The following is a 61933-nucleotide window of genomic DNA, read 5'->3' on the forward strand; positions in this document are numbered from 1 at the left end:
TTGAGAAAGTCTCATCTCCTTCTCTCTTGGGACTCCATCTGATGTGCTGCAACAAGCCTTTGCTGATCTTGAGAAAGTCTCATCTCCTTTCTCTCTTGGGACTCCATCTGATGTGCTGCAACAAGCCTTTGCTGATCTTGAGAAAGTCTCATCTCCTTCTCTCTTGGGACTCCATCTGATGTGCTGCAACAAGCCTTTGCTGATCTTGAGAAAGTCTCATCTCCTTCTCTCTTGGGACTCCATCTGATGTGCTGCAACAAGCCTTTGCTGATCTTGAGAAAGTCTCATCTCCTTCTCTCTTGGGACTCCATCTGATGTGCTGCAACAAGCCTTTGCTGATCTTGAGAAAGTCTCATCTCCTTCTCTCTTGGGACTCCATCTGATGTGCTGCAACAAGCCTTTGCTGATCTTGAGAAAGTCTCATCTCCTTTCTCTCTTGGGACTCCATCTGATGTGCTGCAACAAGCCTTTGCTGATCTTGAGAAAGTCTCATCTCCCTTCTCTCTTGGGACTCCATCTGATGTGCTGCAACAAGCCTTTGCTGATCTTGAGAAAGTCTCATCTCCTTTCTCTCTTGGGACTCCATCTGATGTGCTGCAACAAGCCTTTGCTGATCTTGAGAAAGTCTCATCTCCTTTCTCTCTTGGGACTCCATCTGATGTGCTGCAACAAGCCTTTGCTGATCTTGAGAAAGTCTCATCTCCTTCTCTCTTGGGACTCCATCTGATGTGCTGCAACAAGCCTTTGCTGATCTTGAGAAAGTCTCATCTCCTTTCTCTCTTGGGACTCCATCTGATGTGCTGCAACAAGCCTTTGCTGATCTTGAGAAAGTCTCATCTCCTTTCTCTCTTGGGACTCCATCTGATGTGCTGCAACAAGCCTTTGCTGATCTTGAGAAAGTCTCATCTCCTTTCTCTCTTGGGACTCCATCTGATGTGCTGCAACAAGCCTTTGCTGATCTTGAGAAAGTCTCATCTCCCTTCTCTCTTGGGACTCCATCTGATGTGCTGCAACAAGCCTTTGCTGATCTTGAGAAAGTCTCATCTCCCTTCTCTCTTGGGACTCCATCTGATGTGCTGCAACAAGCCTTTGCTGATCTTGAGAAAGTCTCATCTCCCTTCTCTCTTGGGACTCCATCTGATGTGCTGCAACAAGCCTTTGCTGATCTTGAGAAAGTCTCATCTCCTTCTCTCTTGGGACTCCATCTGATGTGCTGCAACAAGCCTTTGCTGATCTTGAGAAAGTCTCATCTCCTTTCTCTCTTGGGACTCCATCTGATGTGCTGCAACAAGCCTTTGCTGATCTTGAGAAAGTCTCATCTCCTTCTCTCTTGGGACTCCATCTGATGTGCTGCAACAAGCCTTTGCTGATCTTGAGAAAGTCTCATCTCCTTTCTCTCTTGGGACTCCATCTGATGTGCTGCAACAAGCCTTTGCTGATCTTGAGAAAGTCTCATCTCCTTTCTCTCTTGGGACTCCATCTGATGTGCTGCAACAAGCCTTTGCTGATCTTGAGAAAGTCTCATCTCCTTTCTCTCTTGGGACTCCATCTGATGTGCTGCAACAAGCCTTTGCTGATCTTGAGAAAGTCTCATCTCCTTTCTCTCTTGGGACTCCATCTGATGTGCTGCAACAAGCCTTTGCTGATCTTGAGAAAGTCTCATCTCCTTCTCTCTTGGGACTCCATCTGATGTGCTGCAACAAGCCTTTGCTGATCTTGAGAAAGTCTCATCTCCTTCTCTCTTGGGACTCCATCTGATGTGCTGCAACAAGCCTTTGCTGATCTTGAGAAAGTCTCATCTCCTTTCTCTCTTGGGACTCCATCTGATGTGCTGCAACAAGCCTTTGCTGATCTTGAGAAAGTCTCATCTCCTTCTCTCTTGGGACTCCATCTGATGTGCTGCAACAAGCCTTTGCTGATCTTGAGAAAGTCTCATCTCCCTTCTCTCTTGGGACTCCATCTGATGTGCTGCAACAAGCCTTTGCTGATCTTGAGAAAGTCTCATCTCCTTTCTCTCTTGGGACTCCATCTGATGTGCTGCAACAAGCCTTTGCTGATCTTGAGAAAGTCTCATCTCCTTCTCTCTTGGGACTCCATCTGATGTGCTGCAACAAGCCTTTGCTGATCTTGAGAAAGTCTCATCTCCTTTCTCTCTTGGGACTCCATCTGATGTGCTGCAACAAGCCTTTGCTGATCTTGAGAAAGTCTCATCTCCCTTCTCTCTTGGGACTCCATCTGATGTGCTGCAACAAGCCTTTGCTGATCTTGAGAAAGTCTCATCTCCTTTCTCTCTTGGGACTCCATCTGATGTGCTGCAACAAGCCTTTGCTGATCTTGAGAAAGTCTCATCTCCTTCTCTCTTGGGACTCCATCTGATGTGCTGCAACAAGCCTTTGCTGATCTTGAGAAAGTCTCATCTCCTTTCTCTCTTGGGACTCCATCTGATGTGCTGCAACAAGCCTTTGCTGATCTTGAGAAAGTCTCATCTCCTTTCTCTCTTGGGACTCCATCTGATGTGCTGCAACAAGCCTTTGCTGATCTTGAGAAAGTCTCATCTCCTTTCTCTCTTGGGACTCCATCTGATGTGCTGCAACAAGCCTTTGCTGATCTTGAGAAAGTCTCATCTCCTTTCTCTCTTGGGACTCCATCTGATGTGCTGCAACAAGCCTTTGCTGATCTTGAGAAAGTCTCATCTCCTTTCTCTCTTGGGACTCCATCTGATGTGCTGCAACAAGCCTTTGCTGATCTTGAGAAAGTCTCATCTCCTTTCTCTCTTGGGACTCCATCTGATGTGCTGCAACAAGCCTTTGCTGATCTTGAGAAAGTCTCATCTCCTTTCTCTCTTGGGACTCCATCTGATGTGCTGCAACAAGCCTTTGCTGATCTTGAGAAAGTCTCATCTCCTTTCTCTCTTGGGACTCCATCTGATGTGCTGCAACAAGCCTTTGCTGATCTTGAGAAAGTCTCATCTCCTTTCTCTCTTGGGACTCCATCTGATGTGCTGCAACAAGCCTTTGCTGATCTTGAGAAAGTCTCATCTCCTTTCTCTCTTGGGACTCCATCTGATGTGCTGCAACAAGCCTTTGCTGATCTTGAGAAAGTCTCATCTCCTTTCTCTCTTGGGACTCCATCTGATGTGCTGCAACAAGCCTTTGCTGATCTTGAGAAAGTCTCATCTCCTTTCTCTCTTGGGACTCCATCTGATGTGCTGCAACAAGCCTTTGCTGATCTTGAGAAAGTCTCATCTCCTTTCTCTCTTGGGACTCCATCTGATGTGCTGCAACAAGCCTTTGCTGATCTTGAGAAAGTCTCATCTCCTTTCTCTCTTGGGACTCCATCTGATGTGCTGCAACAAGCCTTTGCTGATCTTGAGAAAGTCTCATCTCCTTTCTCTCTTGGGACTCCATCTGATGTGCTGCAACAAGCCTTTGCTGATCTTGAGAAAGTCTCATCTCCTTTCTCTCTTGGGACTCCATCTGATGTGCTGCAACAAGCCTTTGCTGATCTTGAGAAAGTCTCATCTCCTTCTCTCTTGGGACTCCATCTGATGTGCTGCAACAAGCCTTTGCTGATCTTGAGAAAGTCTCATCTCCTTTCTCTCTTGGGACTCCATCTGATGTGCTGCAACAAGCCTTTGCTGATCTTGAGAAAGTCTCATCTCCTTTCTCTCTTGGGACTCCATCTGATGTGCTGCAACAAGCCTTTGCTGATCTTGAGAAAGTCTCATCTCCTTCTCTCTTGGGACTCCATCTGATGTGCTGCAACAAGCCTTTGCTGATCTTGAGAAAGTCTCATCTCCTTCTCTCTTGGGACTCCATCTGATGTGCTGCAACAAGCCTTTGCTGATCTTGAGAAAGTCTCATCTCCTTTCTCTCTTGGGACTCCATCTGATGTGCTGCAACAAGCCTTTGCTGATCTTGAGAAAGTCTCATCTCCTTCTCTCTTGGGACTCCATCTGATGTGCTGCAACAAGCCTTTGCTGATCTTGAGAAAGTCTCATCTCCTTTCTCTCTTGGGACTCCATCTGATGTGCTGCAACAAGCCTTTGCTGATCTTGAGAAAGTCTCATCTCCTTCTCTCTTGGGACTCCATCTGATGTGCTGCAACAAGCCTTTGCTGATCTTGAGAAAGTCTCATCTCCTTTCTCTCTTGGGACTCCATCTGATGTGCTGCAACAAGCCTTTGCTGATCTTGAGAAAGTCTCATCTCCCTTCTCTCTTGGGACTCCATCTGATGTGCTGCAACAAGCCTTTGCTGATCTTGAGAAAGTCTCATCTCCTTCTCTCTTGGGACTCCATCTGATGTGCTGCAACAAGCCTTTGCTGATCTTGAGAAAGTCTCATCTCCTTTCTCTCTTGGGACTCCATCTGATGTGCTGCAACAAGCCTTTGCTGATCTTGAGAAAGTCTCATCTCCCTTCTCTCTTGGGACTCCATCTGATGTGCTGCAACAAGCCTTTGCTGATCTTGAGAAAGTCTCATCTCCTTTCTCTCTTGGGACTCCATCTGATGTGCTGCAACAAGCCTTTGCTGATCTTGAGAAAGTCTCATCTCCTTTCTCTCTTGGGACTCCATCTGATGTGCTGCAACAAGCCTTTGCTGATCTTGAGAAAGTCTCATCTCCCTTCTCTCTTGGGACTCCATCTGATGTGCTGCAACAAGCCTTTGCTGATCTTGAGAAAGTCTCATCTCCCTTCTCTCTTGGGACTCCATCTGATGTGCTGCAACAAGCCTTTGCTGATCTTGAGAAAGTCTCATCTCCCTTCTCTCTTGGGACTCCATCTGATGTGCTGCAACAAGCCTTTGCTGATCTTGAGAAAGTCTCATCTCCTTCTCTCTTGGGACTCCATCTGATGTGCTGCAACAAGCCTTTGCTGATCTTGAGAAAGTCTCATCTCCCTTCTCTCTTGGGACTCCATCTGATGTGCTGCAACAAGCCTTTGCTGATCTTGAGAAAGTCTCATCTCCTTCTCTCTTGGGACTCCATCTGATGTGCTGCAACAAGCCTTTGCTGATCTTGAGAAAGTCTCATCTCCTTTCTCTCTTGGGACTCCATCTGATGTGCTGCAACAAGCCTTTGCTGATCTTGAGAAAGTCTCATCTCCTTTCTCTCTTGGGACTCCATCTGATGTGCTGCAACAAGCCTTTGCTGATCTTGAGAAAGTCTCATCTCCTTTCTCTCTTGGGACTCCATCTGATGTGCTGCAACAAGCCTTTGCTGATCTTGAGAAAGTCTCATCTCCCTTCTCTCTTGGGACTCCATCTGATGTGCTGCAACAAGCCTTTGCTGATCTTGAGAAAGTCTCATCTCCTTTCTCTCTTGGGACTCCATCTGATGTGCTGCAACAAGCCTTTGCTGATCTTGAGAAAGTCTCATCTCCTTCTCTCTTGGGACTCCATCTGATGTGCTGCAACAAGCCTTTGCTGATCTTGAGAAAGTCTCATCTCCTTTCTCTCTTGGGACTCCATCTGATGTGCTGCAACAAGCCTTTGCTGATCTTGAGAAAGTCTCATCTCCTTCTCTCTTGGGACTCCATCTGATGTGCTGCAACAAGCCTTTGCTGATCTTGAGAAAGTCTCATCTCCTTTCTCTCTTGGGACTCCATCTGATGTGCTGCAACAAGCCTTTGCTGATCTTGAGAAAGTCTCATCTCCCTTCTCTCTTGGGACTCCATCTGATGTGCTGCAACAAGCCTTTGCTGATCTTGAGAAAGTCTCATCTCCTTTCTCTCTTGGGACTCCATCTGATGTGCTGCAACAAGCCTTTGCTGATCTTGAGAAAGTCTCATCTCCCTTCTCTCTTGGGACTCCATCTGATGTGCTGCAACAAGCCTTTGCTGATCTTGAGAAAGTCTCATCTCCTTTCTCTCTTGGGACTCCATCTGATGTGCTGCAACAAGCCTTTGCTGATCTTGAGAAAGTCTCATCTCCTTCTCTCTTGGGACTCCATCTGATGTGCTGCAACAAGCCTTTGCTGATCTTGAGAAAGTCTCATCTCCTTCTCTCTTGGGACTCCATCTGATGTGCTGCAACAAGCCTTTGCTGATCTTGAGAAAGTCTCATCTCCCTTCTCTCTTGGGACTCCATCTGATGTGCTGCAACAAGCCTTTGCTGATCTTGAGAAAGTCTCATCTCCTTTCTCTCTTGGGACTCCATCTGATGTGCTGCAACAAGCCTTTGCTGATCTTGAGAAAGTCTCATCTCCTTCTCTCTTGGGACTCCATCTGATGTGCTGCAACAAGCCTTTGCTGATCTTGAGAAAGTCTCATCTCCTTCTCTCTTGGGACTCCATCTGATGTGCTGCAACAAGCCTTTGCTGATCTTGAGAAAGTCTCATCTCCTTTCTCTCTTGGGACTCCATCTGATGTGCTGCAACAAGCCTTTGCTGATCTTGAGAAAGTCTCATCTCCTTTCTCTCTTGGGACTCCATCTGATGTGCTGCAACAAGCCTTTGCTGATCTTGAGAAAGTCTCATCTCCTTCTCTCTTGGGACTCCATCTGATGTGCTGCAACAAGCCTTTGCTGATCTTGAGAAAGTCTCATCTCCTTTCTCTCTTGGGACTCCATCTGATGTGCTGCAACAAGCCTTTGCTGATCTTGAGAAAGTCTCATCTCCTTTCTCTCTTGGGACTCCATCTGATGTGCTGCAACAAGCCTTTGCTGATCTTGAGAAAGTCTCATCTCCTTTCTCTCTTGGGACTCCATCTGATGTGCTGCAACAAGCCTTTGCTGATCTTGAGAAAGTCTCATCTCCTTTCTCTCTTGGGACTCCATCTGATGTGCTGCAACAAGCCTTTGCTGATCTTGAGAAAGTCTCATCTCCTTTCTCTCTTGGGACTCCATCTGATGTGCTGCAACAAGCCTTTGCTGATCTTGAGAAAGTCTCATCTCCTTTCTCTCTTGGGACTCCATCTGATGTGCTGCAACAAGCCTTTGCTGATCTTGAGAAAGTCTCATCTCCTTCTCTCTTGGGACTCCATCTGATGTGCTGCAACAAGCCTTTGCTGATCTTGAGAAAGTCTCATCTCCTTTCTCTCTTGGGACTCCATCTGATGTGCTGCAACAAGCCTTTGCTGATCTTGAGAAAGTCTCATCTCCCTTCTCTCTTGGGACTCCATCTGATGTGCTGCAACAAGCCTTTGCTGATCTTGAGAAAGTCTCATCTCCCTTCTCTCTTGGGACTCCATCTGATGTGCTGCAACAAGCCTTTGCTGATCTTGAGAAAGTCTCATCTCCCTTCTCTCTTGGGACTCCATCTGATGTGCTGCAACAAGCCTTTGCTGATCTTGAGAAAGTCTCATCTCCTTTCTCTCTTGGGACTCCATCTGATGTGCTGCAACAAGCCTTTGCTGATCTTGAGAAAGTCTCATCTCCCTTCTCTCTTGGGACTCCATCTGATGTGCTGCAACAAGCCTTTGCTGATCTTGAGAAAGTCTCATCTCCTTTCTCTCTTGGGACTCCATCTGATGTGCTGCAACAAGCCTTTGCTGATCTTGAGAAAGTCTCATCTCCCTTCTCTCTTGGGACTCCATCTGATGTGCTGCAACAAGCCTTTGCTGATCTTGAGAAAGTCTCATCTCCTTTCTCTCTTGGGACTCCATCTGATGTGCTGCAACAAGCCTTTGCTGATCTTGAGAAAGTCTCATCTCCCTTCTCTCTTGGGACTCCATCTGATGTGCTGCAACAAGCCTTTGCTGATCTTGAGAAAGTCTCATCTCCTTTCTCTCTTGGGACTCCATCTGATGTGCTGCAACAAGCCTTTGCTGATCTTGAGAAAGTCTCATCTCCCTTCTCTCTTGGGACTCCATCTGATGTGCTGCAACAAGCCTTTGCTGATCTTGAGAAAGTCTCATCTCCTTTCTCTCTTGGGACTCCATCTGATGTGCTGCAACAAGCCTTTGCTGATCTTGAGAAAGTCTCATCTCCCTTCTCTCTTGGGACTCCATCTGATGTGCTGCAACAAGCCTTTGCTGATCTTGAGAAAGTCTCATCTCCTTTCTCTCTTGGGACTCCATCTGATGTGCTGCAACAAGCCTTTGCTGATCTTGAGAAAGTCTCATCTCCCTTCTCTCTTGGGACTCCATCTGATGTGCTGCAACAAGCCTTTGCTGATCTTGAGAAAGTCTCATCTCCCTTCTCTCTTGGGACTCCATCTGATGTGCTGCAACAAGCCTTTGCTGATCTTGAGAAAGTCTCATCTCCCTTCTCTCTTGGGACTCCATCTGATGTGCTGCAACAAGCCTTTGCTGATCTTGAGAAAGTCTCATCTCCCTTCTCTCTTGGGACTCCATCTGATGTGCTGCAACAAGCCTTTGCTGATCTTGAGAAAGTCTCATCTCCTTCTCTCTTGGGACTCCATCTGATGTGCTGCAACAAGCCTTTGCTGATCTTGAGAAAGTCTCATCTCCTTTCTCTCTTGGGACTCCATCTGATGTGCTGCAACAAGCCTTTGCTGATCTTGAGAAAGTCTCATCTCCTTCTCTCTTGGGACTCCATCTGATGTGCTGCAACAAGCCTTTGCTGATCTTGAGAAAGTCTCATCTCCTTTCTCTCTTGGGACTCCATCTGATGTGCTGCAACAAGCCTTTGCTGATCTTGAGAAAGTCTCATCTCCTTTCTCTCTTGGGACTCCATCTGATGTGCTGCAACAAGCCTTTGCTGATCTTGAGAAAGTCTCATCTCCTTCTCTCTTGGGACTCCATCTGATGTGCTGCAACAAGCCTTTGCTGATCTTGAGAAAGTCTCATCTCCTTTCTCTCTTGGGACTCCATCTGATGTGCTGCAACAAGCCTTTGCTGATCTTGAGAAAGTCTCATCTCCCTTCTCTCTTGGGACTCCATCTGATGTGCTGCAACAAGCCTTTGCTGATCTTGAGAAAGTCTCATCTCCCTTCTCTCTTGGGACTCCATCTGATGTGCTGCAACAAGCCTTTGCTGATCTTGAGAAAGTCTCATCTCCCTTCTCTCTTGGGACTCCATCTGATGTGCTGCAACAAGCCTTTGCTGATCTTGAGAAAGTCTCATCTCCCTTTCTCTCTTGGGACTCCATCTGATGTGCTGCAACAAGCCTTTGCTGATCTTGAGAAAGTCTCATCTCCCTTCTCTCTTGGGACTCCATCTGATGTGCTGCAACAAGCCTTTGCTGATCTTGAGAAAGTCTCATCTCCCTTCTCTCTTGGGACTCCATCTGATGTGCTGCAACAAGCCTTTGCTGATCTTGAGAAAGTCTCATCTCCTTTCTCTCTTGGGACTCCATCTGATGTGCTGCAACAAGCCTTTGCTGATCTTGAGAAAGTCTCATCTCCTTCTCTCTTGGGACTCCATCTGATGTGCTGCAACAAGCCTTTGCTGATCTTGAGAAAGTCTCATCTCCTTTCTCTCTTGGGACTCCATCTGATGTGCTGCAACAAGCCTTTGCTGATCTTGAGAAAGTCTCATCTCCCTTCTCTCTTGGGACTCCATCTGATGTGCTGCAACAAGCCTTTGCTGATCTTGAGAAAGTCTCATCTCCTTTCTCTCTTGGGACTCCATCTGATGTGCTGCAACAAGCCTTTGCTGATCTTGAGAAAGTCTCATCTCCCTTCTCTCTTGGGACTCCATCTGATGTGCTGCAACAAGCCTTTGCTGATCTTGAGAAAGTCTCATCTCCCTTCTCTCTTGGGACTCCATCTGATGTGCTGCAACAAGCCTTTGCTGATCTTGAGAAAGTCTCATCTCCTTCTCTCTTGGGACTCCATCTGATGTGCTGCAACAAGCCTTTGCTGATCTTGAGAAAGTCTCATCTCCCTTCTCTCTTGGGACTCCATCTGATGTGCTGCAACAAGCCTTTGCTGATCTTGAGAAAGTCTCATCTCCTTTCTCTCTTGGGACTCCATCTGATGTGCTGCAACAAGCCTTTGCTGATCTTGAGAAAGTCTCATCTCCTTTCTCTCTTGGGACTCCATCTGATGTGCTGCAACAAGCCTTTGCTGATCTTGAGAAAGTCTCATCTCCCTTCTCTCTTGGGACTCCATCTGATGTGCTGCAACAAGCCTTTGCTGATCTTGAGAAAGTCTCATCTCCCTTCTCTCTTGGGACTCCATCTGATGTGCTGCAACAAGCCTTTGCTGATCTTGAGAAAGTCTCATCTCCCTTCTCTCTTGGGACTCCATCTGATGTGCTGCAACAAGCCTTTGCTGATCTTGAGAAAGTCTCATCTCCTTTCTCTCTTGGGACTCCATCTGATGTGCTGCAACAAGCCTTTGCTGATCTTGAGAAAGTCTCATCTCCCTTCTCTCTTGGGACTCCATCTGATGTGCTGCAACAAGCCTTTGCTGATCTTGAGAAAGTCTCATCTCCCTTCTCTCTTGGGACTCCATCTGATGTGCTGCAACAAGCCTTTGCTGATCTTGAGAAAGTCTCATCTCCTTTCTCTCTTGGGACTCCATCTGATGTGCTGCAACAAGCCTTTGCTGATCTTGAGAAAGTCTCATCTCCTTTCTCTCTTGGGACTCCATCTGATGTGCTGCAACAAGCCTTTGCTGATCTTGAGAAAGTCTCATCTCCTTTCTCTCTTGGGACTCCATCTGATGTGCTGCAACAAGCCTTTGCTGATCTTGAGAAAGTCTCATCTCCTTCTCTCTTGGGACTCCATCTGATGTGCTGCAACAAGCCTTTGCTGATCTTGAGAAAGTCTCATCTCCTTTCTCTCTTGGGACTCCATCTGATGTGCTGCAACAAGCCTTTGCTGATCTTGAGAAAGTCTCATCTCCCTTCTCTCTTGGGACTCCATCTGATGTGCTGCAACAAGCCTTTGCTGATCTTGAGAAAGTCTCATCTCCTTTCTCTCTTGGGACTCCATCTGATGTGCTGCAACAAGCCTTTGCTGATCTTGAGAAAGTCTCATCTCCCTTCTCTCTTGGGACTCCATCTGATGTGCTGCAACAAGCCTTTGCTGATCTTGAGAAAGTCTCATCTCCTTTCTCTCTTGGGACTCCATCTGATGTGCTGCAACAAGCCTTTGCTGATCTTGAGAAAGTCTCATCTCCCTTCTCTCTTGGGACTCCATCTGATGTGCTGCAACAAGCCTTTGCTGATCTTGAGAAAGTCTCATCTCCTTTCTCTCTTGGGACTCCATCTGATGTGCTGCAACAAGCCTTTGCTGATCTTGAGAAAGTCTCATCTCCCTTCTCTCTTGGGACTCCATCTGATGTGCTGCAACAAGCCTTTGCTGATCTTGAGAAAGTCTCATCTCCTTTCTCTCTTGGGACTCCATCTGATGTGCTGCAACAAGCCTTTGCTGATCTTGAGAAAGTCTCATCTCCCTTCTCTCTTGGGACTCCATCTGATGTGCTGCAACAAGCCTTTGCTGATCTTGAGAAAGTCTCATCTCCTTTCTCTCTTGGGACTCCATCTGATGTGCTGCAACAAGCCTTTGCTGATCTTGAGAAAGTCTCATCTCCCTTCTCTCTTGGGACTCCATCTGATGTGCTGCAACAAGCCTTTGCTGATCTTGAGAAAGTCTCATCTCCTTTCTCTCTTGGGACTCCATCTGATGTGCTGCAACAAGCCTTTGCTGATCTTGAGAAAGTCTCATCTCCCTTCTCTCTTGGGACTCCATCTGATGTGCTGCAACAAGCCTTTGCTGATCTTGAGAAAGTCTCATCTCCCTTCTCTCTTGGGACTCCATCTGATGTGCTGCAACAAGCCTTTGCTGATCTTGAGAAAGTCTCATCTCCTTTCTCTCTTGGGACTCCATCTGATGTGCTGCAACAAGCCTTTGCTGATCTTGAGAAAGTCTCATCTCCCTTCTCTCTTGGGACTCCATCTGATGTGCTGCAACAAGCCTTTGCTGATCTTGAGAAAGTCTCATCTCCTTTCTCTCTTGGGACTCCATCTGATGTGCTGCAACAAGCCTTTGCTGATCTTGAGAAAGTCTCATCTCCTTTCTCTCTTGGGACTCCATCTGATGTGCTGCAACAAGCCTTTGCTGATCTTGAGAAAGTCTCATCTCCTTTCTCTCTTGGGACTCCATCTGATGTGCTGCAACAAGCCTTTGCTGATCTTGAGAAAGTCTCATCTCCTTTCTCTCTTGGGACTCCATCTGATGTGCTGCAACAAGCCTTTGCTGATCTTGAGAAAGTCTCATCTCCTTTCTCTCTTGGGACTCCATCTGATGTGCTGCAACAAGCCTTTGCTGATCTTGAGAAAGTCTCATCTCCCTTCTCTCTTGGGACTCCATCTGATGTGCTGCAACAAGCCTTTGCTGATCTTGAGAAAGTCTCATCTCCTTTCTCTCTTGGGACTCCATCTGATGTGCTGCAACAAGCCTTTGCTGATCTTGAGAAAGTCTCATCTCCCTTCTCTCTTGGGACTCCATCTGATGTGCTGCAACAAGCCTTTGCTGATCTTGAGAAAGTCTCATCTCCCTTCTCTCTTGGGACTCCATCTGATGTGCTGCAACAAGCCTTTGCTGATCTTGAGAAAGTCTCATCTCCTTTCTCTCTTGGGACTCCATCTGATGTGCTGCAACAAGCCTTTGCTGATCTTGAGAAAGTCTCATCTCCTTTCTCTCTTGGGACTCCATCTGATGTGCTGCAACAAGCCTTTGCTGATCTTGAGAAAGTCTCATCTCCTTTCTCTCTTGGGACTCCATCTGATGTGCTGCAACAAGCCTTTGCTGATCTTGAGAAAGTCTCATCTCCCTTCTCTCTTGGGACTCCATCTGATGTGCTGCAACAAGCCTTTGCTGATCTTGAGAAAGTCTCATCTCCTTTCTCTCTTGGGACTCCATCTGATGTGCTGCAACAAGCCTTTGCTGATCTTGAGAAAGTCTCATCTCCCTTCTCTCTTGGGACTCCATCTGATGTGCTGCAACAAGCCTTTGCTGATCTTGAGAAAGTCTCATCTCCTTTCTCTCTTGGGACTCCATCTGATGTGCTGCAACAAGCCTTTGCTGATCTTGAGAAAGTCTCATCTCCCTTCTCTCTTGGGACTCCATCTGATGTGCTGCAACAAGCCTTTGCTGATCTTGAGAAAGTCTCATCTCCTTTCTCTCTTGGGACTCCATCTGATGTGCTGCAACAAGCCTTTGCTGATCTTGAGAAAGTCTCATCTCCCTTCTCTCTTGGGACTCCATCTGATGTGCTGCAACAAGCCTTTGCTGATCTTGAGAAAGTCTCATCTCCTTTCTCTCTTGGGACTCCATCTGATGTGCTGCAACAAGCCTTTGCTGATCTTGAGAAAGTCTCATCTCCCTTCTCTCTTGGGACTCCATCTGATGTGCTGCAACAAGCCTTTGCTGATCTTGAGAAAGTCTCATCTCCTTTCTCTCTTGGGACTCCATCTGATGTGCTGCAACAAGCCTTTGCTGATCTTGAGAAAGTCTCATCTCCCTTCTCTCTTGGGACTCCATCTGATGTGCTGCAACAAGCCTTTGCTGATCTTGAGAAAGTCTCATCTCCTTTCTCTCTTGGGACTCCATCTGATGTGCTGCAACAAGCCTTTGCTGATCTTGAGAAAGTCTCATCTCCCTTCTCTCTTGGGACTCCATCTGATGTGCTGCAACAAGCCTTTGCTGATCTTGAGAAAGTCTCATCTCCTTTCTCTCTTGGGACTCCATCTGATGTGCTGCAACAAGCCTTTGCTGATCTTGAGAAAGTCTCATCTCCCTTCTCTCTTGGGACTCCATCTGATGTGCTGCAACAAGCCTTTGCTGATCTTGAGAAAGTCTCATCTCCCTTCTCTCTTGGGACTCCATCTGATGTGCTGCAACAAGCCTTTGCTGATCTTGAGAAAGTCTCATCTCCTTTCTCTCTTGGGACTCCATCTGATGTGCTGCAACAAGCCTTTGCTGATCTTGAGAAAGTCTCATCTCCCTTCTCTCTTGGGACTCCATCTGATGTGCTGCAACAAGCCTTTGCTGATCTTGAGAAAGTCTCATCTCCTTTCTCTCTTGGGACTCCATCTGATGTGCTGCAACAAGCCTTTGCTGATCTTGAGAAAGTCTCATCTCCTTTCTCTCTTGGGACTCCATCTGATGTGCTGCAACAAGCCTTTGCTGATCTTGAGAAAGTCTCATCTCCTTTCTCTCTTGGGACTCCATCTGATGTGCTGCAACAAGCCTTTGCTGATCTTGAGAAAGTCTCATCTCCTTTCTCTCTTGGGACTCCATCTGATGTGCTGCAACAAGCCTTTGCTGATCTTGAGAAAGTCTCATCTCCTTTCTCTCTTGGGACTCCATCTGATGTGCTGCAACAAGCCTTTGCTGATCTTGAGAAAGTCTCATCTCCCTTCTCTCTTGGGACTCCATCTGATGTGCTGCAACAAGCCTTTGCTGATCTTGAGAAAGTCTCATCTCCTTTCTCTCTTGGGACTCCATCTGATGTGCTGCAACAAGCCTTTGCTGATCTTGAGAAAGTCTCATCTCCTTTCCTCTTGGGACTCCATCTGATGTGCTGCAACAAGCCTTTGCTGATCTTGAGAAAGTCTCATCTCCTTCTCTCTTGGGACTCCATCTGATGTGCTGCAACAAGCCTTTGCTGATCTTGAGAAAGTCTCATCTCCTTTCTCTCTTGGGACTCCATCTGATGTGCTGCAACAAGCCTTTGCTGATCTTGAGAAAGTCTCATCTCCTTTCTCTCTTGGGACTCCATCTGATGTGCTGCAACAAGCCTTTGCTGATCTTGAGAAAGTCTCATCTCCTTTCCCTCTTGGGACTCCATCTGATGTGCTGCAACAAGCCTTTGCTGATCTTGAGAAAGTCTCATCTCCCTTCTCTCTTGGGACTCCATCTGATGTGCTGCAACAAGCCTTTGCTGATCTTGAGAAAGTCTCATCTCCTTTCTCTCTTGGGACTCCATCTGATGTGCTGCAACAAGCCTTTGCTGATCTTGAGAAAGTCTCATCTCCCTTCTCTCTTGGGACTCCATCTGATGTGCTGCAACAAGCCTTTGCTGATCTTGAGAAAGTCTCATCTCCTTCTCTCTTGGGACTCCATCTGATGTGCTGCAACAAGCCTTTGCTGATCTTGAGAAAGTCTCATCTCCCTTCTCTCTTGGGACTCCATCTGATGTGCTGCAACAAGCCTTTGCTGATCTTGAGAAAGTCTCATCTCCTTTCTCTCTTGGGACTCCATCTGATGTGCTGCAACAAGCCTTTGCTGATCTTGAGAAAGTCTCATCTCCTTTCTCTCTTGGGACTCCATCTGATGTGCTGCAACAAGCCTTTGCTGATCTTGAGAAAGTCTCATCTCCTTTCCCTCTTGGGACTCCATCTGATGTGCTGCAACAAGCCTTTGCTGATCTTGAGAAAGTCTCATCTCCCTTCTCTCTTGGGACTCCATCTGATGTGCTGCAACAAGCCTTTGCTGATCTTGAGAAAGTCTCATCTCCTTTCTCTCTTGGGACTCCATCTGATGTGCTGCAACAAGCCTTTGCTGATCTTGAGAAAGTCTCATCTCCTTTCCGTCTTGGGACTCCATCTGATGTGCTGCAACAAGCCTTTGCTGATCTTGAGAAAGTCTCATCTCCCTTCTCTCTTGGGACTCCATCTGATGTGCTGCAACAAGCCTTTGCTGATCTTGAGAAAGTCTCATCTCCTTTCTCTCTTGGGACTCCATCTGATGTGCTGCAACAAGCCTTTGCTGATCTTGAGAAAGTCTCATCTCCTTTCTCTCTTGGGACTCCATCTGATGTGCTGCAACAAGCCTTTGCTGATCTTGAGAAAGTCTCATCTCCTTTCCCTCTTGGGACTCCATCTGATGTGCTGCAACAAGCCTTTGCTGATCTTGAGAAAGTCTCATCTCCCTTCTCTCTTGGGACTCCATCTGATGTGCTGCAACAAGCCTTTGCTGATCTTGAGAAAGTCTCATCTCCTTTCTCTCTTGGGACTCCATCTGATGTGCTGCAACAAGCCTTTGCTGATCTTGAGAAAGTCTCATCTCCCTTCTCTCTTGGGACTCCATCTGATGTGCTGCAACAAGCCTTTGCTGATCTTGAGAAAGTCTCATCTCGCTTCTCTCTTGGGACTCCATCTGATGTGCTGCAACAAGCCTTTGCTGATCTTGAGAAAGTCTCATCTCCCTTCTCTCTTGGGACTCCATCTGATGTGCTGCAACAAGCCTTTGCTGATCTTGAGAAAGTCTCATCTCCCTTCTCTCTTGGGACTCCATCTGATGTGCTGCAACAAGCCTTTGCTGATCTTGAGAAAGTCTCATCTCCCTTTTCTCTTGGGACTCCATCTGATGTGCTGCAACAAGCCTTTGCTGATCTTGAGAAAGTCTCATCTCCCTTCTCTCTTGGGACTCCATCTGATGTGCTGCAACAAGCCTTTGCTGATCTTGAGAAAGTCTCATCTCCCTTCTCTCTTGGGACTCCATCTGATGTGCTGCAACAAGCCTTTGCTGATCTTGAGAAAGTCTCATCTCCCTTCTCTCTTGGGACTCCATCTGATGTGCTGCAACAAGCCTTTGCTGATCTTGAGAAAGTCTCATCTCCCTTCTCTCTTGGGACTCCATCTGATGTGCTGCAACAAGCCTTTGCTGATCTTGAGAAAGTCTCATCTCCTTTCCCTCTTGTGACTCCATCTGATGTGCTGCAACAAGCCTTTGCTGATCTTGAGAAAGTCTCATCTCCCTTCTCTCTTGGGACTCCATCTGATGTGCTGCAACAAGCCTTTGCTGATCTTGAGAAAGTCTCATCTCCCTTCTCTCTTGGGACTCCATCTGATGTGCTGCAACAAGCCTTTGCTGATCTTGAGAAAGTCTCATCTCCCTTCTCTCTTGGGACTCCATCTGATGTGCTGCAACAAGCCTTTGCTGATCTTGAGAAAGTCTCATCTCCTTTCTCTCTTGGGACTCCATCTGATGTGCTGCAACAAGCCTTTGCTGATCTTGAGAAAGTCTCATCTCCTTTCTCTCTTGGGACTCCATCTGATGTGCTGCAACAAGCCTTTGCTGATCTTAAGAAAGTCTCATCTCCCTTCTCTCTTGGGACTCCATCTGATGTGCTGCAACAAGCCTTTGCTGATCTTGAGAAAGTCTCATCTCCCTTCTCCCTTGGGACTCCATCTGATGTGCTGCAACAAGCCTTTGCTGATCTTGAGAAAGTCTCATCTCCTTTCTCTCTTGGGACTCCATCTGATGTGCTGCAACAAGCCTTTGCTGATCTTGAGAAAGTCTCATCTCCCTTCTCTCTTGGGACTCCATCTGATGTGCTGCAACAAGCCTTCGCTGATCTTGAGAAAGTCTCATCTCCTTTCTCTCTTGGGACTCCATCTGATGTGCTGCAACAAGCCTTTGCTGATCTTGAGAAAGTCTCATCTCCCTTCTCTCTTGGGACTCCATCTGATGTGCTGCAACAAGCCTTTGCTGATCTTGAGAAAGCCTCATCTCCCTTCTCTCTTGGGACTCCATCTGATGTGCTGCAACAAGCCTTTGCTGATCTTGAGAAAGTCTCATCTCCTTTCTCTCTTGGGACTCCATCTGATGTGCTGCAACAAGCCTTTGCTGATCTTGAGAAAGTCTCATCTCCTTTCTCTCTTGGGACTCCATCTGATGTGCTGCAACAAGCCTTTGCTGATCTTGAGAAAGTCTCATCTCCCTTCTCTCTTGGGACTCCATCTGATGTGCTGCAACAAGCCTTTGCTAATCTTGAGAAAGTCTCATCTCCCTTCTGTCTTGAGACAGTATTTGACATGCTGCAACATGCGTTTGGTGACCTTTGGAAAGTGTCATGTCCCTTCTCTATTGAGAATCCATCTGACGTGCTGCAACATACCATTGCTGATGTTGAGAAAATCTCATGTCCCTTCTCTATTGAGAATCCATCTGACGTGCTGCAACATACCATTGTTGATGTTGAGAAAATCTCATGTCCCTAATCTCTTGAGACTCTCACCTTCGGTTTCCTGCATTCCTCCTTGTTTTATAGGTGTTTCCGGAGCGATTATGATTTTCCTTTGGTTGCATATCTTTTTTCTATATTTTAAACAAAAAATTATGTACATGGAAAAAAAAAAAATATACATTAACCTCTATTTTTGTAAGCAGTTGTATGTATCTATATTTTTGTATGCAGTGTAAATTAACCAAATATAAGCAAATTGGAAATACCTTGCAACTGCTGTGATAATTATGAACTGTTAATTGAATGGTAGATGTTCATTTTTATATAACTTGGACGTTCCACATAAATGCTTTTTGTCAAGAGTTTGTGTAGATGTATGCGTGTGTTCAATAACATGCGTAATGGGCATGCAAACACACACATACTCACAGACACATACACATTCATATACAAAATGTGATGATATGCACACATACACTCTCACATACATACAGTAAGGGAGACACATACAGACATACATTCACACATGTCAGTAGTCACATGTGTATATGTAGATGTATGTGTATGTTTAATAATGTACCTAACACAGAAACAAACACACAGTCAGAGAAACATACACACTCATACACCCACACATATACACTCAAAAACACATACACACTCATATATGTGATGTCGTCATCATCGTGGTTTGAAATGTCCTTTACTATCCCATACATATTGAATGTGCAAACACACACACAAAATGAAAGAATAAAAGTGAAACAATATTACACACGGTTTTTGGTAGCGGGAGAAGTGTAATTAGTGTATTTGGATCTTTTCGGTTTGAACGGCAGTTTTTAACATAATTTCTATGTAACTAAAAAATTTTAAACTTTGTATACTGGTAGAATGTGTTTATAAAACATCTTTTTCTCTTGGCTTTATTGAGAAAATTCTATAGTTTGTAAGATATTTGTTGCTTTTTTTTCTTCAATTTCTGCAATTTCAACCAATCACTGACATGTATTGAGGTAAAAAAAACATTCTGTGCCGTATGAATATGTCCCTCGTTTAAGAAACAGATTGGGTTTATTTACATTTGTGAAGAAAAAAAGATACCCTTCTCCCACCCCTAACCCTAACTAACCCTAACCCTAAAACAGACTGAAATGCAAAGGATCGATACTAGGGTCATAATTATGGGTGACAATTTCATATGACACCGCTAGAAAAAAACTGCCGTTCAAACCGAAAAGATCCCAAAAATATTTACGCATGACAAAATTGAAATACACTGAAATCAATTTTTCAGAGAGAGAGTGAGAGAGTATGTGTGTGTGAGAGAGTGAGTAAAAGAAACAGATACCTAAAAATGTGAAAGTGAGAAAAAGAAAGAGAAGTGATAAATATAAGAGAGAGAGAAAAGGGAGATTATCGCTTGAAAACTGCAGAAGTCAAAGGGAGAGAATCAGTTGAAAACTGCAGTTTTTAGAGAAAAACCCATGTGAAAAACTTTTTTTCAAGGTCGGTTTCTTGCATGACGTGGGAGCTCTGGGCAAAATGTTATATTGCATGACCATCCATGGCATATAAGTAATGTGTGGGTAAAGTTTGGTGAAAATCGGTTGAAAACTGTAGAAAAGCATACATATTACACACACACAGACATCCTTTGTTTTACATATATAGATTACTAGCATCATGCCTTGAAAGAATGAACAAAATGACAGAATTCTCTCACATTTACTCAAAATATTTTGACTAAACATTCACTTTCCTGCATTCTTTTTCTCTTCTTTCATCTAGTTTTCTTTTCCTTGTTTCCAGTTTTGAAAAAGCAAAAATTGATGATATTTTGTCTAAAAAGGAATGCAGGATATTCAGTTCAAATTTTGAATTCTTGTACTTCTGCATATTTTTCATTTTTCATTTTGAACCTGAGAAAGACAGACAGACTTTTGAAAAATTATTCAGTTCAATAAATAGAGTCAGTCTCTAATTACTTCAAATTCTATCATGCTCTGCTTCATAATCATCATCATCATTATCATCTTCATCATCATCATCATCATAATCATCATCATCATTATCATCATCATCATCATCATCATTATCATCATCATCATTTAACATCCATTGTCCATACTGGCATGGGTTGGACAGTTTGACTGGGCTAGCACACTGGAAGGCTGCACCAGACTCCAGTCTGATTTGACATGGTTTTCTATGGCTGGATGCCCTTCGTAATGCCAACCACTCTGAGAGTGTTTTGGGTGCTGTTACATTCCACTGGCATGGGTGCCATTTGTGTGACACCAGGGTGTGTTTACATACCACCGACATGGATACCAATTTGCATGACACAGCTATCTGCCATGACTGTGATTTTGCTTGACTTGATGGGGTTTCTTCCCAAGGTTAACATAATGCCAAAGGTCTTGGTCATTGCCTCTGTGAGACCCAACGCTCAAAAGGAACTCAGCCACTTTGCCTCTGTCAGGGCCAATATTCAAAAGATGCACTTGGCTTGACGAGTCCTCTCAAGCACAGCACATCAGTCTCAGTCACCAGTCATTGCTTCTGTGAGGCTCAAAGTTCAAAGATCACACTTCACCACATCATCCCATGTCTTCCTGGGTCTACCTCTACCACAGGTTTCCTCCACAGTTAGAGATCGGCACTTCTTTACACAGCTGTCCTCATCCATATGCATCACATGACCAGCACAATTATCTCTCTTGCACACCACATCTGATTGTATAATAATAATAATAATAATAATAATGGAGTGCATCAACAGTGAAAGAAGAAACAAGGCAGAATATTTGGTAGACAACAAACAAGACCTGCTACAGTATGCTGCTAATGCAGAAGGATTTACCAAAAATGGACTTGAGAATGCTATTGAATTCCGATCACAAATAGCCAATAAGAGAGAAAAAACTCCACTTCACATGGAATTACATGATCAATTCCACCATGAAACTAACAACTTAAAAGGCCAGGAAGCATCATGGAGGTGGCTCAGCAAGGGTGACCTAAAAAAGAAGTCTGAAGACCTAATCGTTGCTGCCTAGGATCAGGCACTGAATACCAACTCAGTGAAAAGAGATATATACCACACAAGTGCAACAAACCTCTGCAGAATGTGTGGGAAGAGGGTCAAAAGTGTGATTCATATTGTTAGTGCTTGTGAAAGTCTTGTGCAGAAAGAGTACAAGTGTAGACACGACAAGGTAGCCCAAAACCTTCACAGAAGATGGATACAAGTTAATGGGTGCTTGGTACCAACATACACCAGAAAAGGTCATGGACAAAAAGGGGGAGGCAAAAATCCTCCGGAACTTTGACTTCCAAACAGACAAGGTGTTAGAGCACCGAAGGCCAGATATAGTAACCCTTAAGAAGGACAAACAACAGTGCCTAATAGTTGATGTAGTATAGTAGTGCCAGGAGATCAACATATTATCATGAAAGAAAGAGAAAAGATTGATAAATATGGAGACCTGAGAATTGTGATCACCAAGATGTTGTCATCAGATCAATTCCACCCAACCTGAAGAAACACCTGGAAACTTTAAAAATACCCTACAATCTAGGTATATTGCAAAAATCAGCATTACTTAGAACAGCACACATATTGTGTAAAGTACTGTCTGAGGTCCTTGTTGTGACGTGACAGAGAGTACAAATCCCGGGTAGACATAATATCTTCAATCAACAACATCACAATAATGGGTACTATGTGGCATCTTAGATAATAATAATGATTTCTTTATTAACCACAAAGGGTTTACATTAAGAAAAACATTGTGGACAGCACAGGACAAACAGAACGTGGGATTACATAAAAGTCATGTAAACAAGGAAAAACAATAAAATATAACAACAAAATTCTCCAAAAGAGGGAGACCTCTTAGGACTGCTCGAGGAAACCCCACAAATTCATGACAGTCCTGACACCAGGGTAAGTACCCTCTTCACAAAAGGTGCATGCTTAGAGTAGACCCATTCAGCCGAGCCATCCACACTACATTCCCCCACCTTTTAACAAAATTGCTGGACGGCAGCACTTCCCTCTCCACTTTCATTTTCCTTTTCATCTAGTCCACCACACAACCTCTTTCCCTAAGGCTACCAGGCAAAGAAAAACAGCCTACCCTTCCCAGCCAAAAAAGGACAGTGGGATCTTCATAATGGACTCAGCCAATAGCTAGATCCATCCAACATATGATAGCAGGTGTTCAACATAAACCCACAAGTCAGAAATATTCAGGCACTGGACAAGAGCATGCAGAACAGTTTCCTCACTCTGCATGTACCTCAGGCAAGCCCAGCTGATGGCACTTCCATACCTGTTGAGTTTATCCCAAACTGGCAATGCCCCACCAGCTGTACTGTCAGGCCAGGGATTTCTGGAAGTTATCCATGGGTATCGGCTCAAAAGTCCTCCAGAACAAACCAGCCAACTCATTCTTGTCGACACCCACAGTCACCCCAAGAATGTTGTTACACTTGCCTGCCACTAACCCTCTATAGAATGCTTGAGTGGAACTTCCACTGACTGACAAAGGACTGTGATCACCTGACAACACTCTGGATGCCAGGCACTCTGTCTTGGTCTACACTTGATCCAGACAAAGAGACAAGATGTGGGAAATCATGTCTGACAAATGGCAACCACACTTGCTCACCATCTAGGAAGCACTGGAGGTGTCTCAGCTTCAGCAGATGTCTGTGCATCAGCAGACACAGCATGCCCAACCCTCCGTTCAGTGGGTATTGACAGCAAATGGAGTTCCTGACAAGTGGAACACACCTTCTCCACAGTGGCAATCTGGCAGAGACGTTAGCACGCTGGATAAACCACTTAGTGGTATTTTCTCTGTCTTTATGTTCTGATTTCAAATTTTGCTGGGATCAACTTTGCATTTCATCCTTTTGGGGTTGATGAATTAAGTACCACTTGTGTACTGGGGTCAATCTAATCGACTGGCCCCCTCCCCAAAATTTTGGGCCTTGTGCCTAGAGCAGAAAAGAAAGCGGAGAAGCACATGCTCCAGTTTCAGATGGACCAGTCTACTTATATCACAATTGCATCCCTTGTTAACCTGTGATAATGCAGTATGGTTGTTTTCTGGAACCCCTTTCATATTGTAGTTCTTTGTGGTCTTACTTGTACCAGGCACCAAGTTGATTTTTACATTTGATCCATTCCTATATCATTGCTAAATTGATTTACCTGGTCATTCTTAACATATAGTTTCATGTCATCCATAAAAAGGATGAAACGCAAAAACCAACTTTTGTGAAATTTGAATTCAGATTGTAAAGACTCAAAAGAAATGCCACTGAGCATTTTGTCCAACTCATTAACAATTTTTTATAGTTTGCTGCCTTAATGATATCAATAATGATTTCAAATAAGAAAATAGAATATGACTTGAAGGTAATTTGGCTGTTATCTCTAGTAGGTCATTCTCTTGTTGGCCCTGGGGTTTTACTTCATAGTTTTCATTCCTCTCTAGTCTTGGAGCCACTAAAAAATCCATTTTAGTATTGCCCGGCGTTGTTCGGGTTTGTAAGGGAAATAACTATATAAGCATTTTTAGAGAGTTATAGCCCAAAAATAGCAAAAAAAATGCATTAAAAATGGAAAAAAAATTATGGTAATTTTTTTTTAAAATCGTTGACTCATCGTAGACAATTTTAGAAAGTTACTTCCCTTATATAATAGCGAAAAAATGCATTAAAATGGAAAAAATGATGGTAAATTTTTTTTTAAATCGTAGACTCATCGTAGACGCGCGCTAATACCCAGAAGGGCTCGATATGAATCACGACTATAAGATACCCGGTTTTGGTTAAACTACACCGCAAAATGTGGGAGTAGTTAGGAATCTAAATCGTAGGAGACAGACAGCACACAACCTCTCTTTTATATATAAAGATTTCTAGTGCTGATGGCTGAAATGCTCAATGCTTTGTGTTCCTATTTTTGTATGCTGTTGTTGTTTGATCTCAGTTAGCCATGGCTCAATAAGACCTAGAATCATCAAAGGCTTTCTAGACATGGCTATTCTGTCTTTTTGTATACCTAAAACTATGAGGAGGTGCTGAAAATTTCCTGGCTTTAAAGGTGTTGTGAAAGGCCTGATTGGAGACCCAACCTTCTGAGTTCTTTTACAGGGCTTAGAAAATTGAAGGACTGCTGCAATAAGTGTGTGAATCTGAGAGGGGAATATGCTGCATAAAATCCTAATTAACTGATCCTCCGGTATTTTCTCTCACCCAAAGCCAGGAACTTTTCAGCACCCCCTTGTACACTGGCTAATATGTGATTTGAGGGAATTTGCTGTTATTTCTAAGCATGTTGAGGGACCACATAGCTGCTCCCTTGTTAATAGGATTTCATTTACTTTTCCCCATTAGAACTGATTGACTCTTTCAGGCCCTTTGAAATGTCTTTGTTATCCCAATCTTCTTGCTTTAATTTTTTTTCCTATATTTACTGAAGAAAAATATCCTACAAATAAACACGTCTTGTTTAGAAATAATCAGAAACTTTCAACACTTGCAATTTCTCTTCAGGATGGTGAGTAGATGTGCTCACCTTTCATTCACTGTTTTTGCACAGTTCATAACTTTGATGGAGCAGCAGTCTTAGACAAAGACTGGATACTTGGCACCTGGAATGTTGTGAAGCACTTATAGCTCTCTTTCAATCAAGCATATAACCCATGGGACTTATTCTATAGAGGACTAATGATAAGAAACTATAACACTGCTCTCAGAGAAACACTGGGCAACAACAAGAATCAAATGGCTGGCCTGTTCTGCAGAAGTTTCAGCTCAGAAGCATGGATAATTTCCAGAAATCCCTGCCCAAGCAGTGCTATTGGAGTTACTGTTAGTTTGAGATAAACTCAACAGACATAGAAATGCCATCATTGTGTCTATCTGAAATGCACGCAGAGTTGTGAAAGCATTCCACATGCACTGATTCAGTGTCCAAGCATTATTGACATGTACAGTTTTACCAAAACGATTTTGTATGCAGGACAGATCTATCCAGCTCTTGACCAAGTACATATTGAAGTTTGCAACACTGTTCTTCTTTACCTGAAAAGGGCTGGAAGTTTTCCTCTGTCAAGTAAGCTATAGCAAAAAAAAAAAGGTTGTATGTTGGATGCAAGTGATTGGACTGAGGACAGATATTTACCTCTCAACCAAGCCCTCATCAACTTTTTCAGCTTCCTCTTGAGGAGGAAAATCAGAGTGGAGAGAGAGGTGCTGCTCTCCAGTAAATTTGTTGACATGTAGATGAAAGTAACAAGAATGGTTTGAATGAATGGGCCTACTCTTAGAATGAATCTATAGATTGCAAAATAACAGTTTGGAGAGGGCGCTTACCTTTGGTCATCAAAGTAATTCTAGATTTTTGTAGTTCCTTAATTGGTTTTAAACAATAGTCATCTCTCTGGAGCCTTTTTTGTAAATTGTCCCAGTAAGTTGCAGATTTGATACTTTGTAATTATTGTTGATCATGCAGACCTATTATTAAAGTAATTCCAAGCGTAACTATCCTATTGTTTCTCTTCAGACAAAGCTTTTCCATGACTATATTATTTTAGATGTCCTTCCTTTTTTTAAGATTGTAGAGGGATATTTACTCTTTTACTCTTTTACTTGTTTCAGTCATTTGACTGTGGCCATGCTGGAGCACTGTCTTTAGTCGAGCAAATCGACACCGGGACTTATTCTTTGTAAGCCCAGTACTTATTCTATCGGTCTCTTTTGCCAAACCGCTAAGTGACGGGGACGTAAATACACCAGCATCGGTTGTCAAGCAATGCTAGGGGGACAAACACAGACACACAAACACATACACACACATACATATATATATATATACATATATATGACAGGCTTCTTTCAGTTTCCGTCTACCAAATCAACTCACAAGGCATTGGTCGGCCCGGGGCTATAGCAGAAGACACTTGCCGAAGATGCCATGCAGTGGGACTAAACCCAGAACCATGTGGTTGGTTAGCAAGCTACTTACCACACAGCCACTCCTGTGCCTATATTTGGTTGCTATTGTAATCTTTGATCATGTCCTTTCAAATTATTGCCTTTAATTTTGCTTTTAATCCTTATAGTGTTGATAAAATAAATATACTAGGGTGATTATGATTTCAAAGTTTATCAGTTAATAAAAGGAAAAAATTGGTAGCTAGAATAAATGTCAGTCAACCTGCATTTAGATTCTACATTTGTATTGAGACCATCGTCAGTTTTTAAGGTTTCTTATAAACAGTCAAGCACTGAACTTAGTTTTATTGATAGTACTAGTTCCTTTAGAATGTACAGTTTTGTGTCTATGTTTCTGTTTTTTTATTAAGATGGCAAACTGGCAGAATCATTAGAGTATCAGAAAAAATGTATTGCAGTATTTGTTCTGGACCTTTACATTCTCAGTTCAAATCCTGCTGAGGTCAGCTTTGTCTGTCATCCCTCAGGGTGTCATTAAAACAAAGTGTCAATCAATTGTTATTGACTAAGCCCATAACCTTGAACTCTTAGCCTTGTACCATTTTTAAGATGGTTAATGGCTAAGGAGAAGAGGGCCACATTAAATACCTTGTGGTATTTAGTTACAACCCTTTGCATTGAGTTCGAATCCCTTTGAGGTCAACTTTGCATTTACTTCCTCCCAGGATTTCTAAGAATTAGAATCCAGGCTTGTGTTTGTTATTTAATTAATAACAAAAAGCTGAATACTTTTAAAAAGAAACAATAAAAAAGAAAAGGATACCAATTAATCAGTAGCACTCTTCACTGATTGACTCACTATTAGACTGTGTTCTCCTTTACCTCTTCTACAGTAACTACAGTGGCCTCTGCTCTCCTGAACCAGCTGTGTACATATCTGCCTCATAGCTAAAGCCACTTGATGTGTTAATTTCTCCTCCCCTCAAGACTGATTCTTTATCTTGCACAATTATACCTCACAATAAACATATTTTCCAAAATGTCTTCCCCAACCTCTTTACTGTCCACTTATCTAATATTTCCTTTCCAAACTGAACTACAATCATGGTAACTTTACCTTGTTAACTCTATCTTCAAATGTAACATGGCCTAAGCAATAAAGAATAACTAGTGTAGAGCCAGCAGATAAGATGAAGTGCTTGCCAGAAAAAGTGCTGGAGTGAAAAAAAGCAAGGAAAATCCTTTTGAAGTTCTCTGATGCTTAACATTAAAACTTAAGGATTAAATGTCGTTTTTGGATTTGGTTTGCAAGATTCTTTATGTGAGTTTGTATGTTGAAGCATATTCTGTTGTGTCTGGGGTGAGTCATTCTCTTTTAGTGCCTTAAGGTTGCAAGACGCTACAAAAATTTTAGAAAAATAAAAAAGAAATAAGTGGAAATTTTTCCAGTACATGTGTTAAATTATAAGGCACCAAAAGAGAATGACTCTCCCAGACACAACAGATTAAGGATTAATCGGTGAGCTGGTAGATACAACAGATTAAGGATTAAGGCAGCGAACTGGCAGAACCGTTAGCACGCTGGGCGAAATGCGTAGCCGTATTTCGTCTGCCGTTACATTCTGAGTTCAAATTCCACTGAGGTCGACTTTGCCTTTCATCCTTTTGGGGTTGATAAATTAAGTACCAGTTACTCACTGGGTCGATGTAATCAACTTAATCCGTTTGTCTGTCTTTGTTTGTTCCCTCTATGTTTGGCCCCTTGTGGGTAGTAAAGAAACAGATTAAGGATCAAAATTTTAGTTGAATTGGTTGTGAGGTTGAAGTTATTTAGCTCAAGGTTAACTTTGATTGAGATGACCTACAATGAAAGGTATTCCAGCAGTGACTATCCCATCTTGTTTACAGGCATTGTGTACCTTGGATGATATTGTCTAACATGTTCCTACTTGAGATAAGTCATGATTTAAGGAAATTTGCAACTATCCATAGTAGGTAAAGTGACTGAGTAGAAGTTGAAAAGTCAGAAAGAAAATTCAATATTTTTACTTCAGAATGTTAGATGTGATAATGCTAAAGAAGGATGTTCAATGATGTAGACAATGGTTCTCTGTTGACTGAGTATGGATGTAAGCATATAATAACAGAAAACAAACGATGGCAACATGTTGGTCCAACCTTGAAGTTTTAATTAGAAACAATGTGAGTGGATTCGCATTGAATTTTGTTATTTTTTTTTTTTTTAGTGTGATTTGGCAATAAATTGCTTTCAGTTTGGGCCTTTATTACGTCAACAGGATTATGCTATGGATTCCAACAGAAGGTTTTAAAATGATTTATTGAGTTCAGGTGGAACAAGTCGAAGCTTCTTTGAACAGTTTGTGTCTTCTTTGACACCCAAAGTTATGAAACTTTTCTTTAGCATTTTATTGACATATATTTAAGGAGGTGGCATGTCCCGTCAGTAGGTTTGAAACTTATTTTAATAGGCTGTTGCAAACTATCTGCTGAAAAAACAGTGAATGGATGTGATTTCAAGTTATAACTTTTAGTTTTTGTTCTAAATACAATTATCTTTATATATAAAAGTGAGGTTGTGTGCTGTCTGTCTCCTACGATTTAAATTCCTAACTACTCCCACATTTTGCGGTGCAGTTTAACCAAAACCGGGTATCTTATAGTCGTGATTCATATCGAGCCCTTCTGGGTATTAGCACGCGTCTACGATGAGTCTACGATTTAAAAAAAAAATTACCATCAATTTTTCCCATTTTTAATGCATTTTTGGCATATATAAGGGAAGTAACTCTCTAAAAATTTATTATTAAATCTCAGAACGTAAAAAGCTACAGTAACACCCCCCCCCTTTGTGGTTAGCCATATTGAGATGGCTATTATACTTTACATCTCTAAAAATGCTTATATAGTTATTTCCCTTACAAACCCGAGCAACGCCGGGCGATACTGCTAGTAATAGATAAAAGTTAATTATTTCACTAAGTTCCTCCAAATATTCTTCAGAATTAATTGGAACTCATAGACAGTGTATTTCATTACAAATGTGGTCATGAAAGGGTTAAGGAGAATGTTTTCTCTTCATAGGTTCAATAAAGCCAGTTGCAGTCCAAATAAAGTATAAAGTAGGCACGCCAAGAACATTGCCAAGTGGTCTAAAGTTTTTGCCTTTTTCAGCCAACATTCATATATGTTGGCTGAAGGAATCTAGGTTTAAATCTGGTTTTAAATTAGAGCAAGTTATTTCAACTGATAGTCTATTGATATTTCAGGTTAAAGATGTGAGATAATTTTTCAAACATTCTTAAGCAAGTTAATGATATATAGAAGGAACTACCAATTTAAGACAGGTCTTTCAGCTATAATAGCTGTATATGTTTGAGATGTAATAATGGTTGATTCTACATAAGCAGCTAATTCCTTTAGGAAAGATAAACACAATACACAATAACTTTATTTTCTGTCAAATCAAAAGAATCTATTATATGAAAAATCCGATAGTGTTAAATAAAAACCTAATATAGTTAGTTTTGTCTTTCAACATTCGGACTTTGATTCCCAGCAGCAAACTTTACATGTTATTATTCCAGGGTCAATTACTCTTTTACTCTTTTACTTGTTTCAGTCATTTGACGGCAGCCATGCTGGAGCACCGCCTTTAATCAAGCAACTCGACCCCAGTACTTATTCTATCGGTCTCTTTTTGCCGAACCGCTAAGTGACGGGGACGTAAACACACCAGCATCGGTTGTCAAGCAATGCTAAGGGGACAAACACAGGCACACACACACATACATACATATATATACGACAGGCTTCTTTCAGTTTCCGTCTACCAAATCCACTCACAAGGCATTGGTCGGCCCGGGACTATAGCAGAAGACACTTGCCCAAGATGCCACGCAGTGGGACTGAACCCGGAACCAATTGGTTGGTTAGCAAGCTACTTACCACACAGCCACTCCTGCTCCTATTAACCCTAACCCTAATTCAACTAACATTTTTGCATATCATGCCACGGTGATTGTGTTTCCTATTTTCTAATTAATTAAAAGAGTGTCTTGGCTTACTACATTGTTATCCCAACTTAACTATATGATCTTCAAACCTAAGAAATTTTCCCACGTTATCCATTAAAATCTTATATACTCCTGCAATCATTCTAAGGTCCGGAAGATATAAGAGAATGCTCTGCTAGTCTGGAGTTGTCACAGTACTTACCAAAGATAAAACTCACTTTCTGTTGCATGCCCCCAACCCACTTATTCAATTCTTAATCAATTTGAATTTCAGAGTTGTTTTCCTGATGATGAACACAAATCATTATTAACGCTAATGAATTTTCTTTTCATTGCCGATGTAATTCTGATCAAAAGAAATGGGATCTTTTCGGTTTGGACGGCAGTTTTTTCTAGCGGTGTCATATGAAATTGTCACCCATAATTATGACCCTGGTATCGATCTATTACATTTCAATCTGTTTTAGGAGTGGGGGGAAGGGTATCTTTTTTTCTTCACAAATGTAAATAAACCCAATCTGTTTCTTAAACGAGGGACATATTCATACGACACAGAATGTTTTTTTACCTCAATAGACGTCACTGATTGGTTGAAATTGCAGAAAAAAAAATATCTTACAAACTATAGAATTTTCTCAATAAAGCCAAGAGAAAAAGATGTTTTATAAACACATTCTACCAGTATACGAAGTTTAACATTTTTTAGTTACCTAGAAACTATGTTAAAAACTGCCGTTCAAACCGAAAAGATCCAAGAAATGTTTTGACTCACTACGTTTTAGCCTTAATATAGTCTTCATATTTTCCGGCCCAAGGAAAACATCAGAATCAAGTGAATTAACCATCCTTTCCCAATATTTACAAAAAAGAGACCGATTACCGTATAATTAAATATTTGCAAAATTTATTCAATTTAAACACAAGCACTCTATATATATATTTATCGTGATTAAAATATATTGGATGATTCTTGTATCTCTCTCAGGACATAAAATAATGTCAACGAGCCGGGATCGAAATCGGTTTGCGATCTTGACATGTTTCCAGTTGAGACTTTTCCCTATTTCGCACTCAAACAGTTGCTCGGGAGAAAGAATTTTTAAGTTTACCGCCGAGAGATGAGTTCGAAGCGGGACTGGACAAATCTGGCAAGTGCACTGGTACTTAGCATGCTGGGAATGTAACCGTATCTAGCAAACGGACCAATGAAAAGGCTCCGGTCGAAGGTGGGGGTTGTCAATAACGGTGACGATGATGTTGACAATGAGGGGGGGGGGGAGAAGATCTTCGGAGATGGGCTTTTAACGGCTGAGAGTGGCAGTTAATTGGAGAAGGGGAGGTAGAAAGTAAAACAGAGTTGGTAACGATTATAAAGAGAGGGGGACAAAGAAAGTAAAGAAATTATTGCAGTGTGTGGTTTGAGTAAAGTAGGAGTGGAAAGTGTAAGAAGAGGTCGGAGAGAAGTAATTGGTTTTGTAGGGAGAAGTGTGAGGAGAGCTTGAGACATCGCAAGGCCTAAGGCCGGGTGTCAACTATTTTTTAAGGGAGTTTCCAAATTTGAAACTATGAAAGGTTTGTAAGATACACAGTTTTACTTATATTTTTTTCCATCTAATTTCTGTTACATTTTCAACATTTTGTTTTTCCCTAAACTTGTTTGTGTTTTTGAATGTTTCTTTTACTTTCACCAATTTAAATAGTTTCGTTGGAAAAAAAAAATCTATCAATTTCCCTTAAGTTTGAACGAATTGAACACTACTTTGCAATATTTTAAAACATTTATTGCAAAGTAGTGTTAATATAGTCGATTCTAAAATTTTACGCAATTCATTGATGCGACTATTTGTACAGATACTACGTATATTTAAATTTTATATTTAAAAACAAAATATACTTGATTCTAAAATTAAGATCTAATTTAAAGCAGATACTTGATCCTGTATTAAGTTAAATGAGTAAGCTTTTATTTATTTGTATCCACATCACTTTATTTGGAGCTATAACGATTTTTTTTTAAAAAAAAGACTAGATGTTTCGTATTAAAAAAACTTACTGTTTCATTTTGCAGAATACTAATTTCTCACATGACTGTCTTAATTCATTAAAATAAAAATACTCAACAGGAATTTATTCTACGTCTTTAATATTAAGAGTAGTTTAGTACGCTGGGCGAAATGCTTAGTGGCATTTCACCCGTCTTCTTGTCCTGAGTTCAAATTTCTGCTGAGGTCAACTTTGCATTTCATCCTTTCGGGGTTGATAAATTAAGTACCAGTTGAGCACTGGGGTCGATGTAATCGACTTACACCCCCCCCCCTGCCCCGAAATTGCTGCCCTTGTGCCAAAATTTGAGATCAATATTTAAAATAGTTTTAAAGCGGCGAGCTTGCAGAATCGTTAGCACGCCGGACAAAATGCTTAGCTGTATTCCTTCCGACTTAAGTACCAGTCGAGATAAATTTCTGTCGTTTTCGTGAACCTTTTTTTCATGGGGGGCTTTGTTTTCAATTAGAATACTGAATAAAATCCCATTCTATTCGATTCCTAAGCCCTAAAATTTCTCGGTGTTCGTGTCTGTTGTCTGGATAATGTTGATGCCATACAAACACTCCCACCTCCCCAACACTGCAACTGATATTCACAAGACAAATAATTTACTCATCTCTTTGTATATTAAACCTGTAACTCTTTGAGCAACTATTTATTTTCAGTCATACTTCGGAAGTATTTTCTTTCTATTTCAACATTAACTTAAACATTGATTTCTTGTATTTTTGTTTATAAAGTTTATAAACTGAATATTTGGACACACATGCATGGAATTGCTAGTAGAATTCACTCTGAGAGAATGAATGGAAGTGTTTGAATTAAATTGAAAGTTGAGGAGAAGGAAGCATCAGAATACTTTGTATTATAGTTTTTGTTTTGTCTTTTTCTTTTCTGACAACTTTCTATATGTTCATACTTCGTTGGATCTCTTCAAACCCTAACTGTTCTCAACTTTTAACGGACTTGTAACTCCCCCACCTCTTCCTCCACGACTTCGTCTTTTTTTTTTTTTTTTTTTTTAGGCAGTCTTCCAACTTTCCCTCCTTTACTTGCCGCCACTTGTTTTTATCATTTTATTTTTAAGGGCTTGGACTTTTTTTTTATTTATTTAAAATTATTTTAATTCCTACATCTTACTAGTTTTGGGATCAGTTTGCATATAAACTTTACCTGGCTACACGTGTTTTCTGGGGAGAACATGACAGACAAATAATATTGCGAACTAGTTTTATTTTAATCACAACTTTGGATATTTCATATATAAATCCTTAAAATCCTTTAAAATGTTTTAGCCCGAAGGCCGCGGCCATGCTGGGGCACCACCGTATGTAGAGGTTATCTTTTTTTTTTTATGCATAAAAAAGAAATTTTTAAAAAATTACCCAAGATAATTTCATAAAAAACGTTTCATTGTTTCTTTAGTGTTTTAGTATCCCTGTTGTATTTCGATCTGATTAATCTTCAAGATAATCCGTTCTTAAAGGGGAACATTATATATTTAGGTTCCTATGATGCCCGCCAGTTTTTCCTTCGAAGTTTGTCCGGATAAAATGTTTAATCTGTTATTCACGATGTGACTAGCAAGTGTTCAATCATAAAATATAAAAGTCTCCTATGTTTTACTTTTTCAATAGAAATTCCAGTCTGGCAATTATCTAAATTCGTTTGCTGTATTTATTTAATCTCCAAAGTTATGATTTAATTTCATTGAAAGTGATTCTCACCAAAAAGTTTTCGCGTTGTTGTTCCTTTAAACTGAATAGTTTTATCTTGATTGCACAATTACAATCTATCTTGTATTTGACATGTCTATTTTTGTATGAAGAATGTTCCAAATTTGACATGATCGTCGTTAATTAGAACTAAACTCTTGTCTAGACATGTCTTGTGATGTAAAGTTTCCTTGGCGATAACACACAAGACAATTTTTTTGTTCAGCAGCTGGCCACTCGTCATATACATTGTGTGTTGTATATAGATAGATACGTGCGTACTTATCTGTCTGTTGTACTATTGCAATTTTTTGAAGACCTGTTTTCATCTCATATTTTCATAACAAATCCTGGATGGCATGGATTTGTTTGTAACCATTAGTGATGTTTTACTTTTTGTACTCCGTCCTAATTATGATTAGATTTCTATACAAAAAGCTGGCCCTTCTAGGTAATTTGATTTATTTTGTCTTTATACATTTGGTATTTACCATTCTGATTAATGTAGCTTAGGACATTGCTTTCTGAAAATGACCATTTCACATCTGATTGTGATTGGTAATTACGATGTCATATATTTTGTTAGGAGGGGTGCCCCCCCTCCCTGTTTAGTGTCGTACGAGATAGTTTGTAGAAGAACATTTTCTGAAATTACCAAAAACTAAAAAAAGTTGCAAGCAGAGAAATAGTGTGCTTAGATCAAAAACGCTGCTCTTGATCTTGTATCAATAAGATTTCATTAGGTATTCAAATATTTTATTCTCCCAAACTACAGAGAAATTGTAGAAAATCAAGAGGTGCAAAATGTTCCTCAATTGAGAATAGTTTTCTCACAACTATAAGGGCCCATCTCTGTCAGCTGCTTGTTTGTGTGCTGTCTCTGGTTTACATTTGAACATTTATAACTGCCTCCAAGCTGTTGGTAGTTAGAAGCTGTGAGAGGCGGGCATGTCAGGCACTGGATATACTCTAGTGACTGGTTACGGAAGACTGCTGCTGAAGTGGAGATGAAGTCTGTGTCCATATTAGGGCGATTGCCTAAATATGGATATGGTCATCTATCTTTTCAATAAATGATTAAGGTTAAATTTTGATGCACTTCTTAACGAAAGCTTTACTAATCTAAACCAACATAAAGAAGTATGTGTATCTATGTATGCAGACAGACACACACGCACCTTTCGCCCTTTCAACTTTTTTTTGATAATTTAAATTTCGGTCATACTCTTTCCGCGCACTTATTTTTCAAACAATCTCATCCAACATCAGTTTTACTATGCATTTTTTAACCATTCCTTTTATTCGACGTTTTAGATACAGATTGCTATTGTATACAGACTCATTTTGGTATTCTGAATTTTGCAGTGATACGAAGTTTAAGCAGCCTTCAAAAGGGATCAGAGAGTGCTTTTATACCCATCCACGTGACAGCAACAGGACCTCGGACCCGAAGCAGGGTCACTATTTGGAATCTTCCTGAAGAAATTCTTATATTACTGCTGAAAGAACTTCATATTAAAGAATTATTAAATATGAGAGCTGTAAGTGACTTGTTTCCTCTCCTGCCCAATATGATGCCCTGTTACTCTTTACTCTTTTACTTGTTTCAGTCATTTGACTGCGGCCATGCTGGAGCACCGCCTTTAATCGAGCAACTCGACCCCGACACTTATTCTATCGGTCTGTTTTGCCGAACCGCTAAGTGACGGGGACATAAACACACCAGCATCGGTTGTCAAGCAATGCTAGGGGGACAAACACAGACACACAAACATATATATATACATATATATATGACAGGCTTCTTTCAGTTTCCGTCTACCAAATCCACTCACAAGGCATTGGTCGGCCCAGGGCTATAGCAGAAGACACTTGCCCAAGATGTCACGCAGTGGGACTGAACCCAGAACCATGTGGTTAGTTAGCAAGCTACTTACCACACACCCACTCCTGCGCCTATTTTACTTTGGAAATTATCCATCCTGTGTGTATGTTTCCGACTATCTTCTCTGTTCCACTATTCTTTGGAGGACCTGTTGGAATAAGTCCTCGAGCACCTTCTAAGGTTCACTCCCAAGCATGATGTTGTCCAACCATCTTGTCTTTGGTCTACCCCAAGGTCTTCTGCTTGTTGTCTTGGCTTGTAAAAAAACCGTCTTGTGATTCTCTCCTGTAACATTTTAATCACATGTCCATAGTACCACAGCTGTGACTTTTCTCTGCAGAAGAATAGTGGTTCAACCTGAAGAGCTCTGAGTTATGCACCTTGTTGAAAGACATTACTCCAGAGATCCTTTGGAGGAACCCCACTTATTTTTCACAATCATACTCTTTCAGTCATTGCCCAACATTCATGACCATAGGTGAGGATATGCATGAAAGCCAATACCTGAGGATTAAATGCTACAATTCTGTGAAATTACCCTGCAATTCTAACCTCCTGCTTCTCATCTGTCATGGATGTGTCTTGCTGTGATAAATACTGAGTGTTTCATAATGTCTCCAGGCAAAGTACAATTTCAATGCTCAAAAGTTTTCATGTATGTTTAAATCTTGTAAAGATTGGTCTGGTTGGGTTGAAAAGGTTGTGTGTGTATAAATCCTTAAAATCCTTTAAAATGTTTTAGCCTGAAGGCCGCGGCCATGCTGGGGCACCACCGCTGATTTAAAGTGTGCGAGACAGCGCCAGTGATTTTCAGGGTATGAAGAATTCAACGAGAGTTCAGATTAACGAAGTAACCACACGGCTAAGCCCACACACATGGTGTGTGTAACTCTTCATTTTCAATTATTAACAAACTAGCAGTATCGCCTGGCGTTGCTCGGGTTTGTAAGGGAAATAACTATAAAGCATTTTTAGAGAGTTATAGCAAAAAAAATGCATTAGAAATGGGGAAAAAATGATGGTAAATTTTTTTTTTAATCGTTGACTCATCGTAGACATTTTTAGAGAGTTACTTCCCTTATATAATAGCGAAAAAATGCATTAAAATGGTAAATGATTTTTAAAATCATAGACTCATCGTAGACGCGCGCTAATACCCGGAAGGGCTCGATATGAATCACGACTATAATGTGGGAGTAGTTAGGAATCTAAATCGTAGGAGACAGACACACAACTTGACTTTTATATATAAAGATATTACTTATATTTTCAGGTTCATCCTTATTTCCGAAATCTCATTGATAACAGTTTGTCTATATGGTCTGTTGTTAATTTCCAAGATTCCTGGCCATCAGCAAATAATATCAAGCATTTTGAGAAGTGAGTAGAAAAGTTCAAGAATGTTATCAGTTTTTGTTTTTTTTCTGCATCTCTCTCTCTATCTCTCCCCCCCCCCACACACACACACAGTAATAACATAAATGACCTTTGTACAATTCTCTAGTAAATTAATTTGGATATTGATTAAGAAAATCTTTTCTTTCGAATAAATTTAAATGGTCTGTGATTCAAGAATAATTAGTATTAAATGTCTCTTTTTAAAGAAATTTATCTGAGTTTCCTTTTTAGAACTTCTATATATCATTTATAGAAACAGCCTATAAAGAGACAATTTATTTCTAAACAAGTTCTAGTTTGATTTTACATACAGTTCTGTCATGTCATTAATAACAAATAATGTTGAAGAAATTGAATTGATAATGTTGAAGAAATTGAAACTTGGCAATACATTTGCACAAGATTACCATTTTTTATCTGCTCATAATTGGTTTTTAAATATTAATGGATTGACCATTTACTTTTGAGTGTGGGAGGAGTGACTTGAACAAATTTTGTGTAAAGCTTTTTTTTTTTTTTTAACATAGTGAAAGTAAAGCAGAATCTATTATATATTGCACAAAATCAAAAAAGTGACACAAAATAGCAGAAAATATTTGTATGAAGCTAATTTTCTTTGAGAAAGGCATAAATATCTCACAATCTCGGTTTCTTTTATAAATTTGTAGCATATCTAAGTAAGAATTCATTTTGTTACTAGTATATGGCATTTGTGTGGCAGAAACTAAACATAGAATACAACACAATGGTCTTTAGTTTTCTATATTTAATTTCTTTGCTTTACATTAATATATAATTTGCAAACTTTGTGCCAATGCAAAAAAAAAAAAAAAAAAAAAAAAAAGTCAGTTATTTTTGTCCTAAAAGATAACCTTAGGCTTTCTCATACTTTTCAGTGCTGCCAGTCAGTGTAACGTTGAAGCTTTGGTGAAATTAGCTCTGGCGCATCTTTATAATGAAGGATGTATGTATCTGCTCTTAAGTTTATTCTATTTTATAAACTCTTACTTACTGCATTTAACATAACCCCTAACTTAAGTCAATCAAATTCACATATTTTATGCAGTTGATTGACTTGTGTAATTTAAAACTATTTTATAAACTCTTACTTACTGCATTTAACATAACCCCTAACTTAAGTCAATCAAATTCACATATTTTATGCAGTTGATTGACTTGTGTAATTTAAAACTACAGTTAATTGCAATGATGAAATTTTATCAAACATTAAATCTTAATTAGTATTTGGTTTGTAAATTGTGATAATTTTCTAATGAAATTTTACGTAAATCTTTGCAGTACCTGGTGATAAAGAAAATAAACAAATAACACATAATGGCTTTGTTGCTGCTGAGATGTTTTGTAAAGTGGAAAGGTTATGTTCAGGTTCTGATCCCTTCTGTTGGCTGTTCATTCGCCCTCCATGGTCTCTAAATGGTGCATGCTGCAAAGAATGTGTTTTCACCTACCTCCGGATCTATTTACGTAAGGTTAGTATCTTTTCCCTTTTTCTTGAGCAATCAGTCTGCTTAGACAGAACAGTACCTATTGCCTTTAACAGTTGTTTTTAGAGATGAAGTAAAAGGTTAACTCTGTTTAGTCTAAACTGCAAAGTAGTCAGTGACAGGACTTCCACCTGTAAAAGCCATGCCAAACACAACCAGGATGGTCTATTTCTTTTGTTGGTGTGTGTGCCAAACGATGGAGGGCAACAAGAGCTGTCCAATTAATGCAAGCATAGGAAAACTGACATAGAAAATATTTCTTTGTGGCTAATAAAAGGGTTCAAATGGGCTCTTCAATATTTAGTAAACATTTGATGGAAGGAATTGAAAAATAACAAGAAACAAAGGGGTACTATTGAAAAGGTAAAAAATTTTGTTCAGAATAGAAACTGGTTTTAGCTTTATTAGTTATAGGTCTCTACTCCGAACAGGAACATGAATGGCTTTTAACTTGTATTTTCATTTAAGGTAAGTTTGCATTGTTCAGAATATAATTTAGGTATATTTTTAGGATAGAATGCTGTGTAGTTAGCAGCAGATATTGTACGATAACTTACTCTCTTTTACTCTTTTACTTGTTTCAGTCATTTGACTGTGGCCATGCTGGAGCACCGCCTTTAATCGAGCAACTCGACCCCAGTACTTATTCTATCGGTCTCTTTTGCCGAACCGCTAAGTGACGGGGACGTAAACACACACCAACATCGGTTGTCAAGCAATGCTAGGGGGACAAACACAGACACACACACATACATATATATGACAGGCTTCTTTCAGTTTCTGTCTACCAAATCCACTCACAGGGCATTGGTCGGCCCGGGGCTATAGCAGAAGACACTTGCCCAAGATGCCACGCAGTGGGATTGAACCCAGAACCATGTGGTTGGTTAGCAAGCTACTTACTACACAGCCACTCCTGCGCCTTGGTATAGAATATTGTTGCATCAACTACTTGGGTTGGCTAGTATGGTGAACAGTTGGCTGACTGAGTCCTGGTTTATCAACAACTGGAATTCACTGGGAGCTGTCTATACATTGGTAGAAGAATATTGTTAGACATTGCAAATATTGGGTTGGTAGTATGGGAACAGTGGCTGACTGAGTCTCTGGTTTATCAACAACTGGAATTCACTGGGAGCTGTCTATACATATACACAAAACCCAAGGCAGCCTTATTTGTTGTTTCAGGTGGTTGATCCTAAAATACAGATCTGTGTTGTAAAGACTATAATGCTGCTGGGAGAAGAAGGAGGTCAACAGGAAACAATGTCATTGCTGGAAGAAGCGAAGGAACAAGGATCTGCTGCAGCCTCTTTCATGCTATGGGAGAAGAAATATATAAACAATGTAAGTCTTTGATGTCTTTTGCTTGATTCATAGGGTTTTTTCCCCTTTGCTAGCTGCAACGAACATTGATTACTATTCCAAAAACTTTCACTATCAAATATTTTACCAAATTGGTACATGATATTGCAAATGAGAGCCTCTTACTTGGTTGCTCCATCTTGTAGAAATAGCAACAGAATCACACTTGACATCTTAGCATAAAGGACAGAGATAATGTGGCCTTAACCCTTTTGTTACTGTATTTATTTTGAGATGCTCTGTGTTTGTTTCAATTATTTTATATATAACAAAGAATTTAGTAAAATAACTTAGTTATCATTCAGCTAGTGTTAGGAACATAAATTGTGACTAAGGTTTGGTGGAAGATTTTAATTCAACACTTATGAAAAAAAGACATTTGTACTCAGAGCCAGAGTTGGTTACAAAAGGGTTTAAACAATAGGATGATCAGATGTCTACTAGATTGAGATTGACATGGAATTAAACAACATTGCTAATCAATACATTAGTCACCTCATCACAAGATTTTGTTTTTATATTGAAGCATCTGCAGTGAATATGAAATGGCATTTTATTATTCTCTGGTTAGCACAAAATTTGAAGCTCGCTATTCATGAGATAGACTAATGTCCCATAAACTCACTGGGTTATTGAAGTGCCACTGCAAACTTTATTAAGGAAAGATTATTCCTTATCCATAATAAAACTATGCTAACAAAACTTGTTTTTCTACTAGGTAGACAAGGACATTAAAAGTTAGGTGTCGTGTCCTGTTCATGACACTGCTCAGCTGGTAGGTGGACACATTACTAACTTAATCACAATTCTGAAATAATTTTTAAACACTATTATTGTGATAAAAATAAATTTCTGTCTGAGAAAAGTAATGATATATAAAAAAAAAAAGCCGAAATATTGTTCTGTACTGTTTCAGAAACAGTAAGAACATGTAAAATGAAATATAAAACCATTTGGCTGTAGATAGATTTCCCTAAATGATTAAAATGCCAGTCTGCTACTTAAAAAATGTAAACGCATATATATTAGTTTGATTTCAATTAATATTCAGAACCTTTTAAATTAAACCATAAAAAACGTTTTGTTCTGTTTTGTAACAATAGCAAAATTTGGAGCCTTCTGAGGAACTAGAAAGCATCAGAGAACTACGTGATATTGCCAGTAGTGGGAATTTAAATGCTCAACTCACCCTTTGCCATTACTACGCTTCATCAAAGTTTGGTGGTCTTCATCAAACCCAAGCTGCTGCTTTCATACGGGATTTTGTGCACTCCTCAAAATCTTCCTCAATTCAAAAGATATTCCGATGCAATCATGAACTTACACCAAATATGAGGTAATTTCAGGCTCCTAACCTCTTTTTGCATGTCAAAAGGCAGTTTTTATATTTCCTTTTTTTTTTTTTTTTTTTTTTTTCCTTTCATATTGGTTCACTGTTACTTTAACAGTCATGCACTTCTGGGTAGCTGCCACATCTTCATTAAACTGTGCTTCTACCTACTCCTTTTTCATACCAAATCAATGACTGCTTATCTATCACTGAAGCTGCAGTGATTCCAGCTATTTATTAACATTAGTTTTAGTTTTGTTCATCTACAGTCTTTCCAGATTTTAAACGTCCCTAACAGATCTTTGATTCTGCTCTAAGATCCAGATCATCTGCAAATGGGCTCCACCCATGGACAGACAATTTCTGCTGTTAGGGTTTCTTGAATTTGATGAAGATGAGAAGGCTCAGGATAGAGCCTTGATGAACTTCAAATTGCTCACCATATGGTCAGTCCTGACCTTGTAGTTCCCTCATACATGAACTTGACAGCTCTCATGAGCCACCCTGTCAGATACTTTATTTAAATCTAGAAAGGTGAGATATTATTATTTATTCAACACAAATGTTTCCTTTGTAGATGTTTCATTAAGGATGTTACTTGTTGCAACAATAACTGTTTTTTAGTCATCAGTTCAAATATTCACTTCCAGGTACATCTTGGTTGATTGGCTTGTGGAAGTTGCTGAAATGAAAGAATTGTCTAGTCAGACTTTGCATGCCTCCATTGCTTTGATGGATCGATATTTAAAAATCCACCCAACTTCCAGAGGGATCTTGCAGCTTCTTGGTGTGGTGTCAATGTTAGTTTGTTCAAGGTGAGTCTTTTCCACTTGTCAGTATTTTGAGTAGTGCATGCCATTTACTGTTAATGTACAGAAATATGATAAACTGTGAACTAGGTACAGGTGGTGAAACCTTTGCTTCCCAACTACATGGTTCTATACCACTGCATGGCACCTAGGCCAAGGGTCTTACTATAGCTCAGGCAATGAGTGGATTTGGTAGACAGAAATTTAAAGAAACCCTTCACGGGTGTGTGTGTCTCTGTGTGCTTGTCCACCACCACCACCACTTGACAACCAATGTTGGTGTGTTTATGTCCTTGTGACTTAGCAGCTTGGTAAAAGAGACTGATAGAATAAGTACTGGGGTTGATTTGTTCAACTAAAATTCTGCATGGTGGTATACCAACATGGTTGTAGTGTAATGACTGAAGACAGCTCTAGAACCTAACACATGCATTCTTCAATGTCTCTGGGAAGATGGGTTTTTTTTTTTTGCATACACACTTGTGTTGCCTATCTCTATATTAATAAACTTTCTACTCTTAGTTTCACCTCCTTATACAGAGATGATGCAAAGATTTGTTTTATATGTAGCAAATTTATCTCCTATTAAGATGTTTAGAGGATGAGACACAAATGAAGTAGAATGTTGTAGCTCGTTTGAAACGTGTCAATTTATGTTTCAGTGACTAATAAAAACAATTTCTAACTTGAGTACAACATGGTCCACAGTTGATATCTAGTTTATTATTAACCTGAGACAAATAAAAGGCAAAATTAACTTGAGTACGGTTATATAACACTTGGTATTCTATCCACTACTCTACTAATTTTGCCAGCAAGCTAAGACATTTCTTATTTATGTACTTGTATATATTTTTAAAACTCTTCACACATTTTCTTTCTTCCTTCTTTAGATATTTAGGTAAAGATATAATTACAATTCGTGAAGCAGCTTGGTTAACTGATAACACATACAAATATGAAGATGTTGTGAAAATGATGGGGGAAATTGTAGCCACCTTAAAAGGCAGTATCAGGGTAAGTAATACCTTTGTTTTTGTCCCCCCCCCCCTCCCAAGTGTAAGTAATACCCTTCTTATATTTACCAAAAACAAAGCTAAAGTTTATTTTAAGGTTGTCACAACTTTATGGCTGAGGCAGTGACAAACAGCTTCTGGTCTTGAAAGTTTCATTTCTTTGATATTTTGCATACTTGCAGATGCAAGTGCTAGGCTCCGCATACTGGATAGTAGAAAGTTTATGGGGTCATCAGGGAAGAACGCACAGTGTTTCGGGGCCTGCCTCCCAACTGTATCATTGTGCACTTGCTAGATCAACTGGTTGTCCGGTTTTGCTCAGTATTCTTCTAGCCATTATCTAAGCTTTTGTAAATTTAACTTTTTGTCAGTGTGTGACTGTTTTCAAATTAAGATCTGTTTCTTTCTTTCAGAGACCAACAAGTCTTGACTTTGCAGCAATATTTTGTTTGTTAGATGAGGTGGATTCAGTCAGTCATAATTTGGTCAATTACATCTGTGAACTCTGTTTACTCCATTCAGAGTTGGGTCAATACTCAGCTGCAGAGATGGCAGCAAGTGCTTTCATTCTGTCTCGCATCATATTAAAGTCTGGTAGGTCACCTCTTGCTTCTACTTATCTTAGTATATTGTTCTTTAGCTATTCTAGTTGTACGCATCCTTTACTTTTTCTCATAAGCGACCTATGTAAGGCTTGTAACTGCCCCCCCCCCCCCTCTGTGCTAACAATTCTCATGTTATACATAGTCGCATTTTTTATTTTTCTGATAAAAGCAAGATAGCTTCTACATAGTCACTTGAAATAGCAGTTACATCTCTATTATTACCCTTTTGTTTTAAATAAGCAGAAGGGTACATTTGATAATATGCTACTGTATGGAGGACCATATGCCCTGATAGTGACTTGGAATTGGTCTGCTGGACCAGGGCCAACCTTGGGCTAATTAACAGCAACTTTGATTTCACCAAAATTCTCCATGATAAAGAAGCTGGTGTTACATCTAAGAGCCACTTTATGTGACTCTTGCCTACACTTAAAATTGATTAGTGTAGATTGAAAAAGATTTAGGCCAATGGGGGAGTGGCCAGTTTTTTATTACCTCTAGCACTTTATAGGTAAAACAGTGTTTTGTACCCTGGGTTAAATATTTTTAGGGTATAGGCGTAGGAGTGGCTGTGTGGTAAGTAGCTTGCTTACCAACCACGTGGTTCCGGGTTCAGTCCCACTGCGTGGCACCTTGGGCAAGTGTCTTCTACTATAGCCTCGGGCCGACCAATGCCTTGTGAGTGGATTTGGTAGACGGAAACTGAAAGAAGCCCGTCATATATATGTATATATATATATATATATATATATATATATGTGTCTGTGTTTGTCCCCCCAACATCGTTTGAAAACCGATGCTGGTGTGTTTATGTCCCTGTAACTTGGCAGTTCGGCAAAAGAGACCGATAGAATAAGTACTGGGCTTACAAAGAATAAGTCCTGGGGTCGATTTGCTCGACTAAAAGGCGGTGCTCCAGCATGGCCACAATCAAATAACTGAAACAAGTAAAAGAGTAACAACTGGATGTATAAGTATACAGATTTAAAGAATATTGTTTGTGTGTATAATGTTTGTAGAGTTGGTCTTGTTTGTGTCTTGTAAGATTTTGAATTACTCTTTTGAAAGCTCTTTGTATCTTGAAGTACATTTCTTATGCAGATCTCCTATGGCCAGAAAAAATGGTACTGTTTACTGGAGTTTGTCTTCGGGATCTTAGTGCTTGTGTTATACACATACATAGAAAGTGGTATGTATTTTTTGTCTGTTCCTTCTATGATAGATCTTACAAGCAACGGGAACTTTTAACTGTTTGGGTTTCATAGCTTAAAGCACTAGTGGTCATATAGCTTCCCTGAAAGTTCCCATTTGAATGTAAATAGTTAATTTGTAGACATTGATATTTCTGTTAGCATTCTATTCAGCCATAGTGTTAATGCTTGTTGGGCAAACTAGATCAAACAATTATGTGCTGTCTTAAGGATTGACCATGTCTAGTCTAGCACCTTGACTTTTCTACTAATGTGTTGCTTTAAATTATGGTTTGTTGACAGTAAAAATATAGACTAATTCAGAGTGTAGTCAATGTTTTGAGCTATTGGGACAGGGATATGTTGGATATAAATTGTCTATAGAAAAGATTTGCTTTTATTTATATTAAACAAATTCCAATTTATTTTTCTCTATTCAGTTTTTTTGAGGGTGTTGTTATTGACCATCGGGATGTTGTCTTGCAAGCTGTCAAACTACGATATAGTAATGAAAATTTTGATAAAGTTAGTGATAGAACGGTAAGTTGACAGGTTTTCTGTTAAGCTTTAAATGTTTGTACTGTAAATTATTTAATATATGCTATTGGCCAGCATTCCTACCAGAAAGACTTTTTGTTTCTGTATTTTCACTGATGAGAGCTTAAGCCTTTTGTTACCAAATTTCTGTTGAAATACATTGCCTTTGTTTCAGTTACTTTTGAAAATAATGATGAATTCAGTAAAATACGATGGTGTTTGGAACATAATATAAAATTTTGATGTAAAGCTATTGATTTGAATAACTGGAAGTTTGTAATCACAGAACCAGGGGCTGTCTCGGGCAGGCTGGCATTGTATCAATAAGGTTAAAAAATTCTAAAATATAGTTTAGCACTCTATGATATAGAGTGAATTCTAATAGTGAATGAATACATTGTCTGATATTGGCTAAAGATTTTGAATTTTTGCTTACATAAAAAGCACCATCCGTTCGTGGCCGTTGCCAGCCTCGCCTGGCCCCCGTGCCGGTGGCACGTAAAAAGCACCATCCGTTCATGGCCATTGCCAGCCTAGCCTGGCCCCCGTGCCGGTGGCACATAAAAAGCACCATCCGATCGTGGCCGTTTGCCAGACTCGTCTGGCACCTGTGCGGGTGGCATGTAAAAGCACCCACTACACTCTTGGAGTGGTTGGCGTTAGGAAGGGCATCCAGCTGTAGAAACATTGCCAGATCAAACTTGGCCTGATGCAGCCTTCTGGCTTCCCAGACCCCAGTTGAACCGTCCAACCCATGCTAGCATGGAAAGCGGACACTAAACGATGATGATGATGAAGGGAATAGGGTACAATTCCAAATCTAACACTTGTCAGCACTTATAATTTTTAATAGTATTTAAGCCTCTTCCCTCAATACTGCTCCCCCCTTTCCCAGCCGAGGGTCTTTGTCTTACACAGTTACTTGGTGACCCTGCCCGTGCTGGTACCATGCGAAAAGCATCCAGTACACTCTGTGCAGGTATGGTTGTCTGGTAAGAAGCTTACTTCCAAGTCACGTGATCTTGGTCCAATCCCACTGCATTTTGGGCAAGTGTCTCCTACTATAACTCTGGACCAGCCAAAGCCTTATTAGTGGATTTGGTAGAAAGAAACTGAAAGTTTATCATATATGTATGTGTTATGTGCGTTACTGTCCTTGCTTTGGTGTCATGCGATAGTTATAAACGGGAATCTCACCATGCAAGCTAGCACTGTCCTTCATTTTGGTCATGGAGAATATTACCTTACTTGGAAATAGGCATGGGTTGGCAACAAGAGCAGCATTCAGTTGTAGAAAATCCACTTCAACAAATTTCATCCATCCATGCAAGCATGGAAAAGTAGACATTTAACAATGCTGATGATTTGAGTTGGGTTTGTTGACAGTAAAAATATAGACTAATTCAGAGTGTAGGCAATGTTCTGAGCTATTGGGACAGGGATATGTTGGATATAAATTGTCTATAGAAAGGATTTGCTTTTATTTATATTAAACAAATTCCAATTTATTTTTCTCTATTCAGTTTTTTTGAGGGTGTTGTTATTGACCATTGGGATGTTGTCTTGCAAGCTGTCAAACTACGATATAGTAATGAAAATTTTGATAAAGTTAGGTGCTCTTACATGGCTGGAGGTAGAAACCTGTCTGGTCATGGGGAGTATTACCTTATTTGGAAATAGGGGAGGGTTGGCAACAGAAACAGCATTCAACTGTAGAAAATCCACCTTAATTTTATCCAAGCATGGAAAAGTGGGCATTAACCCTTTTGATGCCAGCCTGGCCACAGCTGACCCAAAAAGTTTTTGGCTCAAACGACCAATCCAGCCAAGAAAAGCCATTGTTATATAAATGTGAATTTCAGCACAAATCTTGTTCGTACATTCGTGAAAACACGTAATTTCACTTAGTAAATAATAGAGTTGTAGTATCTGACGTGATATCTGAACTCTATGAATTTTGGGATTTTTTCTTCAGCGATTTTTTTTTAAAAACTTTTAAAATGGATAGGAATTCATGCTATCAAGCAGTGATTCCGAGTTTAAGGGCTTTTAACGGAAGATATGGAGAAATCGAGCAAAAGTATGAATCAACTACAAAAGCACGTAGTGTATGAAAACAAACCTGATATTCTGTATCCGAAACTAAAAGCGGCAACAGTGAGGACGATTTTACACTTGAATGGAGTAAGAGGTTAAAAATATTTTTATCAGCAATTTTTCTGAGGAGATTGGATCTGCTCAGTCTTTCTCAGGAAGCAAAACAATTAGACTTTTTTTCGTATTTTTTCCAGTAGGTTTGTTTGAAGCCATCACTGTGGAAACAGACCGTTACTCTGATACAAATTACTGGAACAATAAGGAACCTTTTGGTGATCAATACATTTCCAGTATTATGTCAAGGACATGACTTGTGGAATTGAACCATCATCGACTGCATTCAAAACGCATATAAAACACTCTACAACCCTGATAGATACCTATCCGTCGATGAGGGCATGGTGAGGTATAAAGGAAGGGTATGCTTCCGACAATATATGCCAGGAAAGCCCACCAAATGGAGGATCAAGGTTTGGAAAATTTGCAGAGCAAATACTGGGTACTGCTGTGGGTTTAGTTTTTATACTGGGGAAAAGAGACAATAATGTTAGTCGGCCTGGGGTATGATGTGGTCTGGAATTTCTCACCTCCATACCATAAGCAGGGCCATATAATGTTTTTTGACTTTTTTTTTTCTCTTTTCTTTTTGGTTTGGTCGACCTTGCGGTGGGTTTAGAAACCGTGATATGTTCATGTGTGCTACAGTAATTGCTAGTAGACAAAGCTTCTGTTGGCTATAAAAAACGCAAAATTGCCCCCCCAAAAAAGGGTGAAGTAATCCAACAGCAGAAAGGAAGTCTGCTAGCGGCCGCATACAGAGATAAGGGGCAGATGAATTTTATATCTACCAGTGCATGGACATGTGTAGATGAAAATGGCACCCCGTTTATGAACCTTGATTATAACAGGTACATGGGCAATGTAGATCGGTGAAACCAAATGATGAGTTATCTGGTTGGTAGACTGGGTTATAAATGGTAGCGATACCTGGTTTGATATATAGTAAACATGAGCATTGTATATGCATTTATATTACCGTATTTTAATGTGTATAAGGAACCTTTTTTTGTCAAAAGTTAGGTTCAGAAAGTATGGGAGTTTCTTATACATGGATAGTATTAGAATCTCTTACAAAACCTTTTCCAAATTTTAAGCCTCAAAAATGAGGGGGTTCTTTATACACGTTAAGATACGGTATATACCAAATCAGAAGGGGCTCAAAAGCAGTGTGACCATCTGTAGTTCTGAACAGATGTAGCAATACAGTTGGAGGCAGGTTATTCCTCCAAAACAATAACTGTTGGAAGGAAAAGCAAAATCGAATTTACTTTTTAACTTTTATTTGTCTGCAAGGTGAGTGACGAGTTTTGATTTAATTTCTATTTTGTAAATCTTTATTATATATGTTCTTGTGTATTCATTTTCTTTTTTTTTTTTTTTTTGCTTTCTTTAAAAACAAGTTCCAGTATTTCATTTTATTTTACTTTTACCTGTTATGTGCATTAGATTAAACTGATAATCTAGTATTGTGCACAATTTTTCTATATTAAAATTTTGTTGCATATCCAATTGACTTATTTTCTGTGGTGATGTTTCAACAAAATTTATTTTTATATTTTGCTGAATTTACCTGCAATTAGTCACTTTGAGACTAAAGTTATGCAATAGAATTAAGAACCCTTTCTTCAGCTATGTTCCCAAAATCACGTTAATATGTTAAATAAAAAAAAAGTTACAGTTTAATGAAACTAGTCTAAATTCATGATTTTAAAATTTCATTGAAACTCAAGGGGTATATTTTGGTTAGAAATCTAGTAAGGAAGGGGTTAAACAATGCTGGTGATTTGAATTAGGGTGTTATTACCAGGTGCTATTATTATATGGCTGGAGGTGAAGAAAAGGTTGCAGTGGACTACGAGAATGTGAATCATCCACTAATGTAGATGAAGAACTTAGAGTAAAGAGGTTCCTTTGTAGCTGGATCTAAACCAGGTGAAGTCAATTATGTGGTGGCTTTTTTATATACAACTAGCAGTATCGCTCGGGTTTGTAAGGGAAATAACTATATAAGCATTTTTAGAGATGTAAAGTATAATAGCCATCTCAATATGGCTAACCACAAGTGTTGGGGGGGGTGTTACTGTAGCTTTTTACGTTCTGAGATTTAATAATAAATTTTTAGAGAGTTACTTCCCTTATATATGCCAAAATTGCATTAAAAATGGGAAAAATTGATGGTAAATTTTTTTTTTTAATCGTAGACTCATCGTAGACGCGCGCTAATACCCAGAAGGGCTCGATATGAATCACGACTATAAGATACCCGGTTTTGGTTAAACTGCACCGCAAAATGTGGGAGTAGTTAGGAATCTAAATCGTAGGAGACAGACAGCACACAACCTCACTTTTATATATAAAGATAATACAAAATGTAGGGCAAATTTATTTGGAAGTGGGTTTGAATGTAGTTGGGTTATATTGATTTGTGATCCAATCTTGTTTTTATTTTTCTGTAACTTAAACTGTTTTCTCTATTCTTAGATACCACACTATGGCGATGTTTGTTCTCGCCTTGGCATGGCCAGCCAGCAGCAGATCAGTGATCCAAATCATCGGCGTAAATGTAAGAACACTAAGGATTTAATAATGTCACCATCTCGGAAAAAAGCTATCAAAAGGTACAGTAAAATTATATTGAAGTTTTGGAAGCTAAGAGAATTCACAGCAAAGCTTTGTTCTGTTTTTAATGGAATTTGTTATATAAAGAAAATATGCTTAAAAATTTTATGTTTTTCCATTACTATTATTTTTCCAGTTATTTCTTGATACTCAATGGAATTGTACTAAACTGATTTTATAATTCTCCACCTATTGTTTGGAAACATTTTCTGGTTTTTATGATAGTTGTAAAGCGTAGACTGTTGAGATATCCCAGACATATAGGCTGGGCTACTAATTAAATAGTTATTAATAGAATGTTGAGTTTGTTAAATGCTGCTTCATGTCAGAAAGTCTGTTTTCCTATTTTTATAAGACACCTGAGAAAAAGTATTCAATATATAAAGTGTTAATTGTTTGAAGCTGATTTACTCTGTCACTACTCTGAGTTTCTCACGTGCATGTGTTTGCAAAGCAAATGCATCCCGGTGAGAAACTCATAGGGTTGTGAATCATCAACTTGAAATGAATTTAAATTATTTTATTCCCACTAAAAATCTACGGTGTATGCTGAAAGCTTGTGTGCTGAATGATGCAGTAATTCTTCTATAGAATACCAGTTTCATAAATATTGCTGCAATCATGAAATGCATAGTGTAATGTTTAATGGTAAAGTAAGCTACTATGCAATCTGTCAGCCTGCAAGAAATTAGACAGTGTAGTCACTGGTATATATGGAAGCACTCCATTGGTTACGACGATGAGGGTTCCGGTTGATCCGAATCAACGGAACAGCCTGCTCGTGAAATTAACGTGTAAGTGGCTGAGCACTCCACAGACACGTGCACCCTTAACGTAGTTCTCGGGGATATTCAGTGTGACACAGAGAGTGACAAGGCCGGACCCTTGAAATACAGGTACAACAGAAACAGGAAGTAAGAGTGAGAGAAAGTTGTGGTGAAAGAGTACAGCAGGGATTACCACCATCCCCTGCCGGAGCCTCGTGGAGCTTTAGGTGTTTTCGCTCAATAAACACTCACAACGCACGGTCTGGGAATCGAAACCGCGAGTCCGCTGCCCTAACCACTGGGCCATTGCGCCTCCACTGGTATATATACAAAACTCAGTGTAGTCAAGAAGCAGATGAACACCTTTGAACATAGGTTGCTTAATGAGGGCTAATCTGGGGTTAAACCACCAACTGAAAATGTTAAGTAGATAAAGGCATTATTTTGCAAAATAGATATCATCTGGTTAAATTATGTCTGCTATAGAAATGTGGTATATTTATATAGAAATTTGTGTTGAAATGTGTTTTGCATTGACTAATTTATTTACCTGTATTGTTTGAATATGTATTTCAGATCAATCAGTGAGAAAGATTTCTTTGGTGTTCCAACAACATCCAATGGTAACAACTCAACTCAAATCCAGCTATCTCCATCTTTGCTCAATGAATCAGTATTATCCGGTTATGAGGGGGACGAGGAAGATTCTGTGATAGACAATGATCGTGAGTATAGTTATTAGTTCATTTTTTGCTTCAGTTTACTTAACCAGAAAAATCAATCTATTCTTGCATTGCGGATGAGTGCTTAGTAGTAGGAAGACTATTCAGCCATGAAAATAATTTTGTCAACAAAACTCCTCCCGCCCAAGATTTATGAAAAATAGATGCAAAATTTGTGTGTGTGTAAATTATTGATTCTTTGATTGCCCTCTTGGTATATCTTTTTAATCATAATTTCTTTAATTTTTATTTATTTTCAGTGGAACATAAACCTATGGATGTCCCATCCACTTGTTCCTGTGATCCTGCTGACTGTGGTGTTGGTGGTATGACAGCTGCTCCAGTCCGTTATCAGGGTCGATCTTATATTGTCTTTACAAGATCGGCAACTTCTAGTTCTACCACTGCTGCAAGTTCTCATGTGGATTCACTACCAAATGGAAGCTCCGACAATAGCAATGCACGCCAGGGGTCACCTTGTAGTCAGCCAGATGGCTGTAATCTCTGCCATTTACTTGACATCCGATCTCAGGCAAGAACTGTTTATGATTCTGGGACCGAAGAGGACTCTGATGTTGAAGACGACAATGCCAAGTTCAATCCTGCTTTTATGCGGACAAGATCTCGTGTGCGACCACACTGTGTTGTTGGCAGTAGCTTCAAAAGAAAGTGTAAAACTCAAATTGGTAGTGCTTCAAAAACTTTTGTCATTCCATAGCTGACTGTTTTCAGGAATGTTTCATTGTTTATGATGGTGATGATCATGATTATTGTATGCATGTGTGTATATATAGACAAATGTGTGTGTGTGAATATTTATCTGAAGCAGTTTTAGATAAATACACAGCTGGTGAATTTTGGCCTGATTAATAGGGGGACATTATTTTTTCTGTATTAAGTGGCAAAAAATAGCATTTGCTGAGTCTGTAAAATTGTGACTTATTTTTGTGCTCAAGTATATTAGTGTTTGATGTTATCAACAATGATTTATGTTGGAAGACTACATTATTAAAAAAAAAAAAAGATGTGTAGGTCTTTGGTAATGACATTTTTCACTACAGCAAAGATGATAGATAAAATATAAAAAATTTATTGGTGATGGAAGCAGTACTGATACCAAAAGGTCATTTTTACCTCTAACTTAATATGGGTGACTTATTAGAACACCAAATACTGTATTGTTAGCTTTGAGAGATTCTCTCATATAGAAGCTTGGTGCATAAGAGTACACACACACACAGATCATAGCAAAGGAAATTTGTCTGTCATGGGTGCTGGAATTCCCATATCACATTCTGATTTATTGGACCTTGTCAGTGGTAAGCACCGGTCACTGCATGCCAGTCAAGTCTTGCTGCCATTATATGTTTGCATCTTTTAATGTGTATGCTTTTATACACAAAGCACCTATACAAGAGGATTTCTTAAGGTTAGTGACACAGTATTCAGTGTTCTATCAAGACATCCTTGTAAAATTGGATAGAAAGATATTAATTTATCACTTATTTCCAAACTGATGAGCAGCCAAGTAAGAAGTGGGCTTTCAACAGATAGTTTACACCTATTTGATTCTTTGTGATCTCCATTTCACCTAAGTTGCATTGTTGATACAGTGTAAATAATCAAACTCTACAGCTGTGTATTTAAAACTTGCTTGAAGGGAAGTTTTCAGTTTCTCTCTCTCTCATGTATATATATATATATATATATTACGTATTTAGAGAGAGAGAGAGAGAGAGAATCATGTTCAAAGACATAACCACTCTCCTGCTCACACTTTCTTTCATCACATTATTGCTCAATATAAAGTGGTGGGTTGTAAATTTGAAAGTTGAAATTTGTTCCATGAAATCTTTGTTTAAACTTTTTGTGGTTAGTGTCACAGAGCAAGAGATCAATAAACTGAGTCCATAAGCTGGTTTCTATTCTTTGCTGAGGTAAATTCACCTCAACTATACCTCTTGAGGAAGTTATGAATGCCAAATTCTTTCATTACTCATCTCATAAATTTCATTGTCTTGCAGTGAGAGGTCAATTATAAACTTTCATTCTTTGAAACTTTGTCTGTCTTAGAATTGCAGTAATTTTTTACTCCAAAATTGGAAAATTTTGTTAAAGCAATCTATTAGAATGTTTCATAGTTTTAGGTTTAGTCTACTTATGTATGCAGTGGATGGATAAGCTTCATATTTCTTTATATTTCGGAATGTGTGTGGGCATGAGAGATTGAAGCTATATAGAAGTTTGTAAAAAAAAAATAATTTTATTTATTACCTTCAGACTACGTGCTAGCTGTGTGATGTTCTATCCATGCCGACTCTGGCAGATAATGTTTAAACTAGTCTCTTCAGAACAATATAACATTCAAATTGACATTTCTCACTTGGTACCACATTCTACATTCTGTTGTTTTATTAGCATTCAAAAGTTGAGCTCATTCCTAACATTACATAATTTACCATTTGATATGAAATACATGGAAGTTTTATTTTTCAAGTACACCTTTTGGTTCCTGTTGTAATAAAGACTATCAACTTCTGATTGAAATTCTTTAAGTGGTCTGAGGAAATTGAAAAAGGATTACAAAATGTATTATTTGTGGGTGTTTCATCTGTATTACAATTTAAACAACATTGCTACCTTCAAATTGTCATCATAACGGAAGTGTGATTTGGGGTGATTGTCGTATCTACTCATTACCTAAGCAATCATGTGTTTATATTTGTGTAAACAAGTTCAAATATTAAATTGTTGCCAATATCATACTTCCCGAGCATTTTAGTTATTAAATGTCATGTTACATGAATACTCCCAACTCTTTAGTTTTCACTACTTTTTCTTTTTTGCAGTTTTAACGTTTTGTTTTTGATTAATTTATTTCCTCCTCCTTTAAACTTTGTTGTTTCAAAATTATTGTCATTAGTACATACTATGCAACATTTAGTTTTTTTTTGGTTTTTTCCCCTTAAACTATCATCAAAGAAATATTAAGTGTAATGGGACTAAGGGCATTCCATTGAACCTTACATATATAAATTAATATATGTGCAAGATGTTCCCCATATTGCGGTTCCTTCATCATTTATTCTTCCTCTAATTCAATGCAAAAGAAATTATCTTTTTTTTACTGAAAGAAAGAAATCCAAGTATATTTCTGTCTTGTTATAGATTTATAGAATCTGACAGCCTTCTTTTTGATTTTAATTTATTTTTTTATTCAAGATCTCTTAACATTTGTAATATTTTAATTTTGAAGAAGAAAAAAAAACAATAGAATTTTGAATAAATAATTTGCAACAAATAATTTTTATTTTAATAAAATTTAATTTAAATTTATTTAATAAAATGTTATTAAACACAGTTTTAAGTTTTGGAGTATGTTTAACTCAGTTATTTGCTGTTTAGTTGTTTCATTCTTTCTGGTGGGGAGTTTGTATAGCTGTGATGAGTCTATACCTAATCGTTGGTTCGGGGAAGGAGAGTTTGATCTGTTTTAAAACTGGCGGCGAGCTGGCAGAAACATTAGCAGCCGGGCGAAATGCGTAGCCGTATTTCGTCTGCCGTTACGTTCTGAGTTCAAATTCCGCTGAGGTCGACTTTGCCTTTCATCCTTTCGGGGTCGATAAATTAAGTACCAGTTACGCACTGGGGTCGATGCAATCGACTTGATCTCTTTGTCTGTCCTTGTTTGTCCCCTCTTTGTTTAGCCCCTTGTGGGTAGTAAAGAAATAGATCTGTTTTAAAACTGGGGAAACTGGAGCAAGGCACTGAGCCCAAAGATCTTTGAGATTTGTGAAACAGTTTTAAAAGCCAAAGTAAAGTACAGCAATATATTTTTAATGTGCCCCAGCATGGCCACAGTCTATAGGCTGAAAGAAGTATTGAGATTCTAAAAAAAAGAAACAGAAGTTGAATCTTCAAGTCATTGTTTTGTGTGCGTTTATGCAGTCTTGGTTATGGCTGATTTGAGAGGCTCAACTATGTATGCATTATCTGAGTTGTAATACAGTAAAACCATCTTTGCAAGTTTCACATGTCTCAACTTTGACTGTTGCGACCCTTCGTTTTGTGAAAGGATGGATAACCAGGACTATATTTCACTTGTAGACCCCTTCACAGATACACTAAACAGTGTGCATATATTATATTGACCTATGGATGTTTAAACTGAAAAAACATAATGCTTCTCTAACATTCAACATAGGTTGAGCCTCTGCATGATTACCTGAAGTGTTAGAAATAGCAACCAAATCTTACAAATTCTATTACATTACTCAAATGCATTTGATTAAAGGTGACCTGGTTTCAACAACATTAGGAGCAGTAACAAATTCTTTTAATACCTTCCTGTAATGGTCAGCCATTAATAGGGAAAGTTTGTCCAAATCAGCTAGGCCAGCAAGACGTCTGATCTTTAACTTTGGCAGCTCAGGAGGTGTTCCATAAATAGAACTTCTTTTTTTTTTCCTAGGGAGCCCAAAAGAATATTGTGAATGGTATGGTGTGAAGGAAGATTTACAACCAATTTATTTGGAGTTTTCTCTCTTTCAGTCTGCAATCCAACCTGCCATCTAGGCACAAATTCTCATTTTAGGAGAGGGACATATAGAATGTTAATGTATTCATTCCTTTTCCAAAAGTGTTAGGGATTTAACCCTTTCGTTACTATATTTCTGACCAAAATACACCCCTCATGAGTTTCAATTAAATTCTAAAATAATCATGAATTTAGGCTTGTTTTATTAAATAACTAACTTTTTTACTTATCGACATATTAATGTGATATTTGGAACATAACTAAAGAAAGGGTTCTTAATCAATTCTATTGCATAACTTTTTTGTCTCAAAGTGACTTTAATTACCGGTAAATTGAGCAAAAGATAAAAATATTAAAATTTTGTTTAAACATCACCATAGAAAATGAATCATCAGCTAATATTCAAATGGGTATGCAACAAAATTTTGATCAAGAAGAATTGTGCACATCACTAGATCATCAGTTGAATTTAATTCACAACAGGTGTACCATAAAGGTGGAATAAACTGAAATACTAGAATCCACCGCAAGTTTGACCGAACTAAAGAAATCGGTCAAAGAATATATGGCCCTGGTTATGGTATGGAAGTGATAAATTCCAGACCACTTTGTTCCCTAGGCCATGCTGACTAACATTATTTTCCCTGTATAAAAACTAAATCCACGCAGTACCCAGTATTTGATTCACAAATTTTCCAAACTTTGATCCCCCATTTTGAGTTTGTTTACAATCTGCGAAACAGTTTGCTTCCACAGTGATCACTCCAAACAAGCATACTGAAAAAAATAAAAGTCTAATGGTTTCGCTTCCTAAGAAAGACTATAGATAGACTCTATCTCCTCAGAAAAATTGCTAATAAAAACATTTTAAAAGTTTTTTCATTCCGATGTAAAATTGTCTTTGCTGTTGCCAATGCTGCTTTGTTTCTTTGGAATCCCTGCTTTCATTTCCGGATAAAAAAATATCCTATTCATTATTGTACACCACGTGCTTTTGAACCTCATTCATTCTTTTTCTCGATATCTCCCTATTTTCCGTTGAAAAAGCTTTAAATTCGGAATGCTTGATAACATGAAACTCCTATCCATTTTCAAAGTTGAAGAAAAATCGATGCCGAAAAAAATCTCCCAAAATTCACTGAGTTGAGATATCACGTCAAGCAATGTCAGATACTATAAGCCAACTATTTACAAAGTGAAATCACATGTTTTAACGAATGTACCAACGAGATTTGGGTTCAAATTTACATTTAAATAACAATAGGTTCTCTCGGCTGGGTTGGTATTATGAACCAAAAAATTTTTCAGCCAGGTTAATAATGGAAGGGTTAAGCAAATTGCAATGGTGAAACCTAGAGATAGAAATCAGACCTAAAATAGGTAAACTTAATTCACAAAAAAAAAATTGCATCCTCAGGCAAATTACCATTAACGTATCCATATGGTTAACAAGATTCTACTCTTAGAATGAGGATCAGGGGGAAATATTAGATTAACATGTTTGATAAACTGGAAACAGTTTGATAGAACGATTTGCTGTTAAAGGTAATTTCTATATAGTTGATTCACCTAGAAATGAAAGCCAGATATCCTGCTGTATTGGAAAATATATTTTTGACTGAGATGTTCACAACTAGATTGTCCTAAACTGGCAATATAGCTTTTTGTCCATTATTGTATAGAAAAAAATTCAACCTCCACTAAGAGTTAGTGGGTCATTTATTTGCAATTAACAGTTTTAGACATATATAATTCTATCTTTCACAATGTATTACCAAACCTGGGTGTCTATGTTTATCTCGAGATTAAATATGGAAATGTTTTACAAGTTCAAAACCATGTCGATGTCTCTTTTTTTGTTTCTGGATGTGATACTTTATATATTTTGCTTCTTTAGCTATATTGGTACCTTGTTACCATTTTTATCTGAGAAAGTAATCTGTTAGAATACCATGTTATTCAAGGGAATTTTGTCTCATCTATTTATCTTATCTCATAAGTCTTGGAGAAAACTCCCAAGGAACTCGGCAGTGGTAGCAAACCAAAGACTAGTTAGAAACTTTTCAAATATACAACCATTCTCGTAGTAATGCCTCAAAACCTGGGACTGAATACACCAAGAAATAACTAAATATTCCTTTGTATTCCTGCATTTACTACCGGTACTTCCCAAAGATATTTTTTATGAATGTAGAATGTTTCTATTATTTAACCCCAGCAGAATTATGATTAAACGAAATGCATCCAGCTCAGTGTATTTAAAAAAATCTTTTTTAATGGTCTAGTCAAAAAGAGCAAAAGGCAGTGCTCATGACTTTTCTCAGAGCTTCTGAGATAGATGGGATGGAAATTAATGGGACCTGACCCAATGCTGGCACTGACTGAACTCTGCCAAGACATCCATGGACCAGGCAACAAATTAAGTTTGCCAATGTGTCCCATTTTAAAACGGGATAAGATTTAGCTCCTATCTCTAACAGATGGATCTACCATATGCTCCCTTGTTGGGTTGTGTGTTTCTTTGTGCATGGCTTTGATAGTTACCACAAATTTGTTGCTCTACTTTGGCTGTATCTACCTCCTTGTTTCATACTGATATTGTTGAATGGACAAGAAAGCATACGCCTCACCTGTAAAAGTGTCCAGATTCTTCTGAATATATATTATTCTCCATTGTGACCATTTACTCATACATGTATTGCTTATTACTAATCCCATACGCTAATCTTCTGAATTGGAAATCTTCCCCTTCACACTGACATCCAAAACTGTTTAAGTGACACTAGTATTTTTAAGTGACAAGAAGATTTTAAAGTCTGCAACACCACCTTTCTCCAGCTAAGATTTGAATAGCATCAATTTACTTTTCATTAAATTCATAAGGTAAATCATGTCACATACTAATGGAGAAAGTTTTTTTGAAGGTTCTTGTTTAGTTCTTCAAACTTTACTGTGACATCATCATCATCATCATCATTTAGCGTCCGCTTTCCATGCTAGCATGGGTTGGACAGTTCAACTGGGGTCTGTGAAGCCAGAAAGCTGCACCAGGCCCAGTCTGATCTGGCAGTGTTTCTACGGCTGGATGCTCTTCCTAACACCAACCACTCCGTGAGTGTAGTGGGTGCTTTTTACGTGCCACCCGCACAGGTGCCAGACGGAGCTGGCAAACGGCCACGGACGGATGGTGCTTTTTACGTGCCACCAGACATCAGTAAGATAATGTTACTTTTACTTAAAAACATTCAGAGGATTCAATGCTATTCTTATTTGTGGTAAACAACCATTGAGTCTTCCTAAAACATGCCATCTAACCTCAGTATAAAGTATATGCTTTGCATATATGAAATTCTCTCTTGTTAAGTACATTTGAGAGTGTGAAATTCACAAGTTGAATTAATCTAGATATAATTTCTTCAGCTATAAAAGATTCTTGGTGTATTATGCAGTCGTATGGTTTTAAATTTGAAACATTTTCTTCACACAATAATACAAGTGCACCAATAGCTAATGCACCATCTACAGCTGTGAAGAAAACTTTGTTAGTAGATTATGCCTTACCATTATCTTTAAAGCATTGAATATACCTCTTCCTATTGTTGTGAAACATGAAGTAACTCTTCTTCAATACCTTGTGTTGAGTTCCATTGGTGTTTATAATTGGTCGTTCCAAGCTGAGACTCTTGTAAATGGTGTTATTTGATCGAGGATTTTTTGGAAGTGACTTAAAATTTGGGAATGTATTTGTAAGGTCAAATCAAAAACAGGAAGAGAGGGGAAAAAGAGGGAGAGAGACAATAAACAAATGGAGAAAGATAAGGAGTGCTAGCTAGTGATCAGGATAAACTGATAGAAGGAAGGGAGATGTGAGAGAGAGAGGAAGAGATGAGATGGTAAAGAGTAAAAGAGTGTGAGGTATGTTGTGATGGAGCTTAAGAGATGGGCATAGAAAGTATAGGGAGAAGGTAAGGGTAGTAAAGCTGAAATCTTCAGAAATGAAGCACAGATATAGAAAGTTTAGCTCATCCAAAGACTCACAAATTGTACTTCTGAAACCTATTCATACAATTGCATTTGAATACAGTTAAAATCTCAGTTTATCATTAGACTGCATGGAGATTTCAGAAGCCTTCCTTCTCTTCTGGAAAAAAACTGCTTTTAGTACAACATAGGTTCTGTTTGCATGCTACCTTTATGAAATTATATTTGATGCAATTGTTACATTTTTTTTAATGAGAATTTTAGTGAAATGCACATGTTTTTGAAACTTTCATATCTTGCTTTTAAACCAACTGGGAAGTTCTCAGTTTTTATGGGGTGATGAAAATCAAATTTAGTTGACAGCAAGATGATGTAGAGTTGGGGTGGTGTGCAAGAGATGCATAGTGCTAAAGGGAAGTTAATTACACGAGAGTGGAAATGGTGGGAGACAGATAATAGGGGAGGTCTGCCATTGGCAAGATTAAGGGCATCCAGAGAATAAGGAGCAGTACTGAGAACATATAGAAGTGATTTCATAATTACAGCAGCTGAGTGGGTAATTCTATTGTCAGAGGGTGAAAAACTGGAGTGGCTGTATGGTAAGTAGCTTGCTAAACAACCACATGGTTCCGGGTTCAGTCCCACTGCCTGGCATCTTGGGCAAGTGTCTTCTGCTATAGCCCCGGGCCGACCAATGCCTTGTGAGTGGATTTGGTAGACGGAAACTGAAAGAAGCCTGTCGTATATATGTATATATATATATGTTTGTGTGTCTGTGTTTGTCCCCCTAGCATTGCTTGACAACCGATGCTGGTGTGTTTACGTCCCCGTCACTTAGTGGTTCGGCAAAAGAGACCGATAGAATAAGTACTGGGCTTACAAAGAATAAGTCCCGGGGTTGATTAGCTTGACTAAAGGCATGGCCGCAGTCAAATGACTGAAACAAGTAAAAGAGTATGTATATACACACACACACATTCTGACAAATGCACCCATCATCTAGACAGTTTAAGTTGCTTTGGTGGTATTTTTTCACCAAATAATTGAACTACCAAGAAGGTTTATGAGTAATACAGCAATCTATGTTTCCAATTAACCTAGGAACAGAAAATCAAATTGAAGGCTGGTCATTGTGGAGGTTGTTGCACTTTAATGATCATATAAGTTTGCAAGCAATGCAAAGTAGTGCTACTGAAGTGAGTAGATTATGGATAATGACTACAAAATATAGTTGTTTTACATGAAAGTGAAATTTCTTGCCAGAAACAGCCACATAGATGGTGTAATGAAATTGAAGGAAGATGTTGAAACTTCCCTTCTGTGAGTTAATTTTTTTCAATACCATAGGGAGCTTTCTTTTGTTTTTGAGAGATAAGCTAACAAAAGCCCCTTTATTCTGTACACGCACATATATATATATATATACACACACACATATATATATATATACACACACACATATATATATATAATACATATATACATATGCATATATATGTATGTATATATATATATATATATATATATATCTACTATATAAACACACAAATATACACATATATACAACAGTCTTCTTTCAGTTTCTGTGAAAGAAGACTGTTGTATATATGTGTATATTTGTGTGTGTGCGTCTGTGTTTGTACCCCCACCATTGATTTACAACCGATGTTGCTTTGTTTACATTCCCACAACTTAATGGTTCAGCAAAAGACACTGACAGAATAAGTACTAGGCTTACAAAGAATGAATCCTGTGGTCGATTTGTTCGGCCAATGGTGCTGCCCCAGCGTGGCTGCAGTCACATGACTGAAACAAGTAAAACAATAAATAGCTATATCATTTTAATCCCAAACAAGTATATATATATATATATATATATATATATATATATAGTGGATCTTGCATGCATAAA

General features: G+C 39.3%; 1 protein-coding gene across 3 annotated transcripts; it reads left to right on the forward strand.

Moving 5' to 3' along the window:
• The first annotated feature begins 31234 nt into the window (after positions 1-31234).
• LOC115209721 (cyclin-F-like) lies at positions 31235-54277 on the forward strand. 3 transcript variants are annotated; one of them, XM_029778218.2, is made up of 15 exons: positions 31235-31409; positions 34964-35139; positions 36757-36863; positions 37778-37845; positions 38181-38371; positions 39575-39733; positions 40855-41087; positions 41732-41896; positions 42784-42907; positions 43320-43500; positions 44613-44700; positions 45142-45241; positions 49877-50013; positions 51358-51506; positions 51764-54277. In XM_029778218.2, exons 1-15 carry the CDS (start codon positions 31403-31405, stop codon positions 52219-52221), a joined length of 2343 nt encoding a protein of 780 aa, XP_029634078.1. In that variant the 5' UTR covers positions 31235-31402; the 3' UTR covers positions 52222-54277. The 3 variants fall into 3 exon arrangements, with proteins under 3 accessions (XP_029634078.1, XP_036357468.1, XP_029634077.1); XM_029778217.2 differs by lacking the exon at positions 31235-31409 and adding an exon at positions 33904-34049; XM_036501575.1 differs by lacking the exon at positions 34964-35139 and having other exon boundaries at positions 31236-31409.
• Positions 54278-61933: the final 7656 nt, after the last annotated feature.

The sequence above is a fragment of the Octopus sinensis genome, linkage group LG3 (assembly GCF_006345805.1).
Source record: "Octopus sinensis linkage group LG3, ASM634580v1, whole genome shotgun sequence".
Classification (NCBI taxonomy): domain Eukaryota; kingdom Metazoa; phylum Mollusca; class Cephalopoda; order Octopoda; family Octopodidae; genus Octopus; species Octopus sinensis.

Coding starts and splice junctions, on each gene's coding strand:
- LOC115209721 (XM_029778217.2), top strand. CDS start 33,983: ATGTTTTACTTTTTGTACTCCGTCCTAATTATGATTAGATTTCTATAC. Junction 41,088..41,731: donor GAACTTACACCAAATATGAG/GTAATTTCAGGC, acceptor ATTCACTTCCAG/GTACATCTTGGTTGATTGGC. Junction 43,501..44,612: donor TCGCATCATATTAAAGTCTG/GTAGGTCACCTC, acceptor TTTCTTATGCAG/ATCTCCTATGGCCAGAAAAA.